General features: G+C 40.2%; 1 protein-coding gene across 1 annotated transcript; it reads left to right on the top strand.

Annotated features, from left to right (window-relative positions):
* The first annotated feature begins 9,860 nt into the window (after positions 1-9,860).
* Positions 9,861-31,477, top strand: GASK1B (golgi associated kinase 1B). The gene is made up of 5 exons (XM_074950051.1): positions 9,861-10,156; positions 10,761-12,039; positions 19,788-20,002; positions 27,985-28,211; positions 29,750-31,477. The coding sequence occupies exons 2-5, from the start codon at positions 11,079-11,081 to the stop codon at positions 29,955-29,957; spliced, it is 1,611 nt and encodes a 536-aa protein (XP_074806152.1). The 5' UTR covers positions 9,861-10,156; positions 10,761-11,078; the 3' UTR covers positions 29,958-31,477.
* Positions 31,478-60,948: the final 29,471 nt, after the last annotated feature.

Below are 60,948 nucleotides of genomic sequence, written 5' to 3'. Positions count from 1 at the left end.
CAATAACACAATGCAAACCGGCTCGAGCCCCCACCCAGTGACCTGGGACAAATATATACCACCCCCGCTGGGCACCTCCAAGAGGCAATACTTCCCCTCTCGCAAGCACATAGTCTGAGTGTAGCAAAAAGCCTTTTAATAACAGAGAGAAACAATGTGGCATTATGTTGGGGAAACACCACCAACAGGATTCATAACACAACCCATGAGCAAAAAAAACCACCCCAAGCAAATTGGGGCATGCCCCTTTCCCTCGGGTTCTTGAGTCCCAGCACCCAAACGTCTCTTGAGTCCAGCAATCCACAAATCACCCAAAGTCCAAAAAGTCCAGCCCCAGAGTTCAAAAGTTCATCTGCATAGTGTTACTCCCCAGTCTGGCTAAAATGTGCCTGTGTGTGGGAAAAAGGGGCAAGGGGCACCTTACGTGTCCTGAAGCTGACTGCCCCACAGGGCTCTGCTCTGCTACGCTGTCTCACGACCGGCTCCGCTCTGCACCGCTCGCCGTCTCACGAACAGCTCTGCTCAGCTCGCCGTCTCACGAACGGCTCCACTCCACCACGACCGGCTCTGCTCTGCACCGCTCGCTGTCTCAAGAACAGCTCTGTTCAGCTCGCTGTCTCATGAATGGCTCCGCTCTGCACAGCTCGCCGTCTCACGAACACACCGCTGTCTCACAGACGGCTCCGCTCCACCATGACCGGCTCCACTCCGCACAGCTCGCCGTCTCACGAACACACCGCTGCACTCTAGATCTTCCGGCTCCCCACTACTTGACACAGTGCTCAGTGATTTCAGCTCATAGTAGTGGGGGCCTTAGTGCTGGTGCACCTTAAGGCCAAAGTGAATGCAGCACAGTACCTGTAGCAAGACTCTTAATAGACCCAAAATTAGCTCTGACATTCCACAGTGGAGAGAGACAGAGGTGCAATTGGTGCTTCAGGCCCTCACAAAGGGGCCCACACCACCAGGTACTAATACCTGTCTCAAGTCTCTCTCCATTCACACAGTTTTGGAACCCATGACCCTTGCCTAGCGAGTGCTACTTAGTTGATGGTGAGTCCCTCCATCATAGCAAAAGGCCAAGTACAGTTCCAAGCACAGTTCCCATAATCAGGGTAATAACAATTTATTCTTCCTGCCCCAATAACAGAGACACTGGGGATCCCACAGCAGCCGAAGTGACCATTTGGGCAGCTATGGCCTCAGTCTAGGCGGCGTGGGTGTGCCTATGCAAATGAGATCAGCCCCTGAAGTTTTTTTTCCACAACTTGCCACACCTCACCACCAGATGTCAGGGTGGAGCTCATGCTGACACTGCTTACACTCAGAAGGGGTAGAGTCCCATGGGGCCCAGCTGGAAGACTGAGTCTCCCACATCTGGAACTGTGCTGTTGGCCATTAGATGCTGAAGAGAGGGTGAGTACAGGGACTTGTTGCACCCCACGGGTAGGGTTGCCAACTCTGACTGAAGCTATTCCGGGAGATTTTCCCCCTCAATGTGATGTAACGTCATTTTCTTAAAATATCCTATTAAAATCTCCCGGATTGCTTCTAATAGTCACTGGGAGGTCGATGCCAATTCCGGGAGACTCTAGGCCAATCCTGGAGAGTTGGCAACTCTACCACAGGGGCACTGTGGGAGGCCAAATCCATTACCCTCACCGCCCCTCAAAGTCAATACCGAAATCCGTGGCCACTATAATGTACTAAGGGCCCAACTCTCAGTTACTGTCTCTTATCTGCTTCACATTCCACTTCTGCAGCATTTGAGAACAGATATAACTCTGAGGAAAAACAGTGACTAATTTCTTCTCTCCTCCACCATTTTCTCTTCTCCCCTCTATCAGGTCAGGTACGCTGAGGTCATTTTACTGTCCCAGCCAGTCAGACATGCCCCTGAGAAACAGCATTGCCTGGAGACGATGCTGTTGTTTAGCAGTGATGTTTAGAAAATATTGCTGGCTGGGATCCCAGCTGAACCTGAGCACCAGAAACAGAGTGCAGATCTGCAAAGAATGAGTACTCCTTTGAAAATCCTCCAGTTTGTTTGAGTGCCAAAATCAGGTACTCTGCAGGGGATTTCAGCACCCTCCAGGAGGCTTTTTACAAATCCCTCTGTAAGGATATTACCCAGACCAATTAAAGCCTAGACTGTTAGTCAGCATTTTTGGTCATGAAACAAACATTTTCCTTTTATCTTTTTAGAATATTGTTTCCAGATGGCAGTTCCAATCAATCTCTTTAGAAATACAGCATAAACCTTCAGAAGTAAAATGTTTCATATTTCAAAGTACAAATCTACATCATCCTTAGTAATGACATACAGCATTTTCAGCTAATAGGTCCTCAGAACCATTCATAACTGTAAGGCATAGATAGGAGGTGGTAAATCAGTCAATTTCACCACAGTGTATGTGTGTGACACTTACGGAGATGAAGTGGGTGATGTCTCTATGGAAACAATTTAGCTGCAGTGTATCCAAGAGGAACAAAAGGCCACACTATAATGTTCAAATACTGTGCTGTGTGAAGGAGATGGATCTGTATTTCCAGATGCAGTGTTCCTTTTTCATGATTTTAATAATTATATACTAATGTAAAATGGTAAAAATCTTTAACATTGAACTACTCAGATATAATGCCAATCCTCACATACTGAGAATCCCAATACAGAATCAATATGTTGCACGCTAGCTCACATCCTCTCCAGATGTCCAAGATAAAAGATAGTGTCTTCCCACCTACCGTCACTACTGGAACTCGTCCAAAAATGGGGAATTTTGCAATTGTTGCAAAAAATTTGTCACTGGTTTTTGTCTGAAAAATTCTGACCAGCTCTAATTCCTCTAATTCCTAACACCTCTTCCTTGTTTAGATTGATCCTCAGCCAGCCCCTGCTCCCCGCACCTCACTCGGTTATTTGTTCCCTGCAGCTACCATGACAGAAATGATGAAGTTGTAGAGCTGTGTCATCTGTGTATTGAATACATTACAGCCCATGTCTTCTCTCTAACCCTCCCAATGGCTTTCTATACACATTGAACAAAAGGGGTAACAGAATGGGTCCCTCTGGACCCTTTATTGCTCTGTATAGAAAGGAGTTTGGGGTCCTGTAATAATGTGGGTTAATTAACACACTGCAGACGCTAAGGCAGATTCCCCACAAGCATGTATTATTGGTCACAGTATATCCTAAGGCCTAGCTTACCCTCAAACCAGGGTCCTGGAGGGAGGGAAGGGTTTCCAAAAGATGTAAATGGGAATTAAAAGTTATATCTGAATTTTCTGTCTGTCTCATCCATGTCCAGCAAGCAGGTTAAAATGTGTGGAGGAGGGGAGAGGGGGGAGCCAATAACAACATGACGCCAATGAACAAAAAGAAAGTTGAAACCTTAGCTCATGTCACTATTTTTTGGGAATAATCAAACTGAATGTTTTGGGCTCCCTCTGCTGGTTCTGCAGCAGCACTTCCCTAAAACAGCATTCCCAGGGATGTGCTGACATCACAGAGGAAGCTGTTCCACAACCTAAAGTGTTAAATATGAAAAGATATTATGTATATCGACCATGTAGTTTAACAAAAACAGCCATGTGTAGTTCAGCTTCATTGCTTCTCCCAGCATCCCAGGGTTTCTATGTGAGGAGAAGGGAATCAATATATGTAGTATTTACTAAAATGGAAAATGACAAAACTGGGAGGGAGTTTCCAAATTTTGAATATTACAAGCAGTTCCATTTATAGAGCACCTTTTATTACAAAGTGCTTTACAAACTTGTCAGGGATTATTTTATTCACTCTTAGGCAGACAACATTGGCATGCACTGTGCACTTCTGGGATGAAATATGACAGCTGTTAAGCAGGCTGTCATGGTAATAGTAACATTATCACTAAGTAATTATAAATGGTTTCCCTTGTGCTGTTCATATGCATTTTGTTTTACAAACAGAGTAAGAAACGTGCTCTGTCCTAAAGAGTTTACATTGTAAAGTGGACTAGACAAACAAAGAGAAGATATAGGAAGGAAAGGGCCACAAGGAGGGATTTAGGTGAGAAGAAAGAAGAAGAAATCCTGAATGTTAAGAGGGACACGGAGTACAGAGTATGGCTTGTCAGTATGTGGGAGGCTGTTCCAACCATAGGCCACATGCACTGGAGGTTTAGCGTGCATTCTCGTGAATTAATTATAACAACTTCCCTGTAAAATAGGTAACTATTTATCATCCCAATTTTAGAGATGTGGAATCTGAGTCAGAGAGATTAAGTAACTTGCCTAAGACAACAAAGCGGGTCTGGGTCAGAGCTTTGGTTTGAATGCAGATATCTTAACATTCAGTCCCATGTCTAATCCACTAGCCTGCTAGAGAAGGCTGCTGCTCATGCTGTTTGAACTGCCCACAGTTTGGCCAAAGGCCACATTGACTGCCTAGTAGAAGAGTTGGCGTAGATGCAGGCCTCCAGCTGGTCAGGAGCTTGAAGCAGTCTTAGCACAAGCAATAGCAGCTTGGGTGGCACTGTCTCCTAGAGCCATAAGTCGGGCTGGGTTTCTTCCAAATACTGAGGTACAGATGGTGGTGGATTTCACAAGTCAATAAACAAACTGACATTCCTAGCTAGTGAACAGTGACCAGAGGAGCTAGCGAACAGGAGTGGCTAACAGGGGAGTTTTGCGAGGGAGTTCTCCAGGTGGAGGAGGAGCGATTACAATACCCTTGGGGCAAGTTTGTTGTCTGAATTCTTTGAGGGGGTCAACAAGCATGTGGACCAAGGGGATCCAGTGGATATAGTGTACTTAGATTTTCAGAAAGCCTTTGACAGAAAGCCTCACCAAAGGCTCTTACGCAAAGTAAGCTACCACTGGATAAGAGGGAAGGTGCTCTCATGGACTGGTAACTGGTTAAAAGATAGGAAACAAAGGGTAGATATAAATGGTCAGTTTTCAGAATGGAGAGAGGTAAATAGTGGTGTCCCCTAGGGGTCTGTTCTGGGACCAGTCCTATTCAACATATTCATAAATGATCTGGAAAAAGGGGTAAACAGTGAGGTGGCAAAATTTGCATATGATACAAAATTACTAAAGATAGTTAAGACCCAGGCAGACTGCGAAGAGCTACAAAAGGATCTCTCAAAACTGGGTGACTGGGCAACAAAATGGCAGATGAAATTTAATGTTGATAAATGCAAAGTAATGCACATTGAAAAGCATAATCCCAACTATACATATAAAATGATGGGGTCTAAATTAGCTGTTACCACTCAAGAAAGAGATCTTGGAGTCATTGTGGATAGTTCTCTCAAAACATCCACTCAATGTGCAGCAGCAGTCAAAAAAGTGAACAGCATGCTGGGAATAATTAAGAAAGGGATAGATAATAGGACAGAAAATATCGTGTTGCCTCTATGTAAATCCATGGTACGCCCACATCTTGAATACTGTGTGCAGATGTGGTTGCCCATCTCAAAAAAGATATATTGGAATTGGAAAAGGTTCAGAAAAAGAAATGATTAGGGGTATGGAATGGCTTCCATATGAGGAGTGATTAATAAGACTGGGATTTTTCAGCTTGGAAAAGAGACAGCTAAGGGGAGATATGATTCAGGTTTATAAAATTATACTGGTGTAGAGAAAGTAGATAAGGAAGTGTTGTTTACTACTTCTCATAACACAAGAACTAGGGGTCACCAAATGAAATTAATAGGCAGCAGGTTTAAAACAAATAAAGGAAGTATTTCTTCACACAACACCCAGTCAAACTGTGGAACTCCTTGCCAGAGGATGTTGTGAAGGCCAAGACCATAACAGGGTTAAAAAAAGAACTAGATAAATTCATGGAGGATAGGCCCATCAATTGCTATTAGCCAGGATGGGCAGGAATGGTGTCCCTAGCCTCTATTTGCCAGAAGCTGGGAATGAGCAACAGGGTATAGATCACTTGATGATTACCGGTTTCAGAGTAGCAGCCGTGTTAGTCTGTATTCGCAAAAAGAAAAGTAGTACTTGTGGCACCTTAGAGACTAACCAATTTATTTGAGCATAAGCTTTTGTGAGCTACAGCTCACTTCATCGGATGCATAAAGTGGAAAATGCAGTGAGGATGTTTTATACACACAGACCATGAAAAAATGGGTGTTTATCACTTCAAAAGGTTTTCTCTCCACCCACCCCACTCTCTTGCTGGTAATAGCTTATCTAAAGTGATAACTCTCCTTACAATGTGTATGATAATCAAGGTGGGCCATTTCCAGCACAGGGTTTAACAAGAACGTCTGAGGAACACTTCCTGGACACTACAGTGCTAATAAGCAATGGTCACATAAACACCACCCTATACCGGAAACCTACTGACCACTATTCCTACCTACATGCCTCCAGGTTTCACCCAGACCACACCACATGGTCCATTGTCTACAACCAAGCTCTACGATACAACCGCATTTGCTCCAACCCCTCAGACAGAGACAAACACCTGCAAGATCTCTATCAAGCATTCTTACAACTAAAATACCCAGCTGCTGAAGTGAAGAAACAGACTGACAAAGCCAGAAGAGTACCCAGAAGTCACCTACTACAGGACAAGCCTAACAAAGAAAATAACAGAACGCCACTAGCCATCCATCACCTTCAGCCCCCAACTAAAACCTCTCCAACGCATTATCAAGGATCTACAACCTATCCTGAAGGACGACCCATCACTCTCACAAATCTTGGGAGACAGGCCAGTCCTTGCCTACAGACAGCCCCCCAACCTGAAGCAAATACTCACCAGCAACTACATACCACACAACAGAACCACTAACCCAGGAACCTATCCTTGCAACAAAGCCTGTTGCCAACTATGCCCACATATCTATTCAGGGGACACCATCACAGGGCCTAATAACATCAGCCACACTATCAGAGGCTCGTTCACCTGCACATCTACCAATGTGATATATGCCATCATGTGCAAGCAATGCCACTCTGCCATGTACATTGGCCAAACTGGACAGTCTCTACATAAAAGAATAAATGGACACAAATCAGATGTCAAGAATTATAACATTCATAAACCAGTCGGAGAACACTTCAATCTCTCTGGTCACGCGATTACAGACATGAAAGTTGCGATATTACAACAGAAAAACTTCAAAACCAGACTCCAGCGAGAGACTGCTGAATTGGAATTCATTTGCAAATTGGATACAATTAACTTAGGCTTGAATAGAGACCGGGAGTGGCTAAGTCATTATGCAAGGTAACCTATTTCCCCTTGTTCCCCCCCCCCCACTGTTCCTCAGACGTTCTTGTTAAAACCCTGTGCTGGAAATGGCCCACCTTGATTATCATACACATTGTAAGGAGAGTGATCACTTTAGATAAGCTATTACCAGCAGGAGAGTGGGGTGGGTGGAGAGAAAACCTTTTGAAGTGATAAACACCCATTTTTTCATGGTCTGTGTGTATAAAACATCCTCACTGCATTTTCCATTTTATGCATCCGATGAAGTGAGCTGTAGCTCACGAAAGCTTATGCTCAAATAAATTGGTTAGTCTCTAAGGTGCCACAAATACTCCTTTTCTTTCTGATGATTACCTGTTCTGTTCATTCCCTCTGGGGCACCTGGCACTGGCCACTGTAGGAAGACAGAATATTGGGCTAGATGGACTTTTGGTCTGACCCAGTAGGGCCGTTCTTATGTTCTAGCCACTGGTTTACATTTTGAAGGCTGTCTGTAATGAAAAGGGCAAGACACTACTTTTTTTTAAAAAAAAACCCTGATATTAGCCTTGATATTTCTGCATCTCTGAAACTGGCAATGGCCATGAGCTTCTCAGCTCCGAAGGCTGCTTGGCATCAGAAGGTACAAGCTGACAGTGGGGATTCATAAATGGAGAGGATTAAGAGAAGGCAACAAGTGTAATGAATAAGAGGAGAGGAGATCAGGAGTGAGGGCAAAATCATGCAGGGCCATGAAGGTCTGGATAAATTACTTGAATTTGATGCAGTAAATGAAAGGAAGCCAAGGAAGAGATTTGTGGAGGTGATAACTTAATTAGTGACATGGGAAGAAGATGAATTGGCAGTGGCATACAGCAATTCTGCAAAATAGTTTAGGACAGGAAGTGAAGATGAATTCAGAATCTCATTGAAATTGCAGAATAAATTTAGGGAGGCAAAGTGCAATTAGCCGAGTTGGAATTTGACTAGAACACCAGTGTTAATAACTCTACCCTTTCAAATAACACTCAGGAAATATCTATGAATGTGTTCGGGACCTTGGCTTTTGCATCCCATCTATAAGAAGGCACCTCCAGTGGAACAGTTCCTCTTTAGCACTATGCAGGGGCTTTGGTTCAGTATTGATTCAGAGATGAGAGCCATCTCTGGAAACACAAATAACACTTGCTACAGGACCGTCCTTTGTGTTCTTTGATAGATTTCCAAACAAGTCCATATCCAGTTCAATACTGATTAGCATTGGGAGATCTAATAGGATCCCAGCACAAGGCAGAGTGGCTGCATGTCATGGGAGTCGAAAAACTACGAACATTTCTTAAGGGCGTCCCTTAAAGGTCAGGCCAAAGTATACATTTTTGGAAAAAGATCTCACCCAGGTTAGAAGACATTAGTCAAGTTCTTGGCATCTTTCCATTCCAAAGAAATTATTGGTGCTGCATTTCAAGAAAGAACAATATTGCTGGAGCACAAGAATAATGGAAGCATTTCTGCTATAACTGTATTAAGGGAGCATCAGAAAAACAACAATCCCAAACTATGTTCTCTGTCGGATCATCACCACTTTAACTACATGGGCTCCTCCTACAAAGCAAAGTGGGAGCGAAACTGTGCTCCAAATCATCAATACTCTTTTATAAAGAGCTGTAGGATTAGGTTTGTGTGGGTTATAATGTTTAAAGAGGATGAACTAAAGGAAAACATAAGTAACCAAGACTATCCAAGTCTTTAGAGCAGGGTGGAATAGCCAAAAGTACTAACAAGATTAGTGCAAAGTTGTTAATGCACCTCGTTAGCTTGTTTGAATTAATCCTGCTAGTTTGAGAAATGTCAGTTCAAGTTCTCAGTAAAAACCTGAAATAGAACAAGAGAGAGGGAACCATAAGTAGAAGGAGAAAACTCTTTTCTTCTGTCTACAGATCACTTGTTCCCTTCCAAGGTACAAAGAAAAATCAGGTTTAGAGGAAACAGTTCACAGGAGCATTGTCCTCACAGAAAATTTATAGGTATAGGGAATACCTAGCTTGATGCACAACTTAGAAAATATCCACATATAAAGACTACAAAGGCCAAGTTAGTTTAAAATAAAACCACTTCAAATCATACAATATTGTAAGTAATCTTGGAATTTATCTTAAATATATGTTCACATTTGAGTGCTTCTCTCATTATTATTAGTAATGGAAAAGAGTGCTTCTCTCCATTATTATGAGTCATAAGGAAAGTGGAATGAAGAAGTTTTTATTATTTTTACAGATAGCATTAATTTTATAGGAACCTGTATGGTCTAGTTGGATAGGGCACCAGAGGAGGCATCAGAGGTCCTGGGTTCTATGCTTGGCTCTGCCACTATCTTGTTGTCCGACCTTGGGCAAGTCACTTAACTTCTCTGTGCCACAGGTTTCCCATCTGTAAAATTAGGCCAATGATATGTCCCCTTTTAGAACTACAGATGAATGGCACTATGTAACTGCTATATATTATTATTCTTATATTTTTAAAGCCAGTTACCTTTTTCGATATAAGGATGTATGATTTCTGATATGTTAAAGGATCTAGTTTTCCCTATTACTGTGGAAGACTGTCATTTCTTATACACATTTGCATGCAATGCACTAGAGGGCCCTCAGGAGTTAGAAATGGCTGGAATGTACTTTTAGAAGGCATACTGTTCACAGGACTTTTCATTGCAGAATTTAAAATAGAAGGGTTTTTAATAACAAGGTTCATGTAAGTTTGTAGCAGTTCATATGCAAACAGCCTTCCTGTACAGCTAGTCCATTTGCAAAGAGCATTAAGCCTGCAATCAAATATCTAAAATGTGGAGCACACTTAAATCTGGGATGTGAGTTAGAGTACGTTAAGAAACGCTGCTTTTACTAAATTCTTGGTATTAGCATAAGAGATTTACCACGGCCAAGGATGGGGCAAGCTGAATAGGTAAGACTATTTCTATATCTTTGTAGTGCAATAAACTCTGCATTTATGTTTTTTCTTCCTTAAGAGGAGATGACAGTGCTTTTTATTTTATTTGAAGATTATAGTCAGTCATTTAGGAAATGCTATTTTATAGCTTCACAAGAGTATAGAATTAACAATATTTTATCTTTAATGTAGGATTATGAAGCATGTGAACTGTTACTGGGCCAGGGTGTAATCATTGTTTGATAGTGGAAATGTTCATATTTAAATTGGTACAGTTACTGGGCTGGCTAATGCACTATATTTTAAAACTAACATGAGTCAACAAAAGATGTGGTTTTACTTTGAGGACCTGCCTGTCATAAACACAAGGAGAGGAAAGTCTGGCTTTTCCAAGCTTTCCTCCGAGTGCTGGAGTTCAGTTACTCGGGACTGTAAATTGTAACTTGTGTTCCATGATGTTGGGGTTTTATTTATCTTTTCATTTTAATCTGAATCTCTAATATGGCAAGTCTCTAGATCACTAACTTATCTTTAGATCTACACAGTGAGAAAGAGAGATGCCACATTCTATATCCATGTGGATAATGGAATATTATTTGCAATTTTTTTCCTTTCACAGCTCACAGAGGAAACTCAGACATTTTGGATCGTGATTCCTTTAACTTTGTTTACACAGTTGACTCCATTCATTCTCTGAAACAACTCACTTCCCCTGAGCTGGCTGATAAGAGTTTAGCAGCTTGCTGAGGTGGAGTGTCAGAGTCATTAGTATTAAACACATTCCTAGCCACACCACTGGCCCCTGTGCACCGCTCACACTGGAAGCTATTTGGAAAAGAAGAAATAGAGATCTGTGAAGGGAAATCATGCATCATCCTCCTTGCTGGAAACCACTGAAGACTATAAGCTGCTTTCATCATGTGGATTCACCAGAGAAATGACCTTCTTAGATCAGCCAGGCCAAATCATAAACTGGTTTGTTTGCTTGCTGTGCACCCCACGGGTGCTGAGGCTCTGGAGTGGCAGGCGTCCCAGGACCAGGAGGAATCTGCTGCTGGGCATAGCCTGTGTGATATACCTGGGGTTTCTGGTCAGTCAAGTGGGTCACATTTTACCGCAGCACAGAGGGGGACACCAGAAGGTCAGTTCCAGGAGTCTTCAAGATGCTGGTCAGACACCTTTTCTGGGGATCCCACTGGATGGCACTTTCTCCCCACCTGATCTCCAAGGGCCCCAGATGGGTGGCAACGGGACCTCAGTGCCACCCAACGTGGTGTACATCACACTGCGGTCCAAGCGCAGTAAACCCACCAACATCCGAGGCAGTGTGAAACCCAAGCTGCGGAAGAAGCATGCATTCCCTTTGCCCTATGGGCAGCGCTTTCCAGTAGGTGTCACTGGGCAGGAGGAGGCCTTGTCCCAGCAGCAGGGGCGGATTAGCTACTCCATGGGACTAATGAGGGAAGTAGTAGTTCCAGAGACACCAAGGCACCAACTGAAGAAGCACAGGGATGGAGAGAGGGGAGCAGTGGGCAGGGGACACCGGAGACATGTTGGGGTTTCAGGAGGTATAAATGTGCAGCCCAAGGCTCGGGAGAGTAATATCAGGATATACAGTGAGAGGTCCCCCTCTTGGCTGAGCAAAGATGATATCCTAAGCATGTGTTTGCTGGCGGATTCCCGGATAGACAGTGTCCAAGAAGCACCCTCTCAGCATGGAGTCCTACTGGTGTTTGAGAAGAATCCCAGTGCCACAGGAGCAGCCTGCAGTCAAGGGTACTGTGGCCTCATCAAGAGACCCCTTGATATGAGTGAGGTGTTTGCCTTCCATTTAGACAGAATCCTGGGGCTGAATAAGACCTTGCCTTCTGTAAGCAGGAAATCGGAGTTCATCCAAGGTAACAAATTCACTTGATGTTTAGTTTCCATCTGGGGGACTCCAGTGTGTAGTATTTGAGCAACAGCAGGCTTTAATTTCAGATAGTTTGAGAACTAACTCTACAGAGCAAAGTTATAAGGAACTTAACCTGGAATATGTGTTTATGTAATTTCAGGGCTCCTCTGCAGTGTAATAGTTCTGTCCTGAAGGATGTAATACACCCAGAGTTTATTAATGCTTCTGGCTGCCTCATAGAATAATAGAGTTATTGAGAGCATACAGACAACTCCCTTTCCACAGAAGACTAATTTGAGTGAGGGGAGAAAAGGGATGATCCTTTTTTTCATATCATTTGTAGTGAATATGAAATTCTATAGACTGATCAAAATGAAACTGAAGAAGGGCACAGTCTGGAAGTCTCTCAGCACAGTGCTCTGTGCTTCAGAGGTTAGTTTTTACTCTTTCACCTCCCCTAGATTTCACTTTCACAAGACATTGCGGAAAACCAGCACTGGAATTCCTTTGCCACGAGTAGCAGATAGGGGACACATTTCTGTTAGCCCAAGCACCTATTGTGGGAGGTCTTAGAGCTCCTTCTTGAACTCCTTTGGCAAAACCCCAAAAGCACAAATGCCTCTGGAAATTAAAACCGAAATTGTGCAGTCACTGAAGTCTCAGTGGTTTCTTCTGTTTGACAACTTAAAGCTCATGACACACCTGTGTCTAGCTAAATAAATACACCTGCTCTAGATGCTTCATTGTGCTTGTAGTATGTACAATGCAAATTGCTTTTAACAGAATAGCATATTTTTTTCTCCTAAAATGAAATTAAAATTATATTTAATAGTTTCAGTGTAAGTTGATAAGTCTATCTGAAACATTACTGTCTCATTCAATGTGTCTTCAGCCTAAATGCTATTTTTATATACACACTGATCATAAGCTGAAAGGGCTGTGTTATATTTTACTGAATCATTGCTATTTGTTTTTGCTGTTCATTTCTTAGTACTGAAGAAGATTATTTTATACAAAATATTTTATATATCAGCCTGTATTTTATCAAAGAAAGGGTAAAGCGAAAATGTCCTTGCAAAAGTTGATGGCAGGAAAAGAACATACTGATCTGTGATTTATCAACACTGTGTAAACCTTCCCTTTGGCAGCCTTTACGACAATATGAATGAATCTCTAGGAATAACAGTTTGGTGGCTTTTGAATATTATTCATAGCAGCAGAGCATGGAAGATGCATTATGCATACTCTATTTTTAGGAACAGGATTTATTGCTATAGAGCTGTCATAAGGCATTAAGGCAGTTCAGTTTCAGGAATTCTGTATAATATGGCTGCACAGATGACAGACTGTAGCCCCCTTGGAAACTGCTATTAGGTTAAGTGTAGACTGAATTGCTTAATGTCTTCAGCCTGCAACATCTTTTGGATTGGCTGGGAGAGAGATTCTATTTTCTTCAGCCTCCTTTTCCCTGTAATTGGTTATGTTCCTACAGCACGAAAAGTATTGCTAAGTAATGAGGAGAAAAAAAGTCATTTTTCCTTTTGGGTCTTTTTTCATGTTTTCCAGCTAAAGGGCGAGTTCAGCTTCTGGAACAGCCACAGCACCTTACCTCTCTCCATTTCATTAATCTTGAAACTTGCTGGATTTCAAATGCCTGCCTTGGTTGCCATAGTTACTTGCTTGAGTGTATTTGACTTGGATTGTTAATTAACTACACAAATGTCAGCGGAGAACACCTCATTTGTTGTTCTCTTCTTGTTTAGGAAAGGAATGAAAAATTATTTTAGAAAACAGGATGAACAATTAATGAGCCTGCTCCTGTAGCCTCTACTCATTTGAGTAATCTGTATGTGGGCTGCCCAAATGATTTCAGTGAGACTGCTTGTGTGAGTAATGACTACTCATGAGAAAGAATGCAATGTAGGACTGGACTCCTCAACAAGTTCTAAGCTGACATATCCTTTTAGCTTGCCTCAGTCATGATGTAATCAATGTAACAAGACATGCTTGATGTAGCATTAAAATCTTTTAAAAAATAGGCTCCACAAAACCGCCATTCGTTTTGTCAAAAGCATTTTCAAAGAGGTGCTTTGTAAACCCCCAAACAACTTTGGGTTTATTTTTTGTTTCCACAGCTCCTCCCCTGATAGGTGACAGAGAGGCTAGCAAAATACTGTACCAGAGCTCTCTGCTTGCCACTCCCCTAATCAAAAGTGAACCATTTGCCACAGGTTTAAATTATCCTGTGACATTTCTGCCTTGCCAGAATGGAAAGTTGGGTCACAATAACTGTTTCCTCAATATTCTTTGCCAGTGACTTATCAAAAATAACATGGGCATGGTGACTAAAGGTGGACAAAGTCTTCCACAATTTTGATTTGAAAACCAAGCAAAAATAATTCTATGCATATGCAAATATATATACCGCTTTTTTCCCAGTGTTCAAGCAGTGGGTGTTAGCTGGAAGAACTCCTTTGGTACTGAGATATAAATGAGCAAAGCAAGGGCTGAAAAGAAGTGGGAAAATGGCATAAATGTGTGGTAAGGGCATTGGAGTAAATAGTGGATGATCCTCATACATCCAAGCCTTCTGAAGTCCACATCCTAGCCCTGGAAATCTGTGCTTTAAAGGATCTGGTAATGTCAGCATGGAGGTGTGGAATTAGGGAGTATCTCATTTACAGGGCATGCTTCCATCCAAACCAAATTGATTTGCAAGCAAAATTCTGTATAAGATGTAATGCCTGCCCGTTGCAAGCTCCCACAGGTCGGCCAGGATGGATCTGGATTTCACCAGGAATCCTTGGACTGTACAGCCGGAAGGCTACATTTCTAGTCCCTCTGTGCTTCCTCAGAACACTGTCTCATATACAGGAATGACTTAAGCTTATGCTCAAATAAATTTGTTAGTCTCTAAGGTGCCACAAGTCCTCCTTTTCCTTTTGCGGATACAGACTAACACGGCTGCTCCTCTGAAACCTGTCAGGAATGACTTAGACGCTGTAAAATGTTACTCAGAGAGTTTTTGGGACACTTCTTCCTCCCATTAATCTTTCAGTGGGAAAGACAAAATGTACAAGAGTTTGTCTTTTTAGCAAGGTACCATTAATGATTCCTGCAGAGAGGTAGGAAGGGCCCTGGAGAAGGCCATATCACTTCCAGTACATATCCCGGCTACTCAGTAGATCAGTAGCTATTCCACATGCTGCCCTGAGGTTTTCAGGTCATTCCTTGCCCATATCCTGTGTCCCCTTATCTCCAAAACAGGCCGGGATACCTACTAGTGGGGGAGTTGTTTGGTGTCAGGGCACAGTACATCTTATTCGGCACTTTGGCCAAGCAAAATGGCTGCACAGCATGTCCATAGTGAGTTTCTTCACCTGTTGAGTAGCATTGTTTCTGCTCACTTCATCACAGGTTATGTGCAAATGGATGCTGGGAATTTGGCACAGGTGTGATAGAAAGTTCCATTGATTAGAGTTGTCATGTTTCTTTACTGACCTCTACACAATGAGACAGATAGCCACAGATTTTCTCTTACACCCAACATACTTAGCATGCTCTTTCCATCACATCAAAAGTTATGAACATTCAGGCACACTCGTTATTAGTTATTAATGTCAGGGCAATAAGAACTCAGTCTTACTTATGCATTTTAAATGATGTCTCTTTTGTGTGCCCTTTATCAGATTGAGTTGTGCTGTGAATTGCTTGCTGTCATATAGCTGGATCTGAGTGAGAGACCAGAGGTCATATTCTCACAACAGTGTGTTACATAAAAATCCAATACTTATACACCCCTCACAGATTCCTTAAAATCTGCATTCACACACAGAAGATTTTCGTCCCTTCCAAGATTTCTCCGAAGTGTATAATGCTTATAGCTAAGATGTGGAAGAAAGAGGGGAAATACTTTAGTCAACACTTTTGAGATCTAAGTGGCTTACACCATTTCCTTACTGTTCAGAGGGCTACCTTACATGGAGAAGGCTTTGCCAGGATAGGTCAACTGGTCCCTAGTGGAGACAGAGCTTGTACCAGCAAAAGGAGGTGTGTGTGTGTGGGTTGCCACTATAGTTAGACCACCTTCCCCAATGATATAAGCTAAACTAGCAAAAGACTCTTTTGCTGATATAAGCCACGTTGAGGTGTGTCCCTCTCCCCACCAACTTTCATTCTGTTTTTTTTTAACTAACAAACTTTGGGCATGCCACTTACATCAGTCTGTGCCTCCATTACTACTTCCTTTCCTCATGTGGGCTTGGGAGGATACCTGTTAATTATATGTATGAGAGAGATTCATATACTACAGTGATGTGGAGCATAGATGTCTCTGGAGAGGATTGCAAGGAGCAGCAGCATCACTGAAAGCAAGAAAGGGGTTCTAACTCACCTCTCTGAAGCAGCATCTCTAGGAAAGGTTGGGAGCAGAGGCCCAGCAGCAGTGGGAGATAATGGACTTGATCCTGAAGGGTTCTGAGACATCTCAGCTCCTACCATAATCAACTGAATTTGCACTCAACAGCATGTAGGGTCAGGCCTAGAACTATCTTTTGTTGTTATTCAAATTGGGCCAGAGCCTTGCTTGGTGTAAGTTGGCAGGCTTTAATGGGGCTATGCCAATTTATACCATCTGAGGATGAAGCCCCTTATCTGTTTTTACTCACTGCCTTCACATTTTCCCTGCAGCAGCCAGCAATCTGGGTTACTGCTCTCTACTCCAGCTACGAAGACATGCTCCAATAATTCCATTTATATTATAAAGTTGAAGTGTTTTGTTTTGGTTCATCTTTGTTTCCTGTGAATCACAAACATTTCCTGTGTTTAACCTTTTTAAAAATCTGAATGGAAATTGGCATGATATTATCATAACATTAAAATAATAAATAACAGTGAGGTGTTGGTTGTTATGCTGAACCTTTTGGGTTCGCGGGGAGGTGGTTTGCTTTGTTTGGAGAGCATTGATTTATCTGCTTTGGGGAAAACCCATAAATAATTACATGAACTTTGATTATTGATATAAGGAAAAAAAGATCAAATTGAGGTCCCATCAATATATAATATATTTAACTCTGATATAGAGCTTTTCTTCTGGGGGTTTCAAAGTGTTTTACAAAGGAAGGTAAGTGTCACTATCCCTACTGCATATACATTTATTGCAAATAAAGAAAGCATCACTGAGAGGTCATTTGGCTAAGGTCAAGAGGTAAGTCAGTGACAGAGTCAGAAGTGGAGCCCAGAATGAGAGAGTTCTGGGAGACTAGATTGCATATGGAAGATTTGGACCAAGCTTTTCAAATGTAAGTTCCTGAAAGTTATGCTCCTAAATTCTTATTTAGGCAACAAAATAAGTGTCCTACTTTTTAAAACTGCTGATCACCCATTGACTTCTGGGGAAAAAGAACAGAAAGAAGCTGAATATGACAGGGGAGGATAGCGTAATTATCAGTGATGGTAGTGAAAGGAAAGAGATGGAGGGCATAAGAGGAAAGATCTGTTCGGGGCTGGAGATGCCTAGTTTAAGAAAACAGGCAAACAGGAGGACAGTTCCAGAGGTGGCTCAAGCTGTACACTGAATTCATTTGAGTGTGATCACCTTGTGTGTGTAAGTACCAGGATTTGGCGAAGTTAGAAATATATCTGGTCTTTGTGGTACAGCCCATTCTTCTGCTTTCCGAAGCAGATTTCCGAAGCAAGTTGAGCAGGTTTTTATTCAGTCTAGGATGGCTCAAGGTCATTCTGTCCTGGGAGAATTCAGTAGTATGAAAAGTGTACTGACCTTGTTGGCAGATGACCCTTTGCTAATAATGGGCAAACATCAGTTGTCCTTGCTGATATGTTGTCCTTGCTGATTATTTTAGGGCAAGTCAGCATCTTCTGACTTTTACTGACTCAACTGCGGATCTTGGCAGGACTGGATAGACTCATTCTTAAGTAGTTCTATTCTTTGCTCTCAGAGAGATGCTGAGAGTGCTGTTGGACTCATTGTTCTGGGAGTACTCTCATGTGGGGTGCTACAACTCTCTTTTGCCACCTCTCTGGTTCAATATGTACATGAAGGAAATAGTGAGATGATTTGCTCTGCAATGTAACACATGTCAGGGTGGTAGCAATGTGATCGTTTGGATGTAGCATAAAATTTGACCACTTTGCCTGCACTTTCTTGCTTACTGCTCAGGACTAACATGCAAAAATTCCAAACCTTTGATCATATTCCAGTAACTGTCATCTAATAACTTGCCATATAAATGTTTCCTTCTTTGCATACAAACATGTAAATTCTTGGCCCCCCTCCCTGCCCCACCTCAAAAAAAATTACTCTGCTTTGAAGTGCAACACCGGTATTCAGCCCTGGTTCAGTGACAGGTTTAAGCATCAGGCAGGACATCAGAGTTAGCAACAAGAACTTTTTACCATTGGAAAGAAAATTATTCCATTTTTTCCAATAGGATACACACCACTTACTTATAGCCCTGCTGTTGTATGTTCTGAGATATATGACTCAAATATGGTGACATTATTATATAGCAAATGGCAGTTTGGGGTAATTTTTAGAGGTGTCTAAAATTGGTATGTGGTGTATTGAGGACTGTGTTGGAATTCCAAGCTACCACTTTAAGAGCAGAGATGGGGGTTTCCCAGTCCTACTTGTAGGGTTGGGTGCTCTGTAACAATGCATCCTATCCAGTCAATCTGGAAAGAACCAGCTTAAAAACAAGATCGCGACAATTTTGCCTCACTGGTTTAGGGATGAGCTTGTTTTCTCTCTCTCTTGTGTGTTATCACTCTGAATTCTAAGAATTAAAGTAGTGTTATCTTAAACCTTCCAGCAAAAGTATTTATTTTTTCATCTAGCTTCTCTGTGTGTATGCAGTGAACATAACATGATGATTATAATTTCTCTCTCTCTCTCTCTCTGAGCCCTGTACAGATGGATTCATCATATCTAAGGCACCTGGTTTTACATCTGGAGGGATAAGACAAATATTATTTATATACATTTTAAAAACTGACTAAAATATTTCTAAAATGGATTTTCTGTAAAATATATATTGTATATGAAGAATATATGACACTGTGGGGTTGAATAAAGGTCTTATCAGCACTACTTTGGGATGAACTGTATGACTCATTGGCAAGGACATATTGCTCATGAATGATAAAGCCAAAGTCATGCCACATCCTCATATGGTCTATCTATAACCTTTCTATTTACAGCTGTGAAATCTTATATCTGTAGGACTAAAACTCTAAAGATGATAAAATAAATCCACTTTTTGGTTGGACTCCAGGATTTGCCTTATATATTTGCCTTAGAAAGGGAGAAACAGTGGGCTAGATCCTCACCTGGTGAAAATCAACATTGCTTCATTAATTTACCCCAGCTGTGGATCGGATGTCAAATTTTTAAAACTGATTTAATAGATAGTCTCCAAAGGTAGAGAGACTTTTATGCAGACAGCAAACAGAGAGCAGTTCTTCTCAGACATTGAAGAGAACTATAATGTCTAGGGTTTTTCCTTTTCTGTGGTGGCTGTTTTCAGATGTGGAATATGACCACATAAACCAAAGGATGTGAAATTATTGGGGCTTGGTAGCTTTTTCCTGCCACATCTGAAATGTCTTCTTTAAAAACAAATGCTGTAATTAGTGATGCCAGAGACAATGTCTAAAGAATTATCAAGTTCTTTTAGTTTCCAATATAAGAGAATTATTCATATATGGTAATGATTCTATTTTGCCTCTTCTCAGATGGTCTGCCATGTCCTATTATTCTCTGGGATTCCTCATTGGCTCCGACAAATAATAGGACCCATTCTTCAGTGAGGCTAAATTGGGGGGCCTATCAGCAGCTATTGAAACAGAAGTGCTGGCAGAATGGCAAAGTGCCCAAAGCTGAGTGGGGCTGTACTGAGATCCATCACCATGAGTGGTCCAAGATGGCACTCTTTGATTTTCTTCTGCAGGTAAGGGAGCAATGTAAAATGTTTACTGTACACAAAGAATACCAACCTTTGCAAGATTTATTTGAGCACCAGTCTGGTTAAGGATAAACAATTTCCACAGATATGTCCAATGATAAAATTCACTCTGGGTTGCAATTTTGCAGAAGGGGAGCGTTTAAAAAGGTGGTTTTAGTTTTTGTCTTTAATGAGAAAGGTATGTGCTTGTGTTCCTTTGGTTTGTTTCTGGTACACTGTACAACCCCAAAAGATAAAAGACAATAGTTCAGACTCTGCACTGCCTTGCACTTTGTGTATTCATTTACACTTGTGGAAAGTGAGTGAAAACTGCTGCCATTCTGGTAGCATTTTACACGCACTTTGTACAGGTGTAAATGAATATACAAAGGTGTGAGGCACTGGAGAGTCAGGACCTCTCTTATTAAGTCATGGGGACAGATCCTTAGTTGATGTGACTCATTTTCATTCCACTTAATAGAACTTACCTGCTGAGGATCTGGCCCTAAGTTATTTTGCAATGTCAGTCTCACATGCTCTTGAAAAAGGCAGAGAATCACCTGCAGTGACACCAGTTTCTTCATTTCCCCTTTTCCAGCAAAAGGCTGCTGTTACTCAGCCATAGATGTGAGGATCTCATTGGTCTTATGTCTTCCTGTTAATGTTTTAAAAAGAATAAATGATATTCCTTCTTCAGCCAAGAGGACATCAAGTGATATAACATGAGCCCCCAGTGTGAAGGTGTGACCAAAATGGCTAATGTGATCTTTGGATGTATAAACAGGGGCATATTGAGTAGAGTAAAGATATTTTACCTCTGTATTTGGCACTGGTGCAACCACTGCTGGAATACTGTGTCTGTTTCAGGTGTCAACAAGTCAAGAAGGATGTTGAAAACTTGTAGAGTGCTCAGAGAAAAGCAACAAGAATTATTTAAAAAATTGAAAACATACCTTATATTGACAGACTCAAGGAGCTCAATATTTTTAGTTTATCAACAAGAAGGTTGAAAAATTAGGGACGATTTGATCCTGACATATAAATACCTCCTATGCACAAAACTGAAATTTGATAATAGAGGGCTCTTCATTGTAACAAGCAAATATAACAAGATACAATAGCTGGAAGTTGAAGCAAGACAAATTTAGACTAGTAATGAGACACATTTTTAATAGTGAGTGTGAATAACCACTGGAACAATTTACCAAGGATTGCGGTGGATTCTCCATCAATGGAAATTTTTAAACCAAGATCAGATATCCTTTTCTAAAAGAGATGCTCTAGTTCAAGCAGGAATTAATTTAGGGAAGTTCTGTGGCCAGTGTTATACAGGAGGTCAGACTAGAAGATCACAGTCATCCCTTCTGGCTTTATAATCTATGTAGTGTGTATGCACTTTTCACACATCCCTAGGAATTCACAATCAAGTGCGCAAACACAAAATGGGAAACCAGCTATGAAGGAGTACTGTAGGAAAGGATCTGGAGGTTATAGTGGATCACAAACTAAATATGAATCAACAATGTAACATTGTTCTAAAAGAGTGAACTTCATTCTTGGATGTATTAGTAGGAGTGTTGTAAGCAAGACAAGACAAACAATTTTTCCACTGTACTCAGGACTGATTAGGCCTCAACTGGAGCCTTACGTCCAGTTGTGGGCCCCACACTTCATGAAAAATGTGGACAAATTGGAGGAAGTCCAAAGGACAGCAACAAAAATGATCAAATGTCTAGAAAACATGACCTACGAGGAAAGACTGAAAAAAATTGGGTTTGTTTAGTCTGGAGAAGAGAAGACTGGGATGGCAGGGAACATGGTAAGTCTTCAAGTACATCAAAATTTGTTATAAAAAGGAGAATGATAAATTGTTCTCCTTATCCACTGAGGACAGGACAAGAAGTAATGGGCTGATGTTGCAGCGAGGGAGACTTAGGTTAGACATTAGGAAAAACTTCTTAATTGGAAGGGTAGTTAAGGACTGAAACAAATTACTTAGGGAGACTGAGGAATTGCTGTCATTGGAGGTTTTTAAGAACATGTTAGACAAATATCTGTCAGGGCTGGTCTAGATTATACTGAGTCCTGCCTCAGTGTAGGGGACTGGTCTAGATAAATATTGAGGTCCCTTCTAGTACTACATTTCTATGATTCTTTAATTGTCCCCATTATTTTGCTAAGTAAGATATTGCTATGAGCTAGACCCAGTTCTTATTACATGGTAACCTGAAAAGTGAAACTTGAGTAATTTCTACTGGCATCAAAAGTGTTTATTGCTCCTACTCATTTTCCTTGCAGTGAGCTACTTGTGGAGTAAGGGACTTAATCCCATGAGTTAGTTTGATTACCACAAACCCCTTTGAAATCAGTGGAAAGACTCCCATTGACTTAGTGGGCTTTGGATCAAATGTTCAGTCTCAAAGATTTCAAGCCTATTTTAACAAGTGACTGAATAGTTTCATAATCAGAAATACAAGTACTCCCTAGCAGCTCAATCCCTTTCATTAATCATTTGTTTCCTCTCAGAAGTGATTTGAAGTTAAAATAGAAGACTGGGGTACGTTTCAAACCTAGCACCAAATCCTGCTCTTAGCAAAGAAGGCAGTAGCTAAGAGTAGACATGAACCAAATTTACAAACCTGATTGCCAACTCTTCACACACAGCTCAAAGGTAAACTGGAGATAAGGCACCTGATAACAAAAACGTAAGCATTACGTAAGCCATGGCTTGTCAATGGAGATCAGGCAAATTACATTACATGACCATGGACTGTACAATCATAACCTTAGTCCTTAACACAGACAGGCGCACACACAAAAGGGATAGATGATAGGAACACTTCACAGATCAACTCGTGCCTTTACCTAGTCCATTCACAGCAGTCCATGACTTGACTTAGTCCATTTACTTCATCCTTGTAACAGGGCTACTATTTCCTCCCCTTAAGCCTGGTCCCTCTGTCTACAAGATATGTATTTTTCTGCCGTGTAACTTGATGGATCAAAAGGGGCTGGCAGTTTTTTCCATACTGACTGAAGTCTGGATGATAGTAGATTTTCCCAGTGTGAGAAGTCCACTTAAAACCTTGATTGGTGAATGAAGATTTGGGCTTGTGTGAAGAAACAGGACAGCCACTGGCAGTTATAACAGGGGTAGTCTGAAAAATGAGATTGCCCCACTTAAATTAGGATTTAGGGCAACATCCTAACCCCACAAAAGACTAAACTTCTGATCCATACTAGTACACCAGTGCAAAAGAGTACTAAAGGTATGTGTATCCTTAACCACCACAACCGTTTGGAAAAGATTTTCTTACATATATACTGTAGGGATCAATCCTTGCATTAGACAACCTAATAAGTGTTTTCCATCTCTGGTTTCCACGATTCTTTTTACGCTATGCACAATAGCCTGCTCTCCATAATTCTTCCGTCCTGAGTATGCAACCCATGAAATCCAATGAACAGGTGTAACTAAGGGAATAATTTGGCCAACTATATTTTAAATTCATACTTTGACCAAATATAATCTCATGGACTAGACTATAATTGACCACTGAACAGGTGTGCAAGGAGTGGGAGGGCTCAAGGAGACTTACCCCTGCTTATGTTTCCCCATTTTAGGGTTCAGTCATAATCTTAGCCCTTGCAACCAGTTGAGCACAATGAGAATTAGGGATAGCAGCACTAGACACCTCAAGACTATACTTTCCCACCTCTTCCTCACATTGGCCAACAGAAGTGCTTGGATTTGGAGGGAACTTCATGATACACCCTCTTACAAGGTGGCACATCATTCATTTTCTCCTACATAATATGGAGATGTGGGTACACTGTTTCTCCAGGAGGTCCTGTTAGTATAGTGTATGTCTGCACTTCCCCCACCAGGCACCTGCATCTAGAAGCTACAATAACCCCTGTTTATATGCAGCATTTCCTCTCACATACAATTCAACATTCTAGAAAGTCATGTTTTTTAAAATGTAGAAATCATTGCATTTGCTTAGACACCGTCTATCTCTGTCCTTCACAAGTTTTTGTTTTTGACGAGGACGAATGGATGTTTCACTTTTTGAGTTATATTTATGCAACACTGCTTGTGGTAATTATAGAATGGGAATTTTCTGCCTAAAATAGGTTGTCATTTGTGTAATGACTCCATCCTCAGTCCTATTACGAGTGAGTAATGCTTGTAATCTGATATAAAGTCATATGTGGATTATATTGATCCTAAACATAGCAATAACTCTATAGGAATAGCACAGTGTGTGTCAGAGCATTTTAAATGGCTTTTGATTTGTTAATCTAAAAGTGCTAATGTGTTCGCATTTAATGGTGTAAAAGATAGAATTTTTCCTGTGCTAATGCACAGAAGTATTGATTAATTTTTAATTTTAGTATCTTCTAGAGTAAAGACTGCAATTTAGCAATGAACATTATGTTATCTCTGCTGTTATCCAGAAATAAATGTTAACTACTAGATGAGATGCAGCAGGCTTGAGCCATTCATGAAATAAAAAGGAAGCAAATCATTTTTACAAGGCAGGCTACAAATCTGGGGTATCCTACACTTCCAAAAAATGCCCTGCCAATTGTCAGAAGTATATGCCAAGCAGCTGAATATGTATTTGAGAGATCTGCTCATTCTGCATGATTCATACTTTCTCAGGATGTACTTGAACATACAACTATCTTTAGAGACATTTCAACAGGAGAGCACGGATATCTGAAAAATCCAATAAAAAGGGACAGATGAACAAAGGAACCTGAGGTGACATGACCAACATAATGGGTTGTATTCATCACGAGTAAAAGTGATCAATGTTCTAGTAAAAGTGATCAAAGTGATCAACGTCCATTGCATGTAAATGGACCCAGAAGCCTTCAGTTGACTAGTAATTCTCTAACTGCTTTTCAAGTATTGCATTTGCGTATTAACCTCTGAGCTATTCCAGTACTAGTAAGCAGATTGGTTTGCCTGAATAACTTCAAACATGTTGATACGCACCTGTTTTCTACTTGTGCAAGAGATGGTGACTGGCTACCCTTTATCCACTTTGAGGTTTTCCTGATCCTAGCCATTGCCAGCTAGCTTGCCCTTGATCCCTCTAAAGTTTGAAATCTTCTTACTTTGATTATAGAAAAAAGTATCTTAACTAAGAGCCTGATACCTCTTATTCATCTGAGTACATCATATAAATTACACAAATAGTCACATGCACTGAAGAGTATGGCATATCTGTGTAAGGACTTCCTGAGTTGAGTCCTAGTAAAGTAACTAGTAGCACAAATGGTACTAAAAATCAAAGGAGTAATTTTCTGTTTGTGGGAAGATTTTGTGTAATACCGTAAGTTTGAGTTTGAACTGAGATGAAAGATGCAGAGAAATTGGAGGGAATCAGAGAACAATGGACAGTAGTTGAAGGGATTAATGAGGAAAGATTGAAATAAGTCAATATGTATAGCCCAGTTAAATGATGACTGGAGAGGTATGAGGTATGGTAACAGGTTACAAGTAGCTGAAATATGTAAATGTCAAGAAAGCAGGGATATTGTGCAGGGTGTTCCTGGTAGATATATGAAGGATTGATGGGATGACACTGATCAAAGAGAAAAATAGTCTGCATATCAAGAAAAGTGTGCAAGGAGTGCACTCTGCTAGACCATGGAATAGTTTTTTTCAAGTAAAATGTCTACCACGTGAGTCATTTAAAACTAGATAAATATATTAGATACACAAAATATAAAAATACATCAGCCACACTCAAACGTTAAAGTTGCAAAGTCAAGCACTCAAAAGTGAGGACATGCCAGATTTAGAGTTGTCTGAATCTTAATTCAGACCCCTTGTGCATATGAATTTTGATACAATCGGTAATTACATAAATACAAAGTAAATGGACACTCTTTAACCTGTACCTCAGTTCCCCCTCTGTAAAATCAGGATAATAATATCACCTCACCTCACTGGCATGTTATGAATATAAATTCATGTTTTGTAAAGCACCATGTCCATGAGGAAATTGATAATTCTGTACTCACAACAGGGTTTGACTAATGTACAGTAAATCAGGCCTACGGCCACAACTCGAACAATGAAGATAAAACAAAATATCGAATAGCTATTCATTTAATTGGTCGCCATCTGTCCTGTGCACTGAATGAGACAGTGGTCTTGTGGAAGAAATAGTATGTAGAAGAAGCCTATATCATAATGCATTCGCGAAACAAGGCTGACTTAAGGCTGCACAGGCAACCTTCATTCTGGCATTTCTTAACTGTTGAGTACTTCACTTTACCTATAACACGCTATATGACGCAATCCTCTCCTTAGTGTACTTAAGTCTGTATCAGTTCTGTTATATTCCAGCTCAGAGAATTAAAAAGGATGCTGCTTTCTGAAAAATCTTGGGTTTGATTTCCCCATTGTGTTACTCAGGTTTGACACTGGTGTCACTCCATTGATTATTTTAAGATAGAGTTACACTGGTGCAAGACTGGAATAACAGAGGAGTGAATCAGGACCTATGGGTACAACATGGAGACTAGGAAATGGGTTTTAATAATAGATGAATTGTGGATGATCAATACTGAGCTCTTCCCTCTCCCTGCCACTGACTTTAATTAAGCTTGCTCTGTATTCATGATGCTGGGGCACTGTTTAGTAAGGAATGATAGCTTTTTCCAAACTCCGACAAGTCTAAGTAATAGGTGGCCTGGATGCACAACAGGAGTTAGGCATGGTGATGCTGAGCATCACAGTGCATAACTTTGATTTTCTAGATGCCTATATGTGATTCACAAAACCCAAATTTGTTACCTAAGCTCCTATACAATGAATGGGGAGAGATAGGAGCCTTTATGTGATTCATAAAAACCATGGCATTAGGTAGGGAGACACCTAAGCTAGCCAATGGGATATGCTGACGAGAGAGGTGTGTGGTAAGCATCCCCTCCCCCATGAGATAGGTGCCTAAGTCCAAGCTGCAGGGAGTCACCTATCGCTGCTAGCATTTCACAGCTGGGGACCCACTGTGGAATTAGGTGCCTATGTCATTTTTGCAAGAAGCCAGCAGGGTGGGGAAAGGAGGCCAACATTCCTTCCCTCATAATGCTTAGCTCAGCACTTAGGGTACTCATCTGGGATGTGGAAGGCCTCTGATTCAAATCCCCCTTCCCCCCACCTCACAGGTGAGTGCTCTGACCACCGGCTGTGGGATATTCTGATGTGAGGCTCTCTTCGTCTCTTCTGTGATGCTGTCGCATTCTAGATTAAATAATTAAAGAGTAATTTGGGACAGAGAGGGAGAGAAACATCAGTGACTCTAGCTTGGAGGTTAGAGCGCTCACCTGGGAGGTGGGGAATCTAGTCCTCCTGCTCCAATGACTCTTTATTTAGCCACAGTGGAACAGCTTCAACAGAGAGACTTACTGAGCATCTCAGCATAGCCCAGTGGTTAGACCACTCACTTAACAGGTAGCAGATCCCTGTTCAAATTCCTTCTCCCCTTCATGTGGCTGGCAGACTCTGATTGGTGGTCTCCCACATCCCAGGTGGGAATCATAACCAGGGCTAAAAGTTATGAGGGAGATCTTGCTTCTCCCTCCTTCCTCCATCTGTATTGTGTGAATTTGCCTAAGTGTGCTCAGTCACCTTCATGTGACTCAGCTGATTGAACATCTGGCTTCTCCAGGTTTGTCAATTGCTCTGGGGCTAAGGTGGCAGATAGGCAACGAGATGCCTAAAAAAAGCAGCAGTGTGCATGCTCAGAGGCAGAAATGTAGGCTTCTGAGGACCTTCTATTGCAAAAGCTTAGGTGCTGAGTTTAGGTGCCTACAAGGTTCAGTGGGCATTTTGGTCACTACAGTGGAACCTAAGACCTAGTTGGGCACCTAGTTCCTTTTCTGCATCCAGGCCAATATATCTAAGAGTCAAACTTTGCATCCTGTTGCGTTTCACTTTGGTCATCTGTTATATTCATTTCCAGGTCTACAATCGACTGGACAGAAATTGCTGTGGGTTCAAACCTCGCAAGGAGGATTCCTGTGTTCAGAAAGGACTGAAGCAGAAATGTGAAGATCAAGACTCTGTTGACCTGACACACATTATTCAGAGAAGGCATGACCCTAGGCACTTGGTCTTTATAGATAATAAAGGTTTCTTTGACAGAAGCGAAGACAATCTGGATTTCAAAATATTACAAGGAATCAAAGAGTAAGTTTTAGAATATCCCTACAAATTTGCACAGGGTTCAGTAGGCTTTTCCTAGCTCTTCATTTAGGATCAGAGTCTCTTCTCTCTGTCTCCTCAACACACAGCCTGAGTGAAAGGGCTGTGCACTGAGGATGTCCCCAGGGGTTAGGAGGTTGTGAATGGGACGAGGACGCTTTCTTTTCTTTCCCCACTCACAAAGAAGACATTGTTGCAGTAGCCCCAGTGTCTCTTCTATGTCTCCTCCATATGGAAATTTGACTAAACTAAGGTATGGATATAAATACTTTTGTGTCCAGGCAGATATTATTATTACTTGGAGCATCACACGTATGCTAGGTGCTTTATAGAACAGATACGGCAAGATCCTTGCCACCAAAGGCATGACTGACAAAAGGGGATGAAGGAGAAAGGAGGATGGGGGCGTGAGATCAATAAGCCTATCGAGACTAGGAAAATCTGCACCAGTCTAACTTCACTGGTGTCAATCCATGGTGGAAACCTCTAAAGTAGACACTCTGCAGATGAGTAAGTTACTGCAGTAAGCCCCCAACGCAGAAACACCACATGCTGTCAGTTACTGGAATAAACTGCATCAGTGCAAGCCCCATTTATATAGATTGGAGGCATTTACATCTGAAGTTCACACTGCTTTCAAAGAAAACAAAACAAAAAGAGGAAAAAAAACCCATTATAAACAAGGGTCCTAAAATGCCATGATTATTTACTTAGGGCAAGTGTTTATTGTGGTGGAATTATGTTTCTTCTTCACTTTAAAGCAATATAAATAAAAGGTATCTTTGACTGACTTCTGTGGGTATCTCAGAAGAAGTTAATCTTGAAGGGGAATCTGATTGAAAAGCGGATGTACAGTGGCTATTAGCATTTTTGACAATAGTTAATGATTTTTTGCTGAGATGCTCTTGGGCCAGTTAATATTTCCCAAATATGTCCAGTGTACAGTTATAACTGCTATTGATATGTGAAATTTCAAACAATCTAGACATTTTTTTAAAAAGCCTGGGGATTTTAGGATAGTTTTGAATAATGTGGGCCTGATTCATTGGCACATTTGGGTCACTCCTGTGGTTGAAAACTGCCTTAACTGGACATTGGAGGGTCTGAATAGGGGTCTCATTAGATGATGTAGAGTTTCCATAGCAGCTCTTACATCCCCCTTTCATGGCCACCAGAATGTGGGGTGTGGCCAGGATATCTCTGTGCCTGATTGATCCCTAGCAGCCCAGGTAGCTCCAGAATCAGGGAGTGCACCCATCTTTAAACACCCCATCCTGAGCTGTTCAGCTGGTCGGCTAGAATGGAGAATCAGTGACAGTATCAGTGATTATGACCCCAACTCACCAAAGTGCTGAGGTGTCTAACTTTAAGCATGTCAGTAGAAATAAATGGGACTGTATACATACAGCTAAGCATGCACCGAAATACCTTGATGAATCCATGGAATTGGTTGTTAAACCACAACATAAATATTGTAGTTCAGAGTGATGCCAAGGCTTATAAACTCCTATACGCTTTTTCAGGTTCCCTGAATCTGCAATTTCAGTGCTGAAAAGCCAGCGCTTGCGAGAGAAGCTTCTTCAGTCTCTGTTCCTTGACAAAGTATATTGGGAGAGCCAAGGAGGTCGCCGAGGAATTGAAAAACTTATTGATGTGGTAGAAAGGCGTGCCAAAATTCTTCTTACCTATATAAATGCACATGGAGCCAAAGTATTACCCATGAATGAATGAAAGTCTTTTTTCCCTAACTCTAAGAGTTACAGTTATATAAGGCAAGAACTTATGGCAAAATTTCTTTTTCTTTTAAAATTCTTTTAATTTCCAAAACATAACAGTAAACTGGTAAGCCTGTTTTTTTTAGACATTTGAAAAAAAATGTTATATAGTATAAAAGTGCCAGTTCCCTAACTTTCTCTAAAATCTTTCTTAAATGCATTTATTGCTGTGTTCTTCTAACAAAGATGTCTAAGCATGTAATAAACAATGCAATAATTTAATACAAATATTGGATTCTCAATCTTCTAAACTTTCTTTTATTCTCTCAGTTAAGGACAGATCTGTCTCCACTGGATTCTTTTACCAGGTATTTCGTAATTAAGAGTGGGATTTTCAAACACACTCAGCCTTGGACAACTGCTCTTCCCTAAGTCAATGGAAGTTTTAGCATTGATTTAAATGGGAGCAGACCTTAAGCCAATGCTAAGCACTTTTGATTGAAAGTCCCAGTCTCAAAGTATAACCACACCTCTAATAAAGAACATTAATTCAGGGAGTTGCAGTCTTTCTTTTTTGTTTCTTTAGAACACACAAACTTCCAGTGTCTCTTATGGCTGGTATTTTTTTTATTGCATATGTGATATTGTGAGATCTAGGGACCAAATTCAGCTCTTTGGCAAGCAGGTATAACTTCCATTGAAGACAATGGAAGTTTGGCCTTGTTGACACTTAAAACAGATCAAAGAAAGAATCTAAGTTTTGCCTGGAAACAAGATTCCCATGACACTTTGCAGTTAAGATAACTTTAAGGAGTGAAATTTTACTAAGCAGTAACCGTTAGCATATTTTGAAATTGCTGCAACAGATATTTTAGTAACATTAAACACAAAAGTGTGGAAGAGGTATAACAAATATCATTACCCCAACAAAGGAAATAAATAATAACTAACCATAAGGAGTTGAGGTAGTTGGAAAGTTACAAGGGAACAGGGAACTTAGAAAATAACCTACGATAAGAAGAATGTACCAAAAGGAATAAATAAGGGTTGGAATGATAAACAATAGAGTAATAAGGATATAATTACTCTAAGAAATCAAGAGAAAGTAAGACCATCTGGAGATTGAACGCAGGCTGTCAGAGAACTACAGGGAAGGTCTTCTGCAGTAGTTGGTAACTATGTCTTTACTAACTGTTAAATCAGTAAATCCAATCAAAGATGACTTATTGGAGGTTTGTTAATAATTAAACGAATCCAGATTTGAAAGAACCCCTCTCATTAAACATATAGACATATAAACATATAGTCACAGTTAAAATTGTTATCAATTACTGGGGTAATCAATTAATTAATAATTTATCAATAACCAATTATCAATAGCCTGCTTATGCCAGCACTTGGGAAGGACAAATACTTCCTCCCTAATGATTTCTTTGGACCAAATCTGCCCTTTTTTGGTCCCCAGATTGTCCATATTGGTCTGCAGATTGTTTATGTGCCATTTTTTGAGCGTAATAAATATTTTCCATTTAAATTGTTTGGTACTTATGGATCACATGTTAGGTTTCTATTCCCTGTTGGACTGAATCCAACTCCAAGAATCAGATTTCCAGTGCAGCTAATGGTGATTATAAATTCAATGTTAACTTTGTGTATAGTCTGCTATATTAGAGTACGTATTTTTGTTTCTGCAAATGTTCCTGGCAATAAACTCATTTTCTAGAATTCTGACAGAAAGCAAACACAGAAGGGGAATGAATGTTAAAATTAGAACAGAAAATGTTGTTTCTAGTACTCTCTTAGCTCTAAACGTAGCCTCTGGTGTTCCATTAAGAATGTCTACTGTTCTTCAAGAAGATACTTTGTCATTAGAGATGGGACGAATCATAAAACATCAATGGAGCATATCCTCAGCTGGTTTAAATTGTTGTAGCTGTGTTGACTTCAAAAAGCTATGACAATTCACACCAGCTGAAGATCTGTCAGAAGTATTTCTGAATAGAGGGGTATTGGGAAAGTGAGACATTGTCCACCATTCATTTTGAATAAGACTTTTCCTAGGTCTTAATGTGCTTCCAGGGATAAAACATAAATCAGTGTTGAATACCATAACCCTATAGCTGCCTCCTAGTACTCAACAGACATTCAAGAAAGTTTTTTTTCTTTGGAAGTGTATGAAGGTATTGGGGCATGTTACATGTTTCTATACATACCCATCTCTGACAATGTACGTACAATAGTATTTTTCCATTGTGAGAAATTTAAATACTGTTGTATGGGTTTTTTTCATTAAAAAAAGTTTTAAACAAGTTGAATTCCATCACTTTCAGCTGACGCTACTCTCATTTAACACAGTGTAAATCAGAAGTAATGTCAGTGGAGTTCTGCTGGCACGAGAGGAAAATCAGGCCCTCAATTATGCATTAACTTATGGACCAGATGAACCAAAGCCTAGGGAAAGGTAGTGATCAAGGAGGAGAAATAAATGGAATTCAGAGAGGATTTTGATTTTTTTAATGGACTCATAGGTGCTGGAAGAAGGGGCGCCACGGGTGCTGCTGCAACCAGGGGTTCTGAAAAAATGTGTATAGTGGGGAAGCTGAGAGCCAGTGAACCAGACTGCAAACCCTGTATAGAGTGGAAACAATTTCAAGACAAGGGATGCAGCAGCACCCCCAGCACCCCGAATTCCAGCACCTATGGCCACACCACATACAGGGTTTACAGTTTGGTTCAATGGTTCTCAGCACCCCCACTATACAAATTTTCCAGCATCCCTGAATGAACTCATCGTGTTTTTTGCTATTGCTCTCTGTATGGTTCCGTTGCCCTGGATACTATCCCATGCTTGTGTGTGCATGTGTGTGTGTGACACATTTTGTATATTTTGCCAAATGCAGTGTCAATACCCTAAGCAGCTTCCACAGGGTGTAAGGTTTCTGTCAGGCTAATGACACTGCCAGTGCTAACTTCTCCAAACTGGGTGAGGGAGGATAGAGAGTGAGTGGAACCATGGCTAGCCACACAGCGGAATAGACATTAGTCTTTCCAAGGGTGAACAACAGCACTCTTTGAGATGCAGGGATTCAAATACTGTGTCTACTTCAGCAACCGTTCTTTCTGGTGTTTGTGTAGGGTGGTGCACCTGCACATTGTTCCCCAACATCACTGTGCCTTAATGTTTCTATATATAGTCCTTCCTTCAGCTTAAGGGCCTCATCTTGTACCCCATATTGAAGTGCATACCCCTCACTCATGCAGGTGCTCCCATTGACTTTAAGGAGTACTGATATGAGAATGGGACATAAGATCAGGCCTCAAATTATTACTAATACTGGTGATGATAAATACAAACCCTGGGAAGCAACTGTCATATTTGGTATTATTTAGCCTATCATTGTTTAATATGGTGCTAAATACAGTATTGTTAATAATCCAAAGAATAATGATTGATACAGGGCATAAGAATAAGGAATAGCTGAAGTAAGGATAACTTTGAGCTTTTAATTTACAAAAGGTGAAGGATTTCTCAGTAAACAAAAGAATTCCGTACATTTCAAGTGCACTTATATAACTGCTTATGCAGTGATTTCAGCCAAACAAACATTCTGCATAGTTTATTTGCTGCTAATATGCTCAGACAGAAGAGATCTGCTCTCACCTCAACAGCTCGGATAAAGCTTTATAGTTAGATTAATTTACTTCATTTTTAAAACAACAACCTGACAATGAAATGACACTCCTGTCTGAAAATCAGAATAAAATGAATCCATTAAAAATAAGCCTTGCTGTGCCTGTGTTAGGGATCCACAGTCAGGAAAGAAACTGTGGACGCTTGCTTCATTTGTTCATTCCTACATCGTCTGTGCTGGCCTTCCTTCCATTTATGGATATATGGGACCAGACACAGCTTCATGTTCCACATTAGTTGGAAGGGTGTAGCCAGTGGCAGGAATCCAAGGTCTGTGGGTGGAGGAAGGCGTTTGTGTCATTCTTGAATCTGTCTGAAAACTAGAACCACATAAAATGGAATTAAAAAAAAAACAAAACTAAGAAGACTATCATAGATTTAATAGTATTGAAAGACAGAGTACAAAACAAGTAGCATGGCCACAGATGCCTTGAATCTCCTCAGCAGTGTGTCAGCACGTTTAATAATCTTGAATCTTTTCAGAAGTACAGAAGATGAGAATTTTTGCTTATCATAGTGGAAGCAATATTCCTCCTTCTTTTTCATATTATCTAAAATACAGGATATTGCTCAAAAACTGTCCATAAACTACATGATTTCAAAACAGTGTGTATATATGCATATATAGAGAGACTAAATTAAGGGACAAATTTCCAGTTGGCCTGTAACTCTGTACCTGTACATTCTGGGAATGCCTCTTTAAATATATGTAAATACCTTAGCTTGTTTCTAAAAAGTAGTCAGCTGTGCACACAAATACTGATTTGTGTGTGCAGTTTGGTGTTTATATGTACAATTGCCTGATTTGTGAGTACAAATGCCAATTTGTGTACCCATGACAAATTGAAAATTTTCCTCTAAAAAGTACAGTATCTCCCTTTGATAATATTTCTGTATAAGAAATCTTCTAGTTATTAAATGAAGAAAAAATGACAAAATGCTTGTTATCTGAGTGTGAAGTGACAGAAGCTAGGAATGGGTGACAGGGGATGGATCACTTGATGATAACCTGTCTGTTCATTCCCTTTGGGGCACCTGGCATTGGCCACTGTCGGCAGACAGGATACTGGGTTTGATGGACCTTTGGTCTGACCCAGTATGGCTGTTCTTAGTTAACAGTAGCATATTAGTTCTGAGATGGTTGCCTAGCACTGTAAAACTTTATATTTAGTGTTACATCCAGCACTGAATCTCTTTTCTCTTTGAATATTTTAAAAATGACATTGTGGTGTCTTTTTTTAATTAACACTAAAAAAAATTGTCATAGGCAATGATTCATTTAGGCAATTATTTCTGGAGTGTGTGTGTGTGTCCTTGTGTGTCCTGGACTATAAAGAATAAAATGAGTATGTTCACTGGGATTTTTAGTTGGGATCCCTGTGATTTGCAATAGTACCAAGATCTGAAGTAATTATGACTCTACAGTATAGTATTGATGGGATGGTATTTTTAAAAGAGTTATAGCCTTGAAGATGCTTCTTTCAAGAAACAAACCACATGAGATTATGAAGCTTTTCCTGTGGAAACATTTTCTAGCCATTTACTCATGAAACTTATAATTCTTTCTTACTAAATGGGGTTGACTAGCAATGAAGCCTGTGAGTGCTGTGGTGTTACTGTAGCCTAGTCTTACTCAAGCATTTTTGTTTGAATAATTTTTTAAAATTTGAAAAGAAAAACCCACATCCATGTGTGGTGATGTTCTGATGATGGAAAGGGATAATTTGTAGTAGTGAATTTTTAACAGAGTGAACAGGCTTGGGAACAAAGGGCTGAAATCCCTGTCTCATAGCAGCTAAGCAGATAAAGTAGCCCAAGAGTTTTTATTTTTAAAGTCTCTGGAGTGTACATTTCTTCAGAAGCCAAACATATACTAATAGGCAGCACTATGATCTGTATAGTTTTACAATTCGTATTTTTGTATTTGCAGCCCCATGCTCTGGGTGTCCTTAAGGCTCTGACTTCCAGATGCTGGGACTGGATGACAGGGGTGGATCATTAGATAATTGCCCTGTTCGGTTCATTCCCTCTGAAGCATCTGGTATTGGCCACTGTCAGAAGAGAGGATACTGGGCTAGACGGACTGTTGGTCTGGCCCAGTATGGTCATTCTTGTTCTGAAGTTCTTATAATTAATTATAATTTTGCATTTGATTGTCTTAACATTTTTCTATATTTTAGATCAAATTGTCCCCTCACCTATACTTTAAGGAGTATATACTGCTATAAATTGACTGTACTGAATTAATTACATTGTCAATAAGAACAGGATTTTAACTGATTGGGGTTACTTCAGATTTACAGTAGCATACTCAAGAGCAGAGGGCCAGATTGTTACTCTAATTCTGTGCATGGAGGGGAACCTCCACTTCTGATGTCAAATCTTTCATGCAGATGGGTCCAGTCAATTGCCTCCACAGCACCATCCCATCCCTTCCGAGGATACATTGATGGCTTGCTCTGTATGGGAAAGGGGATGGGGACTGGGTTGTGTGTGGGCAGAGATGGGGAACACAAATCATGTCATCTGGCACTGCAGAGATTAGACTGAAAAGGTAATATACCCTGGAACCCCAGGGATTCTTCTATGACCAGGAACCTGCTTTAAAGGACTGGGGCCGGAGAAGTCCTGGCAGCATGACTCCAATGGTGTAGGCAGGGGAGCTGCCTGGGATATGAGCTGGAGCAGAGGACAGGGCCTCCAGTAAGGTGACACTCAACTCTGGCTGATACTCTGGGCTCCAGACAGGTCTCCTGGGAGCTGCAAGGTTTTTGAGCAGGCTCCAGAGTCAGTTCCACCCCCAAATCTTATTGAAGAATTTGGATGATCCATCTTAGAATTTGGACATTTAAGATCAGTAATTAAAATGAAATACATAATGGCTTGACATCTGCATCTCTTGCTATATGTTATGATACAACTGCAGAGTGAGACAAGTACTCAGTGAGATGAAGGAAGCTGTAATTTTTCAAGATGTGCCAACATTTTCTTTAACTACAGGAATATGAGAAATTATTTCTGTTCTTCCAAAGATGGATAAGATTCAATTTTGTGGAGCAGTTTGGACTCCATGCCCACTTGAAAGAGTCCAGAAGACAAGCTGTTTCCAACTTATCATTTCAGGTTTATAGAGAGCTTCATAACAATTTTGCAAAGTACTTCCTATGAATTCTATTTTTTGGAACAAGATGTGATTGATCATATATTGTACCAATCGTATTTTCATTGAAAATCTCAATGAAATTTTGTACAATAAAAATGTAGATATCCTCTTCCTTCCTAATGTATGTGTATAGCATAGATCAACCATGTGGGTGTCTCCCGGGGAATGATTAAAACAGTGTCATTAGTCCTCTTAGAGATGTTTCTGTGAAGTTTAGTTCATTCTTCTCTTCCTTGGTGATCGCTGTATGTAATACTAATAGGAATAGACACTTTACATGAACACTATAATTTAATGCACAGAGAATGACTGGTCAGCTGGGAGCAACTTGAACTGAAGATCTTTCAAGCAATAATATCCTGTTCACTGCATCTAATGAACTAAAACTGATCTTGAAATCGGTGAATCTAACTTTCTCTAAAAATTGTTTGTCTCAGATTTCAGGACCTTTTCCTTTTTAGCCCTTTGCACTGTACTTGTCATTTAATTATGTAGGCTTGGCATCCTCTGCTAAGGAATGTTATCTCTGCTTCCTTCCACAAAAACATGAGCCTGGCAGTCCCTGGAGGGCTGCTAAGCAGAATAAGCATGCTTTATCAGGGATATTCTTCAGCTTGTCATGTGAAACACTTCAAGATTTGGATGGAATTTATTAACAAACTGTTACAAAAAATGGTACCAATGTGAGAGGCAGTTTTATGAAGTGTGAGAACTATGCCTGACAGATGGTAAAAGCTCGCGCTCCGATAAGCCTTTTTGGTTTGGGAATTTCAAAAAACAACAGGTCATACTTCTTAATTCTCTACAATACACGACATATCAGAGATAAAAATGGACAGCATTTCCTGCCTCCAGTCTCTCCAGAAAAGGAAATGCACACTCCTATCGCTAAAAATGTTAGAGGGCTAAAGAACACTAGCAAGGTAGCTGTAGTGCAATTGTGGTAAACTTAAACACAGGAAACTGCTGATACCCAAACAGCAAGTAATTTTTTTATTATAAAAGCATTGTGCTCAGGGAAGATAAAAGAATTAACTATTTGAAACACAACAAGCTCTCGTTCTGAAAACCTTGGGGTCTCTCTGACATCTCCTCATAAATGTCTAGCCATGAGCTCAAGCCCAAAGTGGGTAAAAACAGAGGTCTTAACCTTCCCCCTCAAACCTACCCTCCTACTTCTTTTCTCAGTCACTGTGGCCAACGCCACCATCCTGCTTGTCACTCAGGACTGTATCCCGGGCATCATCTATAATTCAGATCTTTCTCTAAGTCCCCACCTCCAAGCTCTATCTAAATCTTGCCAATTCTTTCTCAAAATTCTGTCTCTAAGACACAACCTTTCCTATCTATCTACTCAACTAAAACACTCACCCAGGCCCTTATCTTGTGGCACGATTTTCTGCAACATCCTTCTCTCCGGCCTTTACACATACAGTCTTGCCCTGTTCATATGCATTGAGAATGCTGCTGCAACGATCATTTTCCTAGCCTGTCACTGATCCATGTCATCCCTCTGTTTGCAGCCATCCACTGGCTCTGCCTTGATTGTGTCAAAGGTAAGCTACCTGGTTTACTTTCAAGGCCTTTCATGGCCTACCCCCACCCTATCTATCATCTCTCATTCATCAAGTCCATCAGTCAACCAGCCCACAAATTACCATTAGCTAAATCCTGATTGACCAGTTGTATAGAAAGACCAAGAAGAGACTGGGCAGAGAGACTGAACTACCCTTTCACTCCTAGTGAGTGTTCCATTAAGAGACCTTTCCTGGACCATTGTAAGCTTGCATGTTGTTGCCTGTGCTATAAAAAAAACCTTCCGTTCCGGAGCTGTCAGTCCAGCAGCTATCAAAGGACTGAATTTGTTATAAAAGGGAGAAAAAGAGAATGTTGAAGATAAGTCTTATTATATGCAAACTTAGAGTTCAAAAATATAATATGAAATGCTGTATTTCAATAAAATACATTTTTCTCTGACTCTCCCAACCCACCTTGGCCCTCCACAAAGCAGAGATAAGGGAGACATGGGGGTTTCGGCAGATTCATGGCAGTCGTAGCTGCTGAACAGTCATTCTGCAGTCTGGGCATGATGCTACTTCTCTCCGTTCCTCCTTTGCAGTGATCACTAGCACTAGCCCAGTGCTTGAGTTATGTGCCGACTCACAGGATTTGGGCCTTACTGCTTAGTGCTTAGGGACACCTGCAGCTGGAAATGGGATGAAAAGCCACCAAAATCTATGCTTCTAGCTGTAATTGGATGCATAAATGGCTATATCAGCATCAACTAAGCTGATAAGGTAATTCATGCGACAGAAGTGTTGATATATTCTGAGCGCTACAAAAGGTCAAAGAACAAAAGAGGTTAAAGCCCCACTAAAATCACAGCCTTCCTCTTCATTTTGCTTTGTGCGCTAGTGTGTCTAAACTTGAACTTGAAATGCTAGTTTGCAAGTAGATATAATGCTCAAATACAGCTTTTGTCATCTTGTTAGTGTTTGTGTTCTGAAGCAAGAGATCTGAAAGGCAAAGAACAACAGATTAAAGCTCATGCAGTGTCAACTCCATACTGGGAAACAATTCTTACCTTCCATCATGATGTGAGTGATAATCTGCATGGCCATGGAGAGCTGACACATTTTTTTATGTTACATTGTTGCCTTAGTGCTAAGATTTCTTTGATTTTCTGCTGTCAGCTTTACCACCCATTGGTGATATCCTTCAGCTTTCACAATGGTTGCTTTGCCTAGTAAGAAAATAAAACTTACATCTGTTTCAGTGCTTTTTGGCACCCCACCTTCCACTCATAATTTAGGTCCATATTTTCAGCATAAATGCTCCATGTCTCTGTACTTATAGTCAGGAAAAATAAATCCATTTACTTCCTGTGGATGGGTAAAATTCCGCCAAAGTCTGACTAAAAGAGCCTTGTGTGGTGGAACTAGGAAGTGTTGGATTAGGAGGAATAACAGAATCCCACCTTCGACCCTAAAGGCAGGGAGTGGAGAACATATATAGCTTGGTTGTGGCTAGTGGTTAAACCCGGCGGTTGAGTGGATGATGTAAGTCATGATACTGAAAAGTGAAGAATATTATGGCACTAGGGGCTGGCAGGATCCCTTAGCTGTTGCTTTCCAAGCTTTTTAACATGGGATTCCTTCTTGAGGTATGGCATTTTTGCAAAGTATGTGTAATTTTCTTGGGGTTTTAACTGGACTCCATTGAATTACTCTTTCAGCCAGTCAGTTCTTTTAATTAAGTTTCTTGTTTAGGAGTCACCAAAGTGAAATATGCTTTCCATTTTCACATACAGAATTGAATCTGTGATATTCACTCATAAGTATAGTAGATGAAGTCAATGCCATAGTTATATATTTATTTAAGAACAGGATGAGTGGTTACAAAAAAAGAGTCCCTCTGAATAAACTCTGTTAGAATCTGCTGAACTGAAACATCACAGGTTTAAGTATGACATATGCACCCTCACAATGTGATTGCAGCCTGGAAAAGTCCTGGTTACTGGAAGACTTTAATTGGAGTGCATGGGAAAGGAGAAGCTATGCTTTCCCATAAGGCCAGCTCCAGGCTCCTGCTGCCTGCACTCCATCCCTGAAGCGTGGACTTTACTGGCATTGGAACCAGAGTGTGTTTGTCATGGTGTGGCATCACAATTCAGATTTGATCTGCTAAACCTTGGCCCTGATCCTGACCATAAGTGGCAAAATTCCTGTTGACATAAATGGGAGTCTTTCTGTCTCAGTCTAACTCTCTTGATGTTCATCCATCCGTTGTAGGCTTTTGCTGGTTAAAAAAATATGGTTCTGAGCAATGTTCCCGGTTTGAAGACCCATTCCCAGGCTTGGTTTTCTCCATTCTTCTGTTTACACAGAAGTATATCTCTGCTCCATTCAAGCACACTTTCAAGTAATATTTTATTTTGGACTGAAATGAAAAATTTCAAATTTTCCCATGAAAAATGTTAAAATGTCAAAGGAAAATATTCAAAAGAAAATTTTTTTTATTCAGAATTTTTGTGGGGGAAAACTCTAAGACTAACTCTTTTGTCTGTACATAAAAGCAATGGCTAAAATTCAGTGGGAGTGAGTGTGTCTTTTTCTTAGTTATGTTATTACAGAGAACCACACTTTCAGAGAACAATTAAGATGTCCTTAAAAACAACATCGGTTCCTAATAGTGTCTATATGTGGTAGTTTAAGGATTAAGGTAGCGTGTGAAATAATGCAATAGCAAGTTTGGTTACTTTCAGGATACAAATCTGTATAACTTTCATGGTTTGCACTGATGGAGTTGACTTTACATCTTTCCACTGGGGAGGGAGCCAAGAATTCCTCCAACCCTACAGAAATAGCAGATCTATGTAGATCTTGTAGGATATGCAAAGGCAAAGGGCTGTCTGCCCAGAGCTTCAATGCCACTGTACTAGTTCCTCACAGCTCCATCCTGTCCCTTGTTCAGGGCTCCTTCACCAGCTGTTGCCCCTCAATCCACCTCAGGAAAAGATGGATTGTGGGGCTCTGTATTGCCAAATTCAATAAGTTACTGCTGAATGGATAAGCATTTTTGCATCTGCCAAACCTGCTTTTTGCTGAATTTCTGCCCTAACCAGAAAAAGTCAAATCTTACAAGAGAGTCTGCTCCCACAGACAGATTTTGAAATCAGTTTTGAAGACTCAGGATGTACAAACAAGATTTAGAGAAGCTTCCTACCTTTTAGATGTCGAACTGAATCTCTGGGAGAATAAGTCTCTGAATCAGGAGTGCTGTCTTTTCTGCTCGTTGATATAGTGCCTAAGTGTAATTGATGCTGCTCTTTGACTGGTGTTTTTGGATGCTACAGTAGTACAAATAATAGTAGTGGAATAAGGACAAGTAAAGAAAAAGTGTGTGTTATGAGATGAGAGAGAATATAGGAGTAAACTAAGAAGGAAAGGAGAAATTAGGAAAATCTGAAGAGAAGAATTCAGTCCATAAGCATCTCCAAGCTTGAGCAACCTGTAACATGAAGGTAAGATTAAGATAATTTAAGCATGTTAATAAAGTAACTGTGGTACTGCTCCTCCCTAAAAGCTGAGAATACATACATTCTCCTCCTCTGGGCAGAGGCAGGGGAGTTCTCTTGGCCCAGGGTGTGGTTTGATTAAAAGACTGTTTGAGTCTTTCACATATTCCTGCCTAAAACTAATGGCTCTGGTTATCATTACCACTAAGGTTTCTTTACATTGCTCTGGCAGAGCAGAGTAAATGGGCCTTAAAGTTGGTGTAAATATAAATGGTGTCAATAGAGCATAAATGACCCTGAGGACCGAAAGTCTTCAGGGCACATTTCATGAGCACAATATATTCCATATATGTGCTGAAATAAGCAATGTCTTCTCTGAAGCATAGTTGATAATAGGGAACTGTTAGATCAGATGCGGTGTTATACATCTCTCAGTTAATTCTAAATGCAAAATCCATCCCTGAGAGAGGTCATGTATACACTGAGGGACTTGGAGAGCATAAACAAATGAGTGGAGTACAGTCATCATCCATATATGTAGTTTTCCATCTGCAGTTGATGTTACATTGGTAATACTCTTTATTTAACAAGTAACCCAAGTATTATTCCACAGATGTTACTAATATAATTTAGAATTATTTTTCATTTCATTTAACTGTTTCAAAACACCCTGTGTGGAAGGATGTAACAGAATGGAAATTGCATATACAATCTGCAAGAAGGGACTGCATCACTCTCTCAGAGGTGGTTCGCCTCTCAGTGTAGTGATAATCATGTAGTGCTATGAATTTTTGACAGAGGAATACTACCTCTAGTCTGTGGGATTTCACAGCTGGCTTGTCACTTTGCTGGAAGGCATATGCCATATGTTACCAACTGCTACAAACCAAAAGACAAGTGCATATGGCTCAGGTATATGGTCACCATTAAAATCTTTATAAATTTACATCTATGTCTGGAAAAAGTGATACGTATCCCAGAGGGAATTTGGCTCTGTATGTTTTCCTTCCTGCTCAAACATATGTTGCCTAAACTGTTTGGATGCTCCTATTTCAGGCAAAGGTTATTCCTCATTCAGGGCCTGTTCCAAAGCCCACTGAAGTCAATGGAAAGACTCCAAATGAATTCACTGGGCTTTGGATCAGGCTTCTAATACTGATCACAATTATTTAGTTAATAATTACAGTCCGGTCAAATGATAAAAATGGGACTATAGGAATCTCATTGCAGATAAGTAGCCAGAATAAGGCACATAGGGAGATTTAAAATAATATATGCAGCAAAACAAGCCTAGATATAATAATAGTATATATGAAAGAGAGAACTAGATTTTGAAGAAGGAAGCACAGAGACATTCCCACAGCTGAGCTTCTCATACAATATACCAAAATTTAGCAACTTTTATCAGTTTACTTTTTGTAAACAGAGAGCAGAAATGAGCCCCACATGCTTACTGAAGTAGACAAGGACCATTAGCAGGGCAGTACACCTCTAGTGCTGAATTACGGTTGATAATAAAATATGTCAATTATTTTGGCTTGACACAATGAAAAGCAAATATCCCACAGTGGGGGGAAATGACCACTAACCCTAACTTACTGTTTCCTTGTAAAGTCTCTTTTGGGGACTGTGGTATAGAGTCTACATGTATTGTTTTCCTGGAGACATGGCAGTTTTATATGCAACGTCAAATGACATAAGTTTGAAAAGAACAACAAAGAGAAAGGTCAAGTCATTAATATAAGCATTAGGAACATTACCATTTTAGGTTTGCATTATTTTAACTGCATGACATACTGAAATGAGTGTGTTCAGACTCCCTTTCAGCTCCAATATTGTGACACTTGTTCTGTCACATGGCTGAGAAAAATACACTCCAGCAGCATTGTTGCTATAGCAAGGAGACCTGCTAAAATTTTATTTATAACTTATTATACCAGCTCACGGCACTTAGGATCTTATCCAAAGCCCTTGAAATCAATGGAAAAACTCCCGTTGACTACAACAGGCTTTGGATCAGACTTATAACAAGCTTCAAAGATTTATTGACACCACATTTAAACTAGACAGCTTTAATTTATTTATGGAAGGACTTGCAGTTCATATTTCAAGTGAAGTGGAACACTAATAAATATTCAACAAAGCAAGTTAATCTTCAATCTGACCATTTTTGATAAATAGTGAGCTAAATTCTGGGCTCAGTTACACCTACACAAACTCATTCTCTTCAGTGGGTTGGATTGTGTAAGTGAAGGCCTAAATTGGCCCAAAACGTTTAAAAGAGAAACATGTGCAAGACTGGTGGTTCTTGGCAACAAAAAGTTCCCTTTCATCTCCTGCTTTTCTGAAGGTTTTCTTCTCTTGTTATATCTCTTTGGGCACCTGCTTCCCAGAGTGTTTTTTTTTACTGAAGCTAAAAAGATGGAAAAACATCTGTATTAGTAGAAGGTGATGCCCAGGCTTCTGCCCAAAGGGTCAGAGCTGTGCACATTTTGTTTGTCTGATAGGTTTGCTAAGTCATACACAAGATCTAGCCTCTTTCCTGGGAAAGCTTTCAGAGTAGCAGCCATGTTAGTCTGTATCTGCAAAAAGAAAAGGAGTACTTGTGGCACCTTAGAGACTAACAAAGTTATTTGAGCATAAGCTTTCGTGAGCTACAGCTCACTTCAGCGGATGCATGCAGTGGAAATACAGTGGGTATTATACCAATAAAATAAAAACCAGTAGGATCTTATTAAAGGGGAAAAGGCAAAATACCACATTTATGTGAATACAGAAAGAATCATAGTCAGCAGTTAGTTATAGCTATAACATTCCATTCAATCTCATATTTATTCACACATTCATTCATACACACACACACACACAGGTTCTGCAAGGTTGTTATCATAGTTACCAGCGTTAGAGTTGCTCATGCCAAGCCACTGGCCAGGTGGCCTGGAACTGAGGAGGGAGCAGGGCCTTGTCAGATGCACATCTGATGCTCCTGGAATTTGGTTTGCAGAATCAGACCCCGAAGTTCTCACTTTCTAGAGTCCATTTTTATAGGAATTTCTTCCTATGTCAGTCTATGGGAATTGCTTTATCATGCTGTCGCTGAATCAATCAGCAGATGGCACATTCCTGACGGCTCCATGCTGCCAGATGTTATCTTACTCTTTGGTTCTCCCATCCTTGAGGCTGTTGGGTGGATTCCAGTCTGCCCACTGGGGGTCCTCTGGTTATTTCCACTTGACGCCTTCTTCAGCTGATGGACACTGGATTCTTAGGCTGGCACCTCCCTGATCATTCATTTATTATCCACACCAAGCATCCATCCACATACATCCTCTATCTCTATTTTAATCACAATTGTTAACAAGGCGAGATAAATACAACAACAAGGCGGGTAGTCTGTGTGTCCTGTTTCTGTTGTTACAGAGTATTGCTTTGAATCTCTCTCTGTGTGAGTAGTTGTTGTTACTAAGTATTGCTTTGAGAACAGACTCTGTCTTAGAATGTACTAACGCAATTAGCAGCTTGCAAGTTTCACACATAGAGGGAGAGAAACAGTACCAAAACCCAAGAGACCTCTTAATTAGTAATACCCTGGAATTTAAACTATGGGGAATCAAACTCATTTGTGATTTTAATACAGAACTTCTTTAATATGATCCAACATGGGGAGATTTTATATACACAGAGAACATGAAACAATGGGTGTTACCATATGCACTGTAACAAGATTGATCCGTTAAGGTGAGCTATTACCAGCAGGAGAGCAGGGGCAGGGGAATGGGGAGGCTGCGAGGGAAACCTTTTGTAATGATAATCAAGGTGGGCCATTTCCAGCAGTTGACAAGAATGTGTGAGGAACAGTGTGTGTGGGGGGGAAATAAACATGGGAAAATAGTTTTACTTTGTGTAATGACACATTCACTCCCAGTCTTTATTCAAGCCTGAGTTAATTGTATCCAGTTTGCAAATTAATTCCAATTCAGCAGTCTCTCCTTGGAGTCTGTTTTTGAAGTTTTTTTGTTGAAGAATTGCCACTTTTAGGTCTGTAATCGAGTGACCAGAGAGATTGAAGTGTTCTCCGACTGGTTTTTGAATATTATAATTCTTGACATCTGATTTGTGTCCATTTATTCTTTTACATAGAGACTGTCCGGTTTGGCCAATGTACATAGCAGAGGGGCATTGCTGGCACATGATGGTATATATCACATTGGTAGATGTGCAGGTGAACGAGCCTCTGATAGTGTGGCTGATGTTATTAGGCCCTACGATGGTGTCCCCTGAATAGATATGTGGACACAGTTGGCAACGGGCTTTGTTGCAAGGATAGGTTCCTGGGTTAGTGGTTCTGTTGTGTGGTGTGTGGTTGCTAGTGCGTATTTGCTTCAGGTTGGGGGGCTGTTTGTAAGCAAGGACTGGCCTGTCTCACAAGATCTGTGAGAGTGATGGGTCGTCCTTCAGGATAGGTTGTAGATCCTTGATGATGCGTTGGAGAGGTTTTAGTTGGGGGCTGAAGGTAACGGCTAGTGACGCTCTGTTATTTTCTTTGTTGGGCCTGTCCTGTAGTAGGTGACTTCTGGGTACTCTTGTACATTGGCCAAACTGGAGAGACTCCAGCAAGAGACTGCTGAATTGGAATTAATTTGCAAACTGGATACAATTAACTTAGGCTTGAATAAAGACTGGGAGTGAATGTGTCATTACACAAAGTAAAATAATTTCCCCATATTTCTCCCCCCGCCCCTCCCCCCGCCCCTCTAATGTTCCTCAGATGTTCTTGTCAACTGCTGGAAATGGCCCACCTTGATTATCACTACAAAAGGTTTCCCCCTCCCACGGCTCTCCTGCTGGTAATAGCTCAACTTACCTGATCACTCTTGTTACAGTGTGTATGGTAATACCCATTGTTTCATGTTCTCTGTGTATATAAAATCTCCCCACTGTATTTTCCACTACATGCATTCGATGAAGTGAACTGTAGCTCAGGAAAGCTTATGCTCAAATAAATTTGTTAGTCTCTAAGGTGCCACAAGTACTCCTTTTCTTTTTTCCTGGGACAGTTTCTTGAGGTTTTGACACAATCATAAACTGTAAATTTTTATGCAATTTCTCAAGCACCACTGGGGCTTCACAGAATAAAGGAGTATTAATTAAATTAGAGGATCTGGACAAGTTTAGACATGAGACAGGTCTGAAACAAAACCTCCAATCTGATCATTCCAAAATTTTAATGTACCTAGATTTGCATCTGAATTTTGCAGATGGTCCCCATCTTCAGAATTGACCAAACTCATATCACTGATCTGAAACCGCCCCTCCCCAAACGTTGAGGTTTTCAAATTCAGATTTGGATTTGAATCTGGACTTTAACTGGGATCTATATCCAATTATCACATGGTTGTTTCATTAAATTTACTTTTTGCTTTACCTAAGACCTCTCAACCTGCAAAAGCCTAAATGTGAGGCACAGGGTGTGAAAATAATCCCAAACCACAAAAAAAAGTATTTATGGATGGAATTTTAAATGCTGCAGGACTGGGAGAAGGATGAGTCAGTGGATTGTTCCCTGCTCCACTACATGCTTCCAGTGTGACCTTGGACAACTCACATAATCTCTCTGTGCCTCAGTCCATCATTTGTAAAATGGGGTTAATAGCACTTCCCTCCCTCACAAGGGTTGTCATGAGGATAAATACATTAAAAGTCGGGTGGTGCTCAGATACTAGGGCAATGGGGGACATTTCAGTAGCTTTCTGCCTTCAGTCTGCCTGTTTCATGATTCGTTATTCCTGATGTGAATAAGTTTCAGCAAGTGAGGGGACACATTTGTGTGGTTCTTTGATAACTTTGAGACTAAACTGAGTGATATGCTTAGACATGAAAAACATTTGACACATATGCTTTAAAGTTGGTTGCTAAAAAGTGCAATCAATTTTGCTCCAGAAGAGGCAGGTAAAATCCAAGTAGTGATAGGCCCCATAGAAAACTGAAGACCGGTATGTAGCTCTCACATTAGCTTAGAGAGGTGTTTTTTAATTTGACCCCTCAGTAATTAGTGTGTGTCCTTTCTTGGCTAATGTTAAATACTTTCAATTGGAGAACAGCAATCAACTACAGTAGTAAATATATATTCACTCTCAACTATTATGCAAATTAGGATGAAATCTAATACTGCCAAACATGAGTGTGACAAAATACTTTGAGGAGCGCATTAATGATCTGGATGATGGGATAGATTGCACCCTCAGCAAGTTCGCGGATGACACTAAGCTGTGGGGAGAGGTAGATATGCTGGAGGGTAGGGTTAGGGTCCAGAGTGACCTAGACAAATTGGAGGATTGGGCCAAAAGAAATCTGATGAGGTTCAACAAGGACAAGTGCATAGTCCTGCAGTTATGATGGAAGAATCCCATGCACCGCTACAGGCTGGGAACCGACTGGCTAAATGGCAGTTCTGCAGAAAAGGACCAGGGTATTACAGTGGATGAGAAGCTGGATATGAGTCAACAGTGTGCTCTTGTTGCCAAGAAGGCTAACGGCATATAGTAGGAGCATTGCCAGCAGATTGAGGGAAGTGATTATTCCCTTCTATTCGGCATTGGTGAGGCTGCATCTGGAGTACTGCATCCAGTCTTGGGCCCCCCACTACAGAAAGGATGTGGACAAATTGGAGAGAATCCAGCAGAGGGCAACGGAAATTATTAGAGGGCTGCGGCACATGACTTATGAGGAGAGGCTGAGGCAACTGGGCTTATTTAGTCTGCAGAAGAGACGAGTGAGGGGGGATTTAATAGCAGCCTTCAACTACCTGAAGTGGGGTTCCAAAGAGGATGGAGCTCAGCTGTTCTCAGTGGTGGCAGATGACAGAACAAGGAGCAATGGTCTCAAGTTGCAGTGGTGGAGGTCTAGGTTGGATATTAGGAAAAGCTATTTCACTAGGAGGGTGGTGAAGCACTGGAATGGGTTACCTAGGGAGGTGGTAGAATCTCCATCCCTAGAGGTATTTAAGGCCCAGCTTGACAAAGCCCTGGCTGGGAGTATTTAGTTGGGGTGGACCTCTGAGGTCTCTTTCAACCCTAATCGTCTATGATTCTAAGATTCTATAAGTGATCAAATTCCTAAAATACATCCAGATCAACCACTAGAAAATACTGGCCAAATTCATCCCTGCAGTATATATATATATACTGTTTGTTTTTTGCTCCCACTAAAGTCAAGGAAAATTTTGTCACTGATTTCAATAAAACAAAAATCAGGCCTTAACTGAAATTAAATAATGCATCAGAATTGTTTGATTTCTTAGTAGAAGGGGAATTATTTTGTTAAGGAAAACCTTAGTGCGACCCTTATTCCTAGCAAAAAAGAAGTGTAACTAAGTCATTCTGCTAAACACATCCATTCTACTTCTCTTGTTGATTTCATGGAGTGATGCAGCTTCTGTTTCACAGGAAATTAAAATACTTTTGTGATGCAGTGATCCAAGCCCAGCAGCCGCAAAAAGTCTGTCTAAATTGTTCCTCTTGGTAGTTCTACTGACGTAACACGGAATACTGTTAGGAAAACCTGTGTATACGTGGGGGACTGTTCTGCAATTTTCGCACACTGAAAACTCCCATAGACCTCCATAGAAATTCTGAATGTGCAATAAATGCAAGATCTAGGGTAAGTAATAGAACAAGTTTACGGTGCACATCTGTGTCGTTTGCCTTCCTAAACAATTTTAAATCAGTCTTAGTCTTGCATTTTTAGAACTAAATTAAATTAAATCATGCAAAGCTTAGCCGATGAACTTTTCTTTTTGTTTAAAAAAAAAAGAAGAAGCAATTTTTATGGAGTGAGACAAAATTACACCAGAATCTCTTACAGAAAAAGAGACTTCTTTGTGCAAACCCAGCTGTTTGGAGCTGTGCCAATGCATGTCCTGTAGGAATGAACCTATTTGTCTAAATAACTGTAAGACTTCATTTTCCATTTCTCAAGCTTGCTTAGGACACAGAGCTCTTGTAATGGTGTATGGTGAGTCAAATCAGCAACTGCAAAATGAATCCAATAAAGAACCTCCTTGCAATCTTTGTTCTTGCTTTATCAGAACTGATCAGCAAAGATTCTATTCAACAAACATTATAGGCTGTCACCCACAATCAACTAAGATTGTGAGATCTTGTAAAAGCAGTGAGAAAACTGTCCATGCGACTGAGCAATTTTGTATAAATACAGGAGACGTATAGTTCTATTATCAGTTATGCTGCATAACAAAAAATATCTTCAGTATTAATTAAACAAAAGCATTGTAGAGAAGGATAAGGATGCTCACACTATCTTTATTATCATCATACCACAGAGGGGACATAGTAATAATAATAATGAAGGTCAGGATTTACTAGTTGTACTTTTTATATAGAGGAGGAAGGCCTTATATGCTCTTTGGAGTCCGACAACTAACTAAGGTAAAGCAGAACATCTATATAATACAAACTCCCACTGTTTTTTGTTGTTGTTTTTTTTATGGATCAGCTGTAGCCATTCCATGGTTAATTTTGAAAATAATGTCAGATATAAGCAAATTTCAACCACTCTAAATGATCCAAAAAGACACTAATCCCGCAAATATTTTATATGCTATGTGTCACCATAAGATAGAGTTTTTCTGGGAAGTTTGGGAAAAATCAGAGAGGAAGATATGGCATTTCAAAATTTTCCTCTTTGTTCAGGTTTTTAAAGTATTCCTGCCATGTTAAGCTCATCGGGCACCAAATTCACTGTTTGTTTTGGCTTGCTGAGAAGTGTCTTTTAATTTTAGTTGGGAATACAAGGATATAGAGAGCTGGTTGTATGTATACAGGGTAAAGTTTAAAATATAGATAATATAAATGTGTTCATATAGATAAAATATTTATAATACAGTACCACCCTACTCCTGATTCCAGGTTTTCCTCCAGTCCAGGGGGCTGCTGAGCTGAGCCAATGGGGTTTGTGTGTATTTTAGATGTGTGGGGAGTACAGATGGGGAGATTTGAGACTGGGGTGAATTACTGAAGGACTAAAAGTGAGAATCCTTTGGGGGGGTGGGGTGTTTAGGGGAAACAGAACAATGGGATGGGAGCCGGGGGGATTTGGACTGGGGATAGATGTCTGGGGAGTATATGGATATGTACTCCCCCATCTCAGAATGGAGGGATTTGAGGAGATTGCAAGAGGGAGTTCATGGAAAGGGACAATAAACTGGTGAGTCAAGAAGAGAAAGATGAAGGGGGTGCAGGAGGCATGTGAAATGGGGACAAAAGATCCAGGTTGGGAGTTGAACTGGATGATAAAGAGCAATGACGGATTTTGTAGAAATGGGGAACTGAATGGATGCCCCAGCTGTTCTGTTCAAGGCTTTTCATTACATAGGGTTTTTTTAAATATGTAGAATTTTTGTCAAAGAGTGGATTTTTTGTTTTTGGGGGTTTTTTTCGCAGTGGAGAGGCGTTCGCTGGACTTCACTGTAATGCATCAATTCTTTTTTTAGTGGAGATATTTTAGTGTGAGTTTAAAAGTGTCTCTCAGTAGCTAAGTGAGACCTGTGACAGACAGAACGGAGCAAGACATGAACTGGTCTGCTTGCAAAGCTGAAAATTCATATTACATGCTGTCATCAAGGCCGTTTGGAACAGCTAGCATCCCTCCCCTACATTTTTTGCCCAAAAAGTCTACAGAAGCTATGTGCAGGCACTGAGATTTCAGAGGAGTTGCACTGTGGTAAAATTGGAGGAATCCAATGATAAATCAAACCCCCATCTCCAGAGTTGGTGCTTCATGGAAAGTTGAAAATCATTGTACAAGATATGCAGAAAATTATAAAGCTATGTTCCCTCCTTCCAGCAAAACACCACTTTTAGTGCTGTAATAACCCATCACACTAAGTACAAGGAAAAATGTGTATATAAATGATCTTATATTATGTAAATCAAATTGTCATTTCACCACCTGTAAATAAAATATATAAATACATTCACTTATAGGTCTGGCTGAAAAAAAAAATCATTTGCAAAATATTTAGCAAGTTCAAAATTTATTTTTGTTCTTCACTGGTATGAAAAGAAGAACGTCCTCTTTTTTTGAGAGAGAGGGAGAGAGATGCTCTCCCTTGGTATGTGGGGGACCTACATTCAAATCCTTCCTGTGTTTCTTTCTCTCTCTATGATTTTGACCAGAAATTCCACCTTGGACCTGAGAAACCTTCCCAAAGAAAGCTTCACTGACACCAAAACGTTTCTGGGAAACGTTTCAGTTTTGACAAACTGGCATTTTCTGATGAAAAAACATTTTGTCCAAAAATTCCCAACCAGCTCTACTCACTTCTAATAATGTATTATTAAAAAGATTAACAGGGCAGAAAGAAAATGTATCTAGGTTTGTTTTGGCAATTTATGTAATGGTATGTACAATATTTTCAGTAAGTAAGGGACAAGGGTAAAGAGTGGAATCCCCTTAATTCCTAATTGTCTTTAATTTTGGTGATGGTGTTGATGGAAAATATACTTTACCATGATAACCTAAAGGTTCCCAAGTGTTTTGTTTGGGTATTTCTTGTGTGTGTGTGTCTCTCTCTCCCTTTCTCTTTCTCTCCCCTTCTCCCTCCAATAGGGTAGTCATGCTTTCAAAGATCTTTCCACAGAGGTGCTTCTTTGGTGCAGACCTTAGCATATCATCAGGAGGTGTGGGGACAGCAGGGAGGTGCTGCTGTTGTCTTCCCTCCCAGGTCCCTGGTGCTGGGTAGGGTTTTCAGGCAAGACTAGGATGATGGGGACACACTGAGTGCTGGTTGGCTGAAGCCTAATGAGAGGGAGTTACTTAGGGTATGATGAGCCAGAGAGAGAGACTCTGGCTGAGGATCAGGGTTTAGTTTATAGTTCAGGTGGTGAAATGCTATTGCTTCACTATATAAGCAAGTTATTTTAATGACCATGAATCATCCGTTGGCTTCCCTTAGCAAAATAAACAAACATGTATTATGAATAATGCTAATATCTCTATTGTTATGAAAAGTAGCCTGTATCTCAGAGCCTATGTATAAGATTTTGTCAAGCCAAGCTGTTAAACCAAACCATTTGTTAACTAAAGGGATGGGAGGGTTGTGGGAATGGGCAAAGCGAGACTTAAGTTTTGAAGGAGTCAGTTTAAACTGCTAAGGCCTAAACTACTGACAGATTTACTTGTAACTTCCAAAAAAGAATTTGGTGATGATAAACATTATGTGTACATAATAAAAGGGATTTAATCACTAGAATAGCAAGCCACAATATCCTTAACAATGAAACTATTTACCAGTTCCTACATAATATAGTAAATTTCAACAGAGCTGACTCTTTCTAGTTTAATATTTTTGTAAGAGAGAATCTATGGGGTGAAATTCAGACTCCACTGAAGTCAAGGGTCGTTTTTCTATAGACCTCAGTGGGGCCAGGATTTCACCGATGTTGAATAATATAGAAGTGTACTTATAATTGTAATACATTCAATAAAAAAGAAAAAATAATTGTTAATTCTATTCAACAGTGCAGTATATTGAAAAAGTGATTAATAAATGGATTCAATATCCTACTGTATTAGCAAGGATTAGACCATCTAGTGGTAAATCTTCACACTGTGTGATAGAATGAACCTGGTGATATTTTTTCCTCTAAGGATAAGTTAGAAATGTTTTTCCAGTGGAAAAGCGAGCTAACCTTTTCGGTAGTATGTAATTTCCTTGGTACAGCCACACAATTCTGTATACTATGAAGAGAGCACAAGTGCCAATTTGCGCTTTTCTTTTAAGTATAACCATACAAATGGAAGAAGTTAAAACAGAAAACGCCCACAAGGGCACACAGAGTCCATTCTGTGATGTATGTGTGCTGTGCATTAAAAGTTGGATGGAATGGAAAAAGAGAAGTTAAGCAATCCACATGGTTAATTGATATTAATTCTTTAGAAAAAGGTCCTATATATTCTTGCAAGAAAATTCGTTTGCTAGAGTACTCACAGATAGAGACGGCTGACGTGGTGCAGACACAATTCATTTTAAAAAAGGGAAAAACACGGTGTCAATTTTCAGTATTCCCTCTGGATTTACACCAGTGTAACCGAGGACACAATTTGTGTTTTATTAGTCCAAACTATACAAGTGGTTGCTTTCCTGACAAATAAAACATCCGGGATATGCCTGTTAAACTTGATCGCCGGAAGTGCAATTATGTCAAAAACAAACAGTAAAATTTAGATTTGCAGGGTAACAAGTCTGATAAATCATCATTAAAATATCATTTCTATAGACCACTGTGGTCCAGGAAGAATTTGGCAATAATACAATTGCAACATTGTTTGAAACTGGGGAGTATTTTTTAAATTAATTTATTCTGACGATGGCTTGATACATCTTACCCTTAATATGTGTGTAGGAGGATTTGAAAATGCCGTCCACATCAGCCATATGGCGTAGTCTTGACTAGAGTCAGACAAGTGATTAAAAAATAGTCTTTGGATATGTTATTCAGAATATATAAGGGCATTCACCAAATCAATTATTGTTGCATTCTTTTGACAGATAATTTACCCAGCTCTATAGCTGGATGAAAAAAGCAAACCAAACCAAACAAAAAAAGCTACAGATGATAAATAATGAATAAAATATAAATTTGTAGCATTTGACACATATTGATATATATTTGACACATGTTAATGAGCTATAACTTGCCTTGACTCTTGAGGAAGGCCATGTGTTTTGGCAAGTAACTACAGTACTATATCTTCTGAGAATAAAAGTAACCTTTACCTAATGATGGTATTGATTTTGGGTTTTCATATGTACTATGCCAAATTCATGGGCCATATCCCCTGTATATTTTCATCTTTATTAGTGTAGGTGACAGTGTTAGTATTCAGTATAAGTGTCTAATCCTTTTTTTTTTTTAATAACATTAAGCTATTTGCCTCAATTTCATGGCTGTGAGTTCCCAGGTTAACTATATGCTGTGTAATTGCCAAGTCCCCCCACACTTTAAAATCAAGTTATTCATGTGTTCAAGTTTTTCACTTGCTTAAATATTTTCAGGATCAGGCCCTATAAAGCATTACTTTTAACCATTTTTAATTGTGTTGTCTTTTAACTTAATTTAGCATTTCCTTATTCTTGTATTATGTGAAAGGGTAAATAGCAACTGACTTTCACGACACCACACGTTATCTCAGATATACCTCTTCTATAATGTCCCTTTGTCTTCTTCACCCTAAACTAAAGTTCTAATGCCTTCAATTCCTCTTTCTATGAAGTCCATTCTTGTTGCCCTTCCCTGGACTTTTTCTGTTGCTTTTAATTGTTTTGTGGGTGGGATGACCATACCAGCCAGGCTGCCCATATTAGGTGAGGAGAGAGTCTGGGAGCCTTGTGGAGGAGCTGCAGATGGCTGGAAGTGTGCAGCGTTGTGAGCATATTGTCACAGAGCTCTCCAGTCCATGTGTGGGTATCACACCCTATACCTGTTGTGAACCACTGCTGGGACTACTCATTAAAGAGGATGCAATTAGAACTGTGTTTCATCAGAAGCTGAGTCTTTTGAGATGTGCGTACTCTCTTTTCACTTGCTTTTACCCAGAAGAGGAAGATATGGCCCACTGATTTTAATGGAAGTTAAAGGCAGCAGGACATCCCGACATCCTGGGGTACAATGCAGGGAGGAGAGGAACCTCCTCAGGGCTTCTCCTCCAGTACAAGTGGTAAGGGAGTAGGTGCGCAAGTATGTGTAGCCTTGTCTCCACCCATCCAATGCACAGGCCACATGGCTGAGCTGGCAAAGAGAGGGAAGTATTAATATTGTGCACCAAATAAAGTCTGGCACAGACTACTTCTCCCTTACAGCAAGCAGGAAACCAGAGACCAAACTGTGAACAGTCTGGCCCTGGGCACAACTCCATGCTACTACTTAACTGGGGATTGTGGTAGCTCCACAATTAAGGCCTTAGGTAGTAATAAAATAAAAGTACTATACAATATAGCAAAAATCAGGAATGTAAAATATAACTGCATAAGACAGCTGTTATTAGGTATGTAACATATCTACATGCATGCAGCTTCAAATTATGGCAGATGAACAGAAACAAAACAATATATCAATCAATCCTCTACTAACTTGGTTTTTCCTGCACAGTTTTTCTGTCTTTTTATACAGTGTGAAACAAACAACAATAATAACCAAGAAAGAAGAGGACAGAAATGTTGATGTCTGGAAGGTACAGCTGGGCTATGGCAGGAGGTATCATTTTGATGCTGCTAATGCTATTTCCCAGCTAAGTTCCCCATACAACTACAGCTGTGAGCAGGTGGCAGTGATCAGCCCTTCTCTGGCTAAGTGTGTGTGTACAGCGTGGGGACTGGCCTCTCATAGGATCTGCTGTGTTTTTTCATGCTCAGATGAAAACCTAGTTTTATGATGGCAGACAAACAAAAAAAGAACTTCTCAATAAGACAGTAAAGTGTTTTATTCCAAAACCGTTGGTGTTTTGGTTTCATTTCATTTACACAATGTACTGTATGACTGAATAAATCTTTAGAAAAGAGGCCAGAGGAGGTAACTTCATTTTTCTCCTGTGTAAGGGGTTGAGGGGAAGGGCGAAGATGTTTTATAGTAACTGGGGCGGGGCGGGGGGAGTACAAGTCTTTTTCTTGTTCCTACCACATTTTTCCCATGGAGAATTGATTTGATTCTTCTCCAAACATTATTTCCTGTACTTACAGAGATAAAATGTTTGTTCCTTATTTCTAATGCATAGAAACACTGTAATGGCTTGCTCACAAGGATGGAAAATGTAAGGAAATTAAGACTAATTAATTCCTTTCTAATCAGAATTTGTTCGTACTGGAAAGCTACCCTGGTACAATATATATAGCACACTGGAAAATCCCATTGCACCTAGACAAGTTGGGGGAAAAAAAGCTTTCCTAAAAAGGAACCTAATTTTGAGCAACCTGGGAATAAATTAAATTTAAAAATGGACTATAGAGAAGTTAATTTACTAAAGAGTTTTGGGAGACTAGTTTATACTGTACTCAGCTCACAGGGATTTATTAGCATACTGATGGCTCCCTCTCACTGGCACAAATTCACTGTTGGTTAAGCAGGTGCTATATTCCTTTGAAGTCCATGAAGTTATAGCTATCAGCATCAGCAGCATCAGTGATTCTGGCATGTTGAGAGGGGAGTATGCCAATATTAATAATTTAATTGCTATAATTAACTGTATTTATTGTGATTTGATTAAAATGTGGCATCCAAATGACAATTTAAGATGTCTCAGCAGAAAACTTAAAATGTTATCTGGGCAAATTTTGTCAGCATTCACTTTATTCACTACATTCTTGATGCCATAGCTACTGCATGTATAAAAAACAACCCAGGAAATCTAAGATCTTGTCTACATGGGAATGATTTACCAGTTATATCAAGTTTCAGAGTAGCAGCCGTGTTAGTCTGTATTCGCAAAAAGAAAAGGAGGACTTGTGGCACCTTAGAGACTAACAAATTTATTTGAGCATAGGCTTTTGTGAGCTACAGCTCACTTCATCGGATGCATTCAGTGGAAAATACAGTGGGGGGAGATTTATATACACAGAGACCATGAAATAATGGGTGTTACCATACACACTGTAATGAGAGTGATCAGGTAAGGTGAGCTATTACCAGCATGAGAGCTGGGGGGCAAAAAACCTTTTGTAGTGATAATCAAGGTGGGCCATTTCCAGCAGTTGACACGAATGTCTGAGGAACAGCTGTGGGGGGAAGGGAGGGGGGAGATAAACATGAGGAAATAGTTTTACTTTGTGTAATGACCCATCCACTCCCAGTCTTTATTCAAGACAGTCTCTACGTAAAAGTATAAATGGACACAAATCAGACGTCAAGAATTATAACTTTCAAAAACCAGTCAGAGAACACTTCAATCTCTCTGGTCACTCGATTACAGACCTAAAAGTGGCAATTCTTCAACAAAAAAACTTCAAAAACAGACTCCAATGAGAGACTGCCGAACTGGAATTAATTTGCAAACTGGATACAATTAACTTAGGCTTGAATAAAGACTGGGAGTGAATGAGTCATTACACAAAGTAAAACTATTTCCCCATGTTTATTCCCCCCTCCCCCCACTGTTCCTCAGATGTTCTTGTCAACTGCTGGAAATGGCCCACCTTGATTATCACTACAAAAGGTTCTTCCCCCCCCACACTCTCCTGCTGGCAATAGCTCACCTTACCTGATCACTCTCGTTACAGTGTGTATGGTAACACCCATTATTTCATGGTCTCTGTATATATAAATCTCCCCACTGTATTTTCCACTGCATGCATCCGATGAAGTGAGCTGTAGCTCACGAAAGCTTATGCTCAAATAAATTTGTTAGTCTCTAAGGTGCCACAAGTACTTCTTTTTTTTTTGTGCAGTTATATCAATACAGTTATACAGGCAAAAACCCTTCCCAAGCGACATAAGCTAAACCAAGAAAAGGTGCTTTTATACCAGAATTAGAGGGGGTTATGCTGGTATAACTATATTGGTTATACTGAAAAACATAGACAAGACCAGAGATTACTGTTTACTTTTACTGTTCTTCCATTTGTCCAGACATTGTTGACATTAAAAAACAAAGGCAGGGAGAAACACTGACATTAGTTGCAACATGATGAAAAAGCAGCTGCTATTATTTATGTTTAATCTATTAACATGACTTAGAGTTATTGTTTGGGAACCTCTCTATTTAAGTAATGTAAAACTTGGCTTGGGTAGCCAGTTCTCTCCCTGTTTTAATTAAAAGGAAGGCTGCCAAATCTTACCTAAAAACCTCCATGAAAATAATTTCCAGTACTTTACAGTGTGCTCACTTCAGCCTTGATTATGTTTTGCCACCCTGTTGCTGGGTTGGAGAGCAATGTCAGCTCTAAATGTACCATTCTCCTTTTGCTTCTTTCCTAGCTATTTTCCCACTCTCTGGGTCCACTTTGAGCCAGAAGACACAATAAACAAGAACTCTAATCTACTCCCTCCTCATTTCCTCCTGCCAAGATTCATTTGGAGAGATGATGCCTAACATAAAAATCTTCCTTTCTGTCTCTCATCCCCATGCTAGCTGCTGACCTTACTGAACATCCAATTTCACTTGATACTATAATATTAGAGTCACAGTCATGATGCAAGTCAAGCTAGAAAAAGTTACAATTACTATTTGTACAAAACTGATCTTGATGGAGGAGCCGTTGTGCTATGGACACTGGAACTTTGTTCTTTTTGCATTTTTTTTAATAGACTCTAAGCCATGTAACACCAGATACAGCTCCTTTCCCATTTTAATAAGTGTTTATAAATTGTAGGTAAAATGCAGTAACATTCTTAAGATCCTTTTAATTGATGTAATTGATGTATAGCTTGTCAAATACATGATGTTTAGCTTGCACGAATTTTGCACTCTCATAGATCCTGATGCAAATAAGGAAGATAGCATGTATGAATGCTAATGCCTTTATAGTGCTTTGATATTAAATAATTTCATTGTAATCCTTAATATTGCAGTTTTATTTAACATCATCATCATTGATGTGGATGAGCATAAAAAATAACACTAATTAAACTTTAAAATGACACTCAATTGGGAGGAAACACAAATACCTGTGGGGACAAAGAAGAACTACAAAAGGACCTAGACAGATTAGAAACATGGCTGGGACATAAAAAAATGCTTCAGTGTGGAAAAAGTGCAGACCAATGAATTAAGAAAAAATAATCTGAAACACGTAGGGTCAAATCTTGGCTCCACAAAAGTCAAAGGGAGTGTTGCCATTGACTTCAATGGAGCCAAGATTTCCTCCATTCATTCAACGGGAGGGAAAATATATCAATCAGCAATGCTGAAATAGACCTAACTGTGATGGAGGATGCCACGTTACACATACATTTGCAATGTGATCTGGCTGCTGCAACATGCTTTTTTTTGGATGTAAATATAAATGCTTCGTGTCATGAAAACAGTAGGTAATTGTCTCGCTCTTTATGAATCTGATTCAACTATACCTTGAATATTGCACTGAGTTCTGTTATTTTATTAGCATAAAGATATAGACAAACTACAAAAGGTTTTTCCCCCCCGCTCTCCTGCTGATAATAGCTCACCTTAAGTGACCACTCTCATTACAGTGTGTATGGTAACACCCATTGTTTCATGTTCTCTGTGTATATAAATCTCCCCATGGTATTTTCCACTAAATGCATCCGATGAAGTGAGCTGTAGCTCATGGAAGCTTATGCTCAGATAAATTTGTTAGTCTCTAAGGTGCCACAAGTCCTCCTTTTCTTTTTACAAACTGAAAAGAATTCAGAGAAGACCAGCCAAACTGATTAATGGGCTGGAGGGATTGGGTTATGAAGATTAAAAGAGCTAAATATTACGTATTACTTGGCTAAGCGATGATTAAGTGTGGGGTTAAGGGAGCTATAACTATCTGCAAACATCTGAAGGGTGTAAACACGAAAGAAGAATACAATATTTCATATGGAACACGGGGATATAAATAGGAGAAAACTAAGAGAACTAGGATGAAACTAAGAGGGGGGAAATTAAGCTGAATATTGGGATACATTTTCTAACAGTGAAATGTAATAGGCTAGAGCAGTGTTTCCCAAACTTGGGATGCCGCTTGTTCAGGGAAAGCCCCTGACGGGCCAGATCGGTTTGCGTACCTGCCGTGTCTGCAGGTTTGGCCGATCGCAGCTCCCACTGGCTGCGGTTTGCCGCTCCAGGCCAATGGGGGCTGTGGGAAGCAGCGCGGGCTGAGCGACGTACCGGCTGCCACTTCCTGCAGCCCCCATTGGCCTGGAGCAGCGAACCACGGCCAGTGGGAGCTGCGATCGGCCGAAACTGTGGACGCGACAGGTAAACAAACCGGCCCGGCCTGCCAGGGGCTTTCCCTGAACAAGTGGCGTCCCAAGTTTGGGAAACACTGGGCTATAGAAAAGTTTCCCAAGGAAAGTGGTAGACCCCAGTACTTTGCACAATAAAACCAGGCTGCACAATACACTAAAACATGAAGGGAACAATCTTTTTTGGTAGATAGATGGTGTCATGTTTCCAGG

This window comes from Natator depressus, chromosome 4 (genome assembly GCF_965152275.1).
Source record: "Natator depressus isolate rNatDep1 chromosome 4, rNatDep2.hap1, whole genome shotgun sequence".
NCBI classification, from domain to species: domain Eukaryota; kingdom Metazoa; phylum Chordata; order Testudines; family Cheloniidae; genus Natator; species Natator depressus.
The sequence above is the reverse complement of the archived record's forward strand: the minus strand, read 5'-3'. Positions and strand labels throughout refer to the sequence as shown.

What these genes read in the sequence shown, in the direction of transcription:
- GASK1B (XM_074950051.1), top strand. Translation starts at nt 11,079, where the DNA reads ATGACCTTCTTAGATCAGCCAGGCCAAATCATAAACTGGTTTGTTTGC. An exon ending in TCTTTGATTTTCTTCTGCAG is followed by an intron (nt 20,003 to 27,984) that starts GTAAGGGAGCAA and finishes ATTCATTTCCAG; the next exon opens with GTCTACAATCGACTGGACAG. An exon ending in ATATTACAAGGAATCAAAGA is followed by an intron (nt 28,212 to 29,749) that starts GTAAGTTTTAGA and finishes ACGCTTTTTCAG; the next exon opens with GTTCCCTGAATCTGCAATTT.